The sequence below is a fragment of the Rhinopithecus roxellana genome, chromosome 7, assembly GCF_007565055.1.
Source record: "Rhinopithecus roxellana isolate Shanxi Qingling chromosome 7, ASM756505v1, whole genome shotgun sequence".
Lineage (NCBI taxonomy): Eukaryota > Metazoa > Chordata > Mammalia > Primates > Cercopithecidae > Rhinopithecus > Rhinopithecus roxellana.
In genome coordinates this window covers 127,059,472-127,131,560 of record NC_044555.1, presented here as the reverse complement: position 1 = coordinate 127,131,560, position 72,089 = coordinate 127,059,472, and the positions used below count along the sequence as shown (strand labels likewise).

At 39.1% G+C, this 72,089-nt stretch overlaps 1 protein-coding gene across 2 annotated transcripts; it reads left to right on the top strand.

The window, feature by feature from the left end:
• The first annotated feature begins 36,705 nt into the window (after positions 1-36,705).
• On the top strand, positions 36,706-53,453 carry RAP2C (RAP2C, member of RAS oncogene family). Of its 2 annotated transcripts, none has more exons than XM_030934324.1 (4): positions 36,706-36,783; positions 38,351-39,159; positions 41,723-42,035; positions 50,868-53,453. In XM_030934324.1, the coding sequence occupies exons 2-3, from the start codon at positions 38,887-38,889 to the stop codon at positions 41,999-42,001; spliced, it is 552 nt and encodes a 183-aa protein (XP_030790184.1). In that variant the 5' UTR covers positions 36,706-36,783; positions 38,351-38,886; the 3' UTR covers positions 42,002-42,035; positions 50,868-53,453. The 2 variants fall into 2 exon arrangements, with proteins under 2 accessions (XP_030790184.1, XP_030790183.1); XM_030934323.1 differs by lacking the exon at positions 36,706-36,783 and adding an exon at positions 38,012-38,241.
• The last annotated feature ends 18,636 nt before the right edge of the window (positions 53,454-72,089 follow it).

Here is a 72,089-nt window from a genome sequence, read left to right as displayed (position 1 = left end):
AGGTGATCCTCCTGCCTCAGTCTCCCAAAGTGCTGGGATGACAGGCTTTCTTCTCCTTTTGCTTTAGGTTCTGGAGGGTACATTTGCCTATTTGTTAAATGGGTAAATTGCATGTTACTGAGGTTTGGTGTACAAATGATCTCATCACCCAGGTACACAGCATAGTACCTAATAGGTGGCTTTGCATCTCATACTCCCCTTCTCCTCTCCCCCTCCAAACAGTCCCCAGTGTCTATTGTTCCCATCTTTGTGTCCATGTGTATTCATTGTTTAGTTCCCACTTGTATGTGAGAACACATGGTATTCAGTTTTCTATTCCTGTGTTAATTCGCTTAGGATACTGGCCTCCATCTCCACCCATGTTGCTGCAAAAGACATGATTTCATTCTTTTTATGGCTGCATAGTATTCCATGGTGTATATGTACCATATTTTCTTCTTTTTTTCTTTTAACTTTTATTTTAGGTTGAGGGGTACATGTGCAGGTTTGTTATATAGGTAAACTTGTGTTACAGGAGTTTGGTGTACAGATTATTTCATCACCCAGGTTCTAAGCCACGTAATCAACAGGTATTTTTTCTGATCCTCTCCCTCCTCCTGCCCTCCATCCTCAAGTAGGCTGTAGTGTCTTTATTTCCCCTCTTTGTGTCCATGTGTTCTCATTTTTTGGCTCCCCTTTACAAGTGAGAACATACAGTATTTGGTTTTCTGTTCTTACATTAGTTTGCTAAGGATAATGATCTCCAGCTCCATCTATGTTGCTGCAAAGGCATGATCTCATTCCTTTTTATGGCTCTGTAGTATTCCATGGTGTATATGTACCACATTTTCTTTATCCAATCTACCATGGATTGGCATTTAAGTTGATTCCATGTCGTTATTGTGAATAGTACTACAATGAGCATACATGTGCATGTGTCTTTATGGTAGAGAGATTTATATTCCTTTGGGTATATGGCCAATAAAGGGATTGCTGGGTTGGGTGGCAGTTCTGTTTTTAGCTCTTTGAGGAATCACCACACTGCTTTCCACAATGGCTGAATTAATTTACACTCCTGCCAGCAGTGTATAAGTGTTTCCTTTTCTCTACAACTCACCAGCATGTTATTTTTTGTTTTTTAATAATAACCATTTGACTGACGTGAGATGGTATCTTACTGTGGTTTTGATTTGCATTTCTCTAATGATTAGTGATGTTGAGCATTTTTTCTTTTTCCTTTTTTTTTTTTTTTTTTTTTTTTTTTTTGAGACAGAATCTTGCTCTGTCGCCCAGGCTGGAATGCAGTGGCGCGATCTCCACTCACTGCAAGCTCCGCCTCCTGGGTTTACACCATTCTCCTGCCTCAGCCTCCCGAGTAGCTGGGACTACAGGCACCCGCAACCGCGCCTGGCTAATTTTTTGTACAGGGTTTCACTGTGTTAGTCAGGATGGTCTCGGCCTCCCAAAGTGCTGGGATTACAGGCGTGAGCCACCGCGCCCGGCCGTATTTTTTCATATGCTTGTTGGCCATATGTATGTCTTCTTTTGAAAAGTGTCTGTTCATGTCCTTTGCCTACTTTTTAGTGGGGTCGTTTGTTTTTTGCCTATAAATTTGTTTAAGTTCCTTTCAGATTCTGGATATTATACCTTTGTCAGATGGATAGTTTGCAAATATTTTCTCCTATTCTGTAGGTTGTCTGTTTATTCTGTTGATGGTTTCTTTTGCTATGCAAAAGCTGTTTAATTAAATTCCATTTGTCAATTTTTGCTTTTATTGCAATTGCTCTTGGCATCTTCGTCATGAAATCTTTGCCAGTTCCTATGTCCAGAATGGTACTTTCTAGACTGTCTTCCAGGATATTTATATTTTTAGGTTTTACATTTAAGTCTTTAATCCATTTCAAGTTGATTTTTGTATATGGTGTAAGGAAGGGGGTCCAGTTTCAATTATCTGCATATAGCTAGTCAGTTATCCTAGCACCATTTATTGAATAGGGAGTTCTTTCCCCATTGCTTGTTTTCATCAGCTTTGTCAAAAATCAGATTGTTGTAGGTGTGTGGCATTTTTTCTGGGCTCTCCATCCTGTTCCATTGGTCTATGTGTCTATTATTTATGTGGCACATTTTCTTTATCCAATCCACTGTTGATGGACACCTAGAATGATTCCACGTCTTTGCTATGGTGAGTAGTATTGCAATGAACATACATGTGCATGTGTCTTTTTGGTAGAATGATTTATTTTCCTTTGACTATACACACAGTAATGGGATTTCTGGGTTGAATGACAGTTGTTTTAAACAGAAATCTCCACACTGCTTTGAGAAATCTCCATGCTACTTTCCACAGTGGCTGAACTAATTTACATTCATACTACCAGTGTGTAAGTGTTCCCTATTCTCTGAAACTTTGCCAGCATCTGTTGTTTTTTGACTTTTTAATAATAGCCATTCTGACTAAGATACTATCTCATTGGGGTTCTGATTTGCATTAGGTAATGATTAGTGATGATGAGCTTTTCTTCATACATTTGTCGGCTACACCTAACATTGTTTAGATTTGTTTTCTTTTTTCATCTTTGTTTTGGTCTCTCTTTTTCAAATTGGAGTTTTCCTTCAAATAACTGGTGATTTTTGGCTATCCATTCCTGCTTAAGTGCGAACTAGACAGTGCATTGGAAGGTGTATTCCATTAGTGGGGCTTTGTAACTGGTGGGCAGAACTTAATGCCTGCAATTTTGGACCTTCTCCAAAGTCCTCTAGGATGAATCAGCTTGTCTATTATTGACATTTCCTCCTAACCTTTCAGTCTCCTTTAGTATTTATTTGCATCTCCAGTGGCTATGGCCACCACACTGCTCCTAAGCCCTACTGAACAATAATTATTGGTTGCCATGATTAAGAAAGCCTTCCCAGAAGCATGCCATTGGAGTTCAGTGTTAAAGGATGATGCATTCATTTTCAATGGCTTCCATATCAATTTCCACAAATTTTGTGCCTTAAAATAACATCCATTTATTATCTCACATTTCTGTAGGTTAAAAGTCTGGCTACAGTATGGCTTGGATGGTTCCTATGCTATGAGCCTCACAAGTCAAAACCAAGGTGTCCAGGAGCTGCATTCCTTTCTGGAGTTCCGGGAAGAATCTACTTCCAAGCTCATTTTAGGTTGTTCACCAAATCTAGTTCCTTAAGTTTTAGTACTGAAGTCCCTCATTCCCTTGCTGTCAGCCAGAGGCCAGTCTTTGCTCCTAGAGGCTACTGTTGTTCCTTCTCATGATTTCCATGTGCCTCTCAATTTCAGAAACAGATTTGAGTTTCTCTCACACTTCAAATCTCTCTGATTTCTCCTGTCACATCTCTCTGACTCCAACTGGAGAAAGCTCTCTGCCTTTAAGGCTTCATGTGATTAAATTGGGCCCAAATGGAAAATCCAGGATAATCTCCCTTATCCTGAAGACTGTAACCTTAATTATATCTGCAAAGTCCCTTTTGCTGTGTGATGAAGCATAACCACAGATTCCAGAGATTAGAGCCTGGATATCTTTGGAGGCCATTCTGCTTACAACAAACGCATTCAGGAAAAAAAATTAGAGAAAGGGTGTTCTGGGAAAAAGCCTCAAAAGATGAGAGAACATTGATTTCAAGGAACCATAGTCAGTTCCATATGAATGGAAGACACGTGAAAATTAAGCTGGAGTCAGAGGCAGGAGCCAGATAATAATGGACCTTAACTATTCCAGCTCTCTCATTCTCCTTGGTTTCTTTTTTCCTCTTAGTTTCTTTTGGGTACTCGACATCAGAATATTTCATCTCACCTCTCTCACATGCCAGTAGAAACTATCTGTACCCTCCATCTGAATCCATTCTCATTGATCTGAGCCTCCATCATAGCCTGATTTCATGCCAGCCTTCAGCCTCTTTCCCTTCACATTCATTGCACCAGCAAGTAAGAATCTTTGCAACTGGTGTGTTTGCCATCTGGATGGCCATATGTAATCCCATAAATCCTGGTCTAATTTTCCCACAACACTGCATTCATTGTGTCACTATACTGCTCAATGGATCCTGATGGCTCTTCTTTGCCTTTGGAACTCAAACTAACTTCTAAAACCTGCATTGCCAAGTCTGAGTCTACCCGGCCATGCCAGCCTTCTCACATACTCTACCCTAGGTAGCCTGGCTTCTTCTGCCCACCAATTTCATTCTATCTCTCATGCCTTTGCTCTTTTTCTTCCCCCTTTTCAATCAGAATATCTCATTCTCTCTCCCTTCTGTGCACCCAAACTGAGACTAGTGCCTAGCCTCCGAGTCAACACAAATCATACATCCCTCATGAAGCTTTTCCCAAGACTTGAGCTCCTCATTAATCCTTTCTTTCCCTGAATTTCCATAGCTTTTGATGTGTGTCTGTATCATGCAGGTTTACACTAAGTTATATGCATTTCACTCATCATTGCAAGCTTTCTTTGACTTTAAAGATGCCAAGTGTGGAAGTCTTATCTTTTCAACTATGTTATAAGCTACTTGAGAACAGGTTTCATGTCGATTAGATTTTTGATAGATTTTTTTCAGCTTTTATCCAAGTGTCAAACATTTTGTAAACAAATTACAAACAAAATCCATATGTATTCCTTTTCCATCTTCAAATAGTGATCTAAACTGAAACTCAAGGGGAGTTTTCTCATAATATCAATTTTTGGACAGGATTAAGAATGCTTTATCTCTGGCATCTGAAATTTTTACCATGCTTCTCTTTATACTGATTTATTTTTATGCCAATTATTGTGTGTACTTATCCTAGCTTTCCCCATAGTCCAGTATTTTGTTATTTGGCCAAACATCTGGATGATTTATTGGCAGTGGTGTTGTTTAATCTAATTTCTGCAGTCTTTACCAGGCAATGATGGGAGGAACAAACTACTCTTTGAAGAAGCTGCCAAACTTCACCCCGAGACATTTTCCAAATAAGATACTAGATTTATTGCAAAACTCATTCCAATGGGCAAAAATGTATAGTAAATTCAGTTCCAAATCATGACATCCATAAGGTTCTAACTAGAGGGCTTTGGGAACTCAAAAACCCAAATCTTTCTTTGGTTCTAAGCAGAAAACTATTACTGGAAGTGTTGACAGTTGATAAGTTTAAGACATATGGTCCTATTCTCGTTCTCCAAAATGAGAATGGTGGTTTTTAGCAGTAAATTGATAGTGTAAGTAAATCTAGCACTTGAAAGAATTTAATTAAATTTCCCCCATCTTCAGTGTAAACACCAGACAGAATCCATCCTCCTGGTAAGGAGAGGTAATGGAATTCCCCAATGGCAAATGGCTATTGCGCTAGACTAGCTCCTGTTCAAAAGGCAGGAATGATGCTCATGCAAGATAGCCTGTAGTCAATAGCAGATACAGGCAGGCGCTCCAATTTTGAGTGGGGAGTATATCACAAAAGAGCATGAACATGACTTCTTAGGGGCACCAAGCATTTATTCCAGTGAGCTCTAACACACAATAATAACTGGCCCACAGTAAAAGGGAAAGGATCCATTTTCACCAAACTTGAAAGCAATATAGCAAGTGAAGCCACAGAGTGAGGGGAAAAAAGGAATGGAAACACAGAAAATGCAGACTTTAGTTGAAAAATGTTTTAGAATAATACTAATATTTAGTGAGCTAACAACTGTTTCAGAGCTCTAGAAACCTGAATGGTTAATTAAAAATTTTCAGACTCCTTTTTTTTCCTAGAAGAAAAGAAGTTCACACAGAAAGCCTTTAACCAGCTTGGATGAATATGCAGTAGAGAGTAATGCACTACCCCAAGTCCAGTTGTGCCATTCAACACCATGTTCACATGGAAAATACTTGTAATACATTTTGGAAAGAAAACTTTTTTTTTTGGCAAATGCAGGTGTTTTCAACTGTGTGTAAGTGAGTGTATTAGTCTGTTCTCACACTGCTGTAAAGAAATACCCAAGACTGGGTAATTTATAAAGGAAAGGGGTTTAATTGACTCACAGTTCTGCATGGCTTGGGAGGCCTCAGGAACTTACAATCATAGCAGAAGGGGAAGCAAGCACATCTTACACGTTGGCAGAGACAGTGTGAGTCAGTACGGGAAAACTACCATTTATAAAACCATCAGACCTCGTGAGAACTCACTTACTATCACGAGAACAGCAGGGGGAACTGCCCCCATAATCCAATCACTTTCCTCCCTCAACACGTGGGGATAACGATTCAAGATGAGATTTGGGTTGGGACACAGAACCAAAGCACATCATTCAGACTTGAAGCTATTATATAAAACAAAAGGAATTCAGATTGAAGGATGGTTACAGGCCTGCATCTGGGCAAAGTTGTAAAGAAATCAAAAGGTGTCTCATATTTTCCATGGCTCTTCTCTTCCCTCAGCCTACTTCAACAGTGGCACCGGAAACCACTTACAATTGCCCTCACTCCCAGGCTCTTTGCAGTTTTGTGTTTGTGTTCATGCCCTTCGCTCTGCCAGAGATATCCATGGCTCCTTGCCTCTTGCCTGCTTCAGGGAGTCTTCCCTCTCCTTCAAGACTGAACACAACCTTCTCCAAGCAGTTTCCCAGATCCTTGCTCAACCTCCACCATCAGCTAAAACTAACCACTGCTTCCCTTATGTTATCCCCCACTGCACCTGCAAATTTTTATCATTGTTGTGCATGTTTGTTTCTCCTTACTAAACTATAAGTTCATCAAGAGCAAGGAAATGCATTTTTAACTTTATCTCCAGCTCCTAGGACAAGGACCAGCTCATAGTAGTTGCTCAATAAATGTTTGTCAGGTGAAAATGATTTAATTAAGTACTGGGAATAAAGCAAATGTGATGCTAAAGCTGTGTGCCTTAAAAAGATCATTTTTATAGTTGTAGTCATTGTATTGATCAATTCCAATAACCACCTACTTAATTTATTTTCAGAAATGTAGTAACTGCAATATTTTCAGAAATGTTACCTCTATTTTGGCACTTAGGATTTTCTACCTCACATTTCTCATTTTTATATATTTTATTCTTTCTCTAGCAGGCTAATAGTTTCTTGAAGGCAGATGAATGTTTTCTTTTGTGCATTATACAGAGTAGGTACTCAATAAACATTTGTTGAGTTAATTCTTTACTTGTGTGTAGGTCTCTACAACTGGCAAAACTCTTCACAGTACCCCAATGGAGTAAATAAAGCAAGTATCATTCTCTCTGTCCCTCATCTTGTTTTAGTCAAAGAAACTGATTATCGTAATGTGACAGAGCCTGACTCACCTTCAAACTGTGGGCAAGAATCAGGGTTGAAAGCCCTGGGGGGGCCTCCTGCTCCTTGCACTGAGATATTTTACTCCTTCTCCTTATTATCTTTGTTTAGACTGATGAGCTTCTCTGTGCAAGGGTGCCTTTTTGGTGAAATGTCCCCATTCTGTCCATTGATATGAACCACCTCATTGAATGTCTTAGACGGTGAGTAGTAACAGCTGCTGTGCTTGATTGTCAAAAGGAAATTTTTCAGAGCCTGGACTTTTGTAATGTATGACTTCTTTCTGTTTTCTATAGCTACCAGGAGAAAGTAATCTTTCTCTGGAGCCATCCCAGAATGTAGATCAAATTACATCAGAATACATAGACATTGACTTAGTGGTTAGTCAATCACATAATCAATGTGAAAAAAATGATACTGTGCATTTTTGTACCACAAATTTTACTTCTTCAATGTTCATTCAAATATAGTATTGCATTCAGACCATCTACCAATTATCTGAAGGGCAGTAAGGTAGACATTTCTATCCCCATGTGAAAGACAAGAACACCGGTTCAGAATGATTACATAAATTACCTAGGGTTAGATAGTTCCTATTTTCTTGGTTGTAAAAAAAAAGTCAGAAACCTAGAGACTACTTAAAATAATTTTTTTCGGGCGCTAAGACGAATATACAATATAGTTCAAGCACACTTGAAGCTCAATAAAACCAACCACATAACAAAAGTGGGGAAACCCTTTGTAGATAACTGACAAATGTGAAAGTGTTATTGTTCATCTATTTATTAAATCAATGAAAATTTATTTTTATTACATTAGTCTCTGGCGGGGAGGTATGGAAGCAATGGTGTACTCTAGTCAATTAAAATGGTATTAAAATACAAAAAAAAAAAAAGGAAAAGTCAATTGTACTAATGCTACATTGCTAATTACTGTGTAAGAACTTCTGAAATATATTATGGAGGTGGGTTTTTAAATGATTTTTGGCAAACTTGAAGGAAGATTCTTATTTTTACCAAGATGCCACTTAACTTTTCTGAACCTCAGTTTTGCCATTTCATTTGCCAAATGGGGAAAATGAATATCTACTTCATACAGAGTTGCTGTGGGAGTTAATCTAGCTCAGCATATAGCATATAATGAATAGCTGAATGGCGGAGAGATTCAGTAAATGTTACTTTAATTTTTTTTCCTTCGGAAGTAAAAGATATTACTTTTACCAAAAATCTAACAATGAGGATCAGTGAAGTACAATATGTAACCGTTAATAACATAGCTATTACTTCTAATTAAATCAACTCTGAAATCATAAGTTTGTCAGATAAGGACTGTTGCCTTTCAAAGTGTCCTCCCTCGGGAGGAAGTCTACTTATTCCTGTAATGCTCAAAACATCTGTAGGAATAAGAATTGCTGGCCGGGGGCGGTGGCTCACGCCTATAATCCCAGCACTTGGGGAGGCCGAGGCAGATGGATCCCCTGAGGTTGGGAGTTCAAGACCAACATGGAGAAACCCAGTCTCTACTAAAAATACAAAATTAGCCAGGCATGGTGGCGCATGCCTGTAATCCCAGATACTCAGGAGGCTAAGGTAGGAGAATCACTTGAACCAAGGAGGCGGAGGTTGTGGTGAGCCAAGATCATGCCATTGCACTCCAGCCTGGGCAACAAGAGTGAAACTCCGTCTCAAAAAAAAAAAAAAAGACTTGCCTTCAGAGCCAATTACGAGGCCCTCAAGAAAACCAGTCTCATTTCTTAATTATCATACCTCATTTTTAACTCAAAATTTATGGACCAGGTCTATCACTCTTCTTTTTTTATTATGGACCAGGTCTATCACTCTGTCACCCAGGCTGGAGTGCAGTGGCACAGTCTCAGCTCACTGCAACCTCAACCTCCCAGGTTCAAATGATTCTCCTGCCTCAGCCTCCCAATTAGCTGGGACTACAGGTGCGTACCACCACGCCTGGCTAATTTTTGTATTTTTAGTAGAGATGGGGTTTTGCCATTTTGGCCAGGCTGGTCGCAAACTCCTGGCCTAAAGCAATCCACCTGCTTCAGCCTCCCAAAGTGCTGGGATTACAGGTGTGAGCCGCTGCACCCAGTCTATCACTCATCATATTCACTTCATTTGGCTCTAAGTGATGTTTGGCTATTCCCACACACCTTTTCTATTCTCCAATGACCAAAATTTATCCCAATCGAGTCAATTTGAACATGCGCCACAGGTTATGTAGGCAGTTTCCAAGTGTCTTTGAATAATTGTTCAATTACTTCAAAGAGATGATACACTGTGCTTAAGTTCTGGTATATTGGTTTTAAACCAATGTGCTATGGTTTGAATGTTTTTGTTCCCTCCAAAATGCATGTTGAAACTTAATCCCTAATGCAACACTGCTGGGAGGTGCAGCCTAATGAGAGGTGTTTACTGCTGCTATAAAAAGGGTTTGTGGCGTGGGTTTGCTCTTTTTTTGCTCTTCTGCTATGTGAGGAAGCATGATAGGCCCTCACCAGACACGAGATGTTAGCACCTGATCTTGAACTTCCCAGCCTCCAGAAGTGTGAGAAATACATTTCTGTTTGTTATAAATTACCCAGTCTGTGGCATTTTGTTATAGCAGCACAAAACAGATAAGAGACAATGTTATCACTAATTTTTAGCTGTGTATAGATAGATCTTTGGAGCAAAACAAATGGAATTGAAGCGAAGACAAACATTGTAGCCTTGCTTCATTGTTAGAATTGTGTAACTGTCCACTTATGTGCTCTGTCTCTGCCTCAGTACTTGGGGCCTTCTTGAGTCCTGTGAGCAAATATTTGTGGAATATCTATGGAATATTCAACTCCTTACTTTGATTTTTAAGAACTCGAAGCCAGGGCCAGGCACGGTGGCACAGGCCTGTAATCCCAGCACTTTGGGAGGCCAAGCCAGGTGGATCATTTGAGGTCAGGAGTTCGAGACCAGCCTGGCTAACATGGTGAAAACTCATCTCTACGAAAAATACAAAAATTAGCTGAGCGTGGTGGTACACACCTGTAATCCCAGCTACTCGGGAGGCTGAGGCAGGAGATTGCTTGAACCCAGGAGGCAGAGGTTGCAGTGAGCCAAGATCTCACCACTGCACTCCAGCTTGGGCAACAGAGTGAGACTCTGTCTCAAAAAAAAAAAAAAAAAAAAAAAGTGAGAGAGAGAGAGAATTTGAGGCTAGGCACAGCAGCTCACACCTGTAATCTCAACACTTTGGGAAGCAAAGGCGGGAAGATCACTTGAGCCCAGGAGCTCAAGAACAGCCTGGGCAACATGGCAAAACCCTGTCACTACAAAAAATACAAAAATTAGCCAGGTCTGCTGGTGTGCACCTATAGTCCCAGCTACTCAGGAGGCTGAGGCAGGAGGATCGCTCGAGCCCAGGAGATTGATGCTGCAGTGAGCCATGATTGTGCTATTGCACTCCAGCCTGGGTGACACAGTGACAGAGTGTGACACAACAACAGAGAAATTTTTAATATTTCTATTAAAAATATACAGCCTCCAAAAAAAGAACCTTAAGAACTATAATTTTGGCTCTCACAAAGCACCTAGTGCTTCCCACTTAGTAGAATCATAGGATTCATAGGCTGCTAGATCTAGAAAGAGCCTTGGGAGTGGAAAACTCAGAAAGAGGAGGTGATGAGTCTTGATTACACAGGGAGTTGGTGTTGTAGGAGAAGTCTTCCAAACTCAGACCTTCATACTTCTCAGTCCACTGCTGTTGTCAGCATACCACATTTGAATAAATAAACTAAGGTCTCTCAATTGCTTATTTGCATAGACATTCGGTGTGAGTTGGCAGTCTTGTTTTTGTAACTCCCCTGGCCTCTAGTTTACTGCTGCAAATACATTACACTTGGTATAATGTTCCCAGTCCAAGCCCCTGCCACTCATTTCCTGGCATGATACTGCATACATACTTTTCTTGATGTGTAGGCAAAAGCCAGCAGAATCTCCTATTGTAATCCCCAGGAGTCAGTCTCAAATACTTAATAAATAAATGAATAAATACATTCACCCTATTAGTCATCATAACACACCCTTAATTTGACTTCATTCAAACAATAATGTTAGCAGAAATTAATTACATCTTTTGGATCAACATAAGCAGAGATAAGCCCAAACAAATAATGTAGTTTACCTCTAACCCATAGGGAGTAGTAAGTAAACATTGTCCAAATAGCAGTAACACTCAAAATATGACATTGTGTTCAATCACAGTGTTGGTTTAAATGATAATATATCGTAATTATTATCTTAGGTAAAAAAGTCCACCCAGAAGAACCAAATTTTAATATTTAATAAAATGCTACCACAAAGTACAAATTAGCTAGTTATTTGGGATCACTTTTCAATTCATAAAAAATACCATGAGTTCTAGTTGACATTTCTAAATGACGCAAATATCTACTGCCACAAATCTTTCCCATCCCTTGTGTCCTAATTCGTGGAAATATGCTGTGGTTTAGCAAAACATAGCCTTTGGAGACTGTCAATTCCAATAGTATCTCAGGTAGTGACTCTGAACTGGATTATCTCCCTTTAGATATAAATCCAAAAGTCTCTTGTTTTTCTGAATTCTCTACATAGTGTATCCTCTATATTTATCTCTCTTACCTCCTCACTTATCACTGATCCTAAAAGGAATTCAAAATATTCAAAATAGCTCACAAAACCCAACACAACCTACAGCCTCAAAGAGAAGTGTCAGAGTCTAGGAAGCAAACTCTTCAATCAGACCCCTTTCTATAATGTAAACAAATGACACTGTCTTCCACATGATAGGAAGTAGACCCAGAGAATCCACCATTTGAGGAAAGACATGAAGACATAAAGCTCCTCTGAAATCATTAACATTTTAAAATGAACTTGTAGATATTAACATGTTGCTGTTAATGACATGAAAGGGTTTCATGCCAGGTATTTAAGTGAAAGCAGAGTACAAAACAGTATGTACATTGTAATTATATGTAATTATATATACATACACATATAATTACAATGTAATTATATGTAATTACATATACATACACATATAATTACAATGTACACATACACACATATATGTAATGTACACACACACATATAATGTAATACCCTTGATATGGTGTGATGGGAATGGCATTTTACTGATGAGAATTGGACTTTACTTCTATAGTCTTTCTCTTCAAACTCCATAACTTCTGTCAAATTACGAAAAAACATCAGACAAATCCAACTGAGAAACATTCTACAAATATCTAACCAATACTGTCAACGTCATCAAAAACAAGGAAAGTCAAAGAAAGTGTCACAGCCAAGAAGAGGTTAAGGAGATATGACGACTAAATGTAATGTGGTATCCTGGATGGGATCTTTGAACAGAGAAAAGGCATTAGGTAAAAACTAAGGAAATTCAAACACAGTATGGACTTAAGTTAATAATAATGAATCAATATTGATTCACTAATTATAACAAATGTACCATGCTAACGTAAGATGTTAATAACAGGGGAAACTAGGTGTACATTATATGGGAACTCTATACTATCTTCACAATTTTTCTGTAAATCTAAATCATTTCTATCAAAAAATATACAACTATGGTTACTTCTGGGTGGCAGAATTTTAGGTGAACTTTATGTTCTTCCTCTTGCCAGTCCATAGTTTTTGACAATTAGTATGCATTGCTTTTGCAAAAAGAAAAAACTAAATTTTTTTAAACATATGTGAATTTATATTTTATTCTTCACAATAACAACAATATAAATTTAAAACATTGCACATATATACCAGATCTATTTCTTGTGTACAGACAATTCAATGTAGGGATTTGCAAGCCTCTAAGAGATCCACAGCCCCACTTTTAGAAATTTCGACCTTAACTTTAGATGAATCTGGAATCTTGTTCATAGTTCAGTCTTTCCTGATCACACTGAAAGGAGGCTGAACTTTCCAGGTTGTCTGAAAACTCATTGAAGTCCCCTTTTTTATTCTCTACTATCTTTTCCTAAATTACATGCATTCTCATTTGATGTCATTATCTAATGAGGATTAGGAGGAGCATATGGCAAGATAGGGAAAAAGATTTATAATCTATCTGTAAATTATGTATAGTTGAACCTAATTCACACTCTTTCCTTATCTTAATATGAAACACTCATATTTTCTGATACACAAATATGTATCCAGAAATAACTTACTTTTCAAGCAAAATTTATTTTATTTGTACATACTTCATTTTAGCTTGCAAATTCATATAAAAGATGGAGAGGGAGGAAATCAATCTCTTATTTCCTGTAATGTGCCTAGTCCACTGTAGTTGCTTGATGGTTACAAGTTTCTTTCCTTCCCTTCCTCTTTGCTACTAACTCCATAGCTCTTATATTTTTTATACCACTTACTTGCCCTTGGATGTGATCTTAAGTGTTCAAAAATTTATCCGTTGAAATCATGGTTAACAGAGAAATATGTGACTGGAGGAGAAAACATAAAAAGAGAATAAACCTTCTTTAAATCCATTGAAAATATTTATTGAATACCTCCTAGGTGCCAGGGATACAGGGCCTGACACATAGTAATGTTCAGTAAAGATTTGTTGAGTTAATGAACAAGGTTCCTGCCATCAGGGAGTTTACATACTAGTGGAGGAGAAAGATAAACAGATATTTAAAATATAGTGTGGAGGTACAGGGTGCTATGGGAGTCCAGAGGTACCTCACCTAGTCTGAAGCACCCAGGAAGGCTTCCTGAAAGAGAAGAACCCATCTAAGCTAAAATCTAAGGGATAAGTAGGAGTTAGCTGGGAAGGGTGGTGAGTGTGGGGTGAGAGGAGTTGAGAAGGGAAAGATATACAGGCAAAAGTTCTCATGGTATAATTTAAGGACTAATTTGGATATATAGTTGAGGATTCATAAAAGAAAAAATGTTTTAAAGTCAGTTTGAAGCTAAATTAAGAAAATCCTTGAATCTCAATTGAAAAAGATGTGCCTCATCTTGGAGGCAGATGAAGCATTTATCACTCTTGAGTAGGGCACTGACTGATGTGGACAAACTAGTTTTTTAGAACAGTATTCTAGGAATCTTGGGTTGAACTAGAAGGGACAATGTTAGAAGTAGAGTGGGGAATTAGGATGCTCTTGTAATGTGAGGTGATGAGGACCTGAACTAAGATGGTGAGGCTGAGAATGGGAAGAGGCAATGGCAAATGCATGCAGGAGATATTCCAGAGGAAGAGTCAACAGGACTCAGTGGCTTGACCCAGTGAAAGAGGGAAAGGGAGATGATCTGCACAACAGGTGTTCATTAAGTACATATGCCTCATCAGGTGATTTGACTTTGAAGTGCTTCTCAAACTTGATCTTACATTAGAATCACTTGGAGGGCTTATGATAAACACAGATTGCTGGGCCCAACCCCCGAGTTTCTGATTTAGTAGGTCTGCAGTGAGACCTGAGACTGTATGTCTAACAAGTTTCCCAGGTAATGACAATGCTACAGGTCTGGAGAACACATATTGAGAAACATTGGACTATTAGTGAAATAGGTCATATCTTTTGCGGCAGACAGGCCATGAGGATCATGTTTTAGTCTCATTTGGTTACAAACTAATACATCATGACTTTGAATTCCCTAATCACACAGACTCAAGACTCAAGATGGACAAGCATATATTGATATTGTCAAAAATTCAAATTGCAGAACTAAAGAGACAGTAAAGTCTCTCAGATGTCCACTATGTCTCCTTAGAGGCAACCAAAGATTTTAGCTGATTTATCATTCTGAAAATATCTCATGCACATATAAGTTAATATGTGTGCGTACCTTTTCTCCACTTTTGCTCAAATGGCAGCATACTCTACACAAGTTCTGCACTTTGCTTCTTTAAAAAATTCAATGATACATCTTAAAGATTATTGCCAATCATTAAAGAGTTCCTCACTCTTTTATGGCTGCATAATTTTCCACTACATGGCCATGATTTATCAGTCCAATACTGAAGAACAATTAGATTGTTTTCAATATTTTGATGTTTTAGACAGTGCTATAATAAATGCTTTGATGTCATTTAAAATGCATGTATGTATAGCTGTAGGATAAATTTCTAGAACTAGGATTGCTGGATCAAAGACTATGTAGATTCCTAATGGTGATAGAAATTGTCAAATTTCCCTACATAGAAGTTAACAGTTTACAGTCCCACTATCAATTTCTGAGTGTTAGTTTTCCCACACACTTGCCAACAAAGTGTATTATTAAACATTTTGTCTTTTGCCAATCTGATAGGTGAAAAACAGTATCTCAGTGTGGCTTTAATTTACACCTTTCTTATTATGGAGTGAGACTGAGTATCTTTTCATGAGTTTAGGGCTCTTTATTTTTTTTTTCAGCCAGAGATTTTACAATGAACCATGAATGATTTAGAAGGGTGGAATATGGATAACTGAGATTTAGCTTTTTAAGGAAGTTCTTGGCAACTTGTGGATGAGAGAGAGAGGTCATCATGGAGAAGGGCAAAGAGAGAGATCAGAAATAAGAATAAGAGAGGACACTGATGAGAAAATAGGAATAGCAAATGTAGTTCAATAGTAGATATAGATGCATCAGGCTAAGGGAGCTTCATAACAGTCACTAATTTCAGTTAATTTCCAAAAATATTCATTAAGCATCTTGCGTCATTAAGACCAAAGTTACTTTCCTCAAGTTTCTCACAGTCTAGGAGGAAAATAGACATAATAAGGAGGAAATAATACAGTCTGTAAAATGATATGATGAGGGAATGAAGAGGGGTATTAGAATATTACTTCAGAAAGATTATTGGGGTGGGGATAGGGGTAGGAGGAGTGTGAAAGAAAGCTTTGTGAAATAGGTGATGTGTGAGTTGGATCTCAAAGGAGGAATATATATTAGCCAGGCATAAAAGGGAACATTACTACAGACCTTGCAGGAATAAGGATTATAAAGGTGTACTATGAACAATTGTCTACCAATAAAATAAATAACCTGGATTAAATGAAAAAATTTCTAGAAAGACAAAAACTACCAAAATTTACTCAAGAAAAGTTAGGCAATGTGAAGAGACCTATAACAAGTAAGAGATAACAAATAAGACCTGTAACAATTAAGAGATAGTTAAACAAAAAAAAAAAAAAAAAAAAAAAAAAAAAAAGGCAAAACTACCCACAAAGAAAAACCTAGGCACAGATAGCCTCACTAGTGAATTCTACCAAATATATGATGATGAATTAATAACAGTTCATCACATTCTCTTCCAAATTAAAAAGGAAGAAGGAACGTCTCCCAACTGATTCTATGGGACCAATATTATCCTGAGAGAGAAAAACAGACAAAAACATCACAATCATAAAAAAACACTGCAGACCAATATCTCTTATGAATATGGATACCAAAATTCACCACAAACACTAGCAAACTGAATCCAGCAAAATCCAAAAAAGAATTATGTTTCATGACCAAGTGAGATTTATCACAGGAATGCAAGTTTGGTTCAACATTTGAAAATCAATTAGTATAATACATTACATCAATAAAACAAGAAAATTACATGATCATCTCAGTAGACACAGAAAAATCATTCGACAAATATCCTAACACTATTTCATTATTTTAAAAAACACTCCACAGACTAGAATTAGAAAGAACATCCTCAAATTGATTAAGGGTATCTACAAGAAACCCACAGCTAACAGCGTACTTAGTGGTGAAAGACTGCATGCTTTCCAGTAGATGGAAAACCAGACGAAGATATCGATCTGTTCTCACAATTTTTATTCAACATTGTACTGCAAGTTTTAGGCAGGGCAATTAGGCAAGAAGATGAAATAAAAGACATCCTGATTGGAAAGGAAGACATAAAATGATCTCTACTCACAGATGACATGATCTTGTATGTAGATAATGCTAAGGAATCTGAAAAGAACTATTAGAACTAACAAGCAAATTCAGCAAGTTTTTAGGGTACAAAATCAATATACAAAATTCAATTTTATTTCTATACATTTGCAATGAACAATTCAAAATGAAATTAAGAAACAATTCCATTTATAGTAGCATCGAAAAAGTATAAAATATTTAGGAAGAAATTTAACAAAAGAGGTGCAAATCTTACACTCTGCAAACTAACAAATATTGTTCAATAAATGTTAGAATATCTAAATAAATTGAAAAATATCCCATGGTTGTGGATGAGAAGACTTAATATTGTTAAGGTGGCAATACCCTTTGAATTGATCTATAGATTCAGTGCAATTCCTAACATAATCTCAGGTGTATTCCTTTTAGAAATTGACTAGCTGATTCTAATATTCACACGGAATTGCAAATGACCCAGAATAGCCAGAATAATCATGAAAAAGAGGAACAAACCTGGAAGATTCACACCTCTGATTTCAAAATGTACTAAAAAGCAGTAGTAATCAAAACAATGTTTTACTGCCATAAGGATAGACATAGAACAATAGAATAGAATTGAGAGTACAGAAATAAACCCATACACCTATGGTCAATTGATTTTTGCCAAGACCATTCAACAGGGAAGAAGAGTTGTTTTAAAAAACTGCTGGAATGCGCAACCCACTTGGGCCCCCTTCCATGCTGTGGAAGCTTTGATCTTTCACTCTTCACAATAAATCTTGCTGCTGCTCAAAAAAAAAAAAAAAAACTGCTGGAACAACTAGTTAGCCACATGTGAAAGAGTTAAATTGAGGGGCGGAGCAAGATGGCCGAATAGGAACAGCTCCAGTCTCCAACTCCCAGCGCAAGCGACACAGAAGACCGGTGATTTCTGCATTTTCAACTGAGGTACTGGGGTCATCTCACTAGGGAGTGCCGGACAATCGGTGCTGGTCAGCTGCTGCAGCCTGACCAGCGAGAGCTGAAGCAGGGCGAGGCATCGCCTCACCTGGAAGCGCAAGGGGGAAGGGGATCCGTTTTCCTAGCCAGGGGAACTGAGACACACAATACCTGGAAAATCGGGTAACTCCCACCCCAATACTGCGCTGTAAGCATACAAGCACACCAGAATATATCCCACACCTGGCCGGGAGGGTCCCACGCCCACGAAGCCTCCCTCACTGCTAACACAGCAGTCTGCCGCGATCTATCCGCAAGGCAGCAGCGAGGCTGGGGGAGGGGCGCCCGCCATTGCTGAGGCTTAAGTAGGTAAACAAAGCCGCTGGGAAGCTCGAACTGGGTGGAGCTCACAGCAGCTCAAGGAAGCCTGCCTGTCTCTGTAGTCTCCACCTCTGGGGATAGCGCACAGCTGAACACCAACAGGGGAAGTAGCGGGAGCCGGTGCAGACGCGAACGACTCTGTCTGACAGCTTTGGGGAGAGCCGCGGATCTCCCAACGCGGAGGTTGAGATCTGAGAACGGACAGACTGCCTGCTCAGGTGTGTCCCTGACCCCTGAGTAGCCTAGCTGGGAGAAATCCCCCACTAGGGGCAGTCTGACACCCCACACCTCACAGGGTGGAGTACACCACTGAGAGGAAACTTCCAAAGGAAGAATCAGACAGGTACACTCGCTGTTCAGCAATATTCTATCTTCGGCAACCTCTGCTGCTGATACCCAGGCAAACAGGGTCTGGAGTGGACCTCAAGCAATCTCCAACAGACCAACAGACAGTCCTTTTGACTGTCAGAAGGAAAACTATCAAACAGGAAGGACACCTATACCAAAACCGCATCAGTACGTCACCACCATCAAAGACCAGAGACAGATAAAACCACAAAGATGGGGAAGAAGCAGGGCAGAAAAGCTGGAAATTCAAAAAATAAGAGCGCATCTCCCCCTGCAAAGGAGCGCAGCCCATCGCCAGCAACGGATCAAAGCTGGTCAGAGAATGACTTGGACGAGAGGAGAGAAGAAGGCTTCAGTCTATCAAACTTATCAGAGCTAAAGGAGGAATTACGTACCCAGCGCAAAGAAACTAAAAATCTTGAAAAAAGAGTGGAAGAATTGACAGCTAGACTAATTAATGCAGAGAAGATCATAAACGAAATGACAGAGATGAAAACCATGACACGAGAAATACGTGACAAATGCACAAGCTTCAGTAACCGACTCGATCAACTGGAAGAAAGAGTATCAGCGATTGAAGATCAAATGAATGAAATGAAGCGAGAAGAGAAACCAAAAGAAAAAAGAAGAAAAAGAAATGAGCAAAGCCTGCAAGAAGTATGGGATTACGTAAAAAGACCAAATCTACGCCTGATTGGGGTGCCTGAAAGTGAGGGGGAAAATGGAACCAAGTTGGAAAACACTCTTCAGGAAATCATCCAGGAGAACTTCCCCAACCTAGTAGGGCAGGCCAACATTCAAATTCAGGAAATACAGAGAACGCCACAAAGATACTCCTCCAGAAGAGCAACTCCAAGACACATAATTGCCAGATTCACCAAAGTTGAAATGAAGGAAAAAATCTTAAGGGCAGCCAGAGAGAAAGGTCGGGTTACCCACAAAGGGAAGCCCATCAGACTAACAGCAGATCTCTCGGCAGAAACTCTACAAGCCAGAAGAGAGTGGGGGCCAATATTCAACGTTCTTAAAGAAAAGAATTTTAAACCCAGAATTTCATATCCAGCCAAACTAAGTTTCATAAGTGAAGGAGAAATAAAATCCTTTACAGATAAGCAAATGCTTAGAGATTTTGTCACCACCAGGCCTGCCTTACAAGAGACCCTGAAGGAAGCCCTAAACATGGAAAGGAACAACCGGTACCAGCCATCGCAAAAACATGCCAAAATGTAAAGACCATCGAGGCTAGGAAGAAACTGCATCTACTAACGAGCAAAATAACCAGTTAATATCTAATGGCAGGATCAAGTTCACACATAACAATATTAACCTTAAATGTTAATGGACTAAATGCTCCAATTAAAAGACACAGACTGGCAAACTGGATAAAGAGTCAAGACCCATCAGTCTGCTGTATTCAGGAGACCCATCTCACATGCAGAGACATACATAGGCTCAAAATAAAGGGATGGAGGAAGATCTACCAAGCAAATGGAGAACAAAAAAAAGCAGGGGTTGCAATCCTTGTCTCTGATAAAACAGACTTTAAACCATCAAAGATCAAAAGAGACAAAGAAGGCCATTACATAATGGTAAAGGGATCAATTCAACAGGAAGAGCTAACTCTCCTAAATATATATGCACCCAATACAGGAGCACCCAGATTCATAAAGCAAGTCCTTAGGGACTTACAAAGAGACTTAGACTCCCATACAATAATAATGGGAGACTTCAACACACCGCTGTCAACATTAGACAGATCAACGAGACAGAAAGTTAACAAGGATATCCAGGAATTGAACTCATCTCTGCACCAAGCGGACCTAATAGACATCTATAGAACTCTCCACCCCAAATCAACAGAATATACATTCTTCTCAGCACCACATCGCACTTATTCCAAAATTGACCACATAATTGGAAGTAAAGCACTCCTCAGCAAATGTAAAAGAACAGAAATTATAACAAACTGTCTCTCAGACCACAGTGCAATCAAACTAGAACTCAGGACTAAGAAACTCAATCAAAACCGCTCAACTACATGGAAACTGAACAACCTGCTCCTGAATGACTACTGGGTACATAACGAAATGAAAGCGGAAATAAAGATGTTCTTTGAAACCAATGAGAACAAAGATACAACATACCAGAATCTCTGGGACACATTTAAAGCAGTGTGTAGAGGGAAATTTATAGCACTAAATGCCCACAAGAGAAAGCAGGAAAGATCTAAAATTGACACTCTAACATCACAATTAAAAGAACTAGAGAGGCAAGAGCAAACACATTCAAAAGCTAGCAGGAGGCAAGAAATAACTAAGATCAGAGCAGAACTGAAGGAGATAGAGACACAAAAAACCCTCCAAAAAATCAATGAATCCAGGAGTTGGTTTTTTGAAAAGGTCAACAAAATTGACAGACCGCTAGCAAGGCTAATAAAGAAGAAAAGAGAGAGGAATCAAATAGATGCAATAAAAAATGATAAAGGGGATATCACCACTGACCCCACAGAAATACAAACTACCATCAGAGAATACTATAAACGCCTCTACGCAAATCAACTAGAAAATCTAGAAGAAATGGATAATTTCCTGGACACTTACACTCTCCCAAGGCTAAACCAGGAAGAAGTTGAATCCCTGAATAGACCAATAGCAGGCTCTGAAATTGAGGCAACAATTAATAGCCTACCCACCAAAAAAAGTCCAGGACCAGATGGATTCACAGCTGAATTCTACCAGAGGTACAAGGAGGAGCTGGTACCATTCCTTCTGAAACTATTCCAATCAATAGAAAAAGAGGGAATCCTCCCTAACTCATTTTATGAGGCCAACATCATCCTGATACCAAAGCCTGGCAGAGACACAACAAAAAAAGAGAATTTTAGACCAATATCCCTGATGAACATTGATGCAAAAATTCTCAATAAAATACTGGCAAACCGGATTCAGCAGCACATCAAAAAGCTTATCCACCATGATCAAGTGGGCTTCATCCCTCGGATGCAAGGCTGGTTCAACATTCGCAAATCAATAAACGTAATCCAGCATATAAACAGAACCAAAGACAAGAACCACATGATTGTCTCAATAGATGCAGAAAAGGCTTTTGACAAAATTCAACAGCCCTTCATGCTAAAAACGCTCAATAAATTCGGTATTGATGGAACGTATCTCAAAATAATAAGAGCCATTTATGACAAACCCACAGCTAATATCATACTGAATGGGCAAAAACTGGAAAAATTCCCTTTGAAAACTGGCACAAGACAGGGATGCCCTCTCTCACCACTCCTATTCAACATAGTGTTGGAAGTTCTGGCTAGGGCAATCAGGCAAGAGAAAGAAATCAAGGGTATCCAGTTAGGAAAAGAAGAAGTCAAATTGTCCCTGTTTGCAGATGACATGATTGTATATTTAGAAAACCCCATCGTCTCAGCCCAAAATCTCCTTAAGCTGATAAGCAACTTCAGCAAAGTCTCAGGATACAAAATTAATGTGCAAAAATCACAAGCATTCTTATACACCAGTAACAGACAAGCAGAGAGCCAAATCAGGAATGAACTTCCATTCACAATTGCTTCAAAGAGAATCAAATACCTAGGAATCCAGCTTACAAGGGATGTAAAGGACCTCTTCAAGGAGAACTACAAACCACTGCTCAGTGAAATCAAAGAGGACACAAACAAATGGAAGAACATACCATGCTCATGGATAGGAAGAATCAATATCGTGAAAATGGCCATACTGCCCAAGGTTATTTATAGATTCAATGCCATCCCCATCAAGCTACCAATGAGTTTCTTCACAGAATTGGAAAAAACTGCTTTAAAGTTCATATGGAACCAAAAAAGAGCCCGCATTGCCAAGACAATCCTAAGTCAAAAGGACAAAGCTGGAGGCGTCACGCTACCTGACTTCAAACTATACTACAAGGCTACAGTAACCAAAACAGCATGGTACTGGTACCAAAACAGAGCTATAGACCAATGGAACAGAACAGAGTCCTCAGAAATAATACCGCACATCTACAGCCATCTGATCTTTGACAAACCTGAGAGAAACAAGAAATGGGGAAAGGATTCCCTATTTAATAAATGGTGCTGGGAAAATTGGCTAGCCATAAGTAGAAAGCTGAAACTGGATCCTTTCCTTACCCCTTATACGAAGATTAATTCAAGATGGATTAGAGACTTAAATGTTAGACCTAATACCATAAAAACCCTAGAAGAAAATCTAGGTAGTACCATTCAGGACATAGGCATGGGCAAGGACTTCATGTCTAAAACGCCAAAAGCAACGGCAGCAAAAGCAAAAATTGACAAATGGGATCTAATTAAACTAAAGAGCTTTTGCACAGCAAAAGAAACTACCATCAGAGTGAACAGGCAACCTACAGAATGGGAGAAAATTTTTGCAACCTACTCATCTGACAAAGGGCTAATATCCAGAATCTACAAAGAACTCAAACAAATATACGAGAAAAAAACAAACAACCCCATCAAAAAGTGGGGAAAGGATATGAACAGACATTTCTCAAAAGAAGATATTCATACAGCCAACAGACACATGAAAAAATGCTCATCGTCACTCGCCATCAGAGAAATGCAAATCAAAACCACAATGAGATACCATCTCACACCAGTTAGAATGGCAATCATTAAGAAGTCAGGAAACAACAGGTGTTGGAGAGGATGTGGAGAAATAGGAACACTTTTACACTGTTGGTGGGATTGTAAACTAGTTCAACCATTATGGAAAACAGTATGGCAATTCCTCAAGGATCTAGAACTAGATGTACCATACGACCCAGCCATCCCACTACTGGGTATATACCCAAAGGATTATAAATTATTCTACTACAAAGACACATGCACACGTATGTTTATTGCAGCACTATTCACAATAACAAAGACTTGGAATCAACCCAAATGTCCATCTGTGACAGACTGGATTAAGAAAATGTGGCACATATACACCATGGAATACTATGCAGCCATAAAAAGGATGAGTTTGCGTCCTTTGTAGGGACATGGATGCAGCTGGAAACAATCATTCTTAGCAAACTATCACAAGAACAGAAAACCAAACACCGCATGTTCTCACTCATAGGTGGGAACTGAACAATGAGATCACTTGGACTCGGGAAGGGGAACGTCACGCACTGGGGCCTATCATGGGGAGGGGGGAGGGGGGAGGAGGGAGGGATTGCATTGGGGAGTTATACATGATATAAATGATGAATTGATAAAAAAAAAAATAAAATAAAATAAAAAAAAAAAAAAGAGTTAAATTGTACCCTTACCCCATATACAAAAATTAACTCAAAATTAATCAAAGATGTAAATGTAAGAGCTAAACTTATAAAACTCTTAGAAGAAAATATAAGGTAAATATTCATGACCTCAAAATTGGCAAAGTATCCTTAGATACAACACCAAAAACACAAGTAACCAAAGAAAAAAAATAGATAAATTAAACTTCATCAAACTTAAAAAATGTTGTGCTCCAAAAGATACTATCAACCCAAAGACAACCTAGAGAATGAGAGATCATATTTGCAAATCGTATATGTCTAATAAAGGACTTGAATATGGTTTGGATTTGTGTCCTTACACAAATCTCATGTTGAATCAGAGGAGGGACTTGGTGGGAGGTGACTGGATCATGGGGAGGATTTCTCCCTTGCTGTTCTCCTGATAGTGAGTCAGTTCTCATGAGATGTGATGGTTTAAAAGCATGTGGCACTTCCTTTTTTGCTCTCTCTCTCTCTCCTGCCACCATGTGACGAAGGTGCTTGTTTCCCCTTCACCTTCTGCCATTATTGTAAGTTTCCTGAGGCCTCCCAGTCATGATTCCTGTTAAGCCTGTGGAACTGTGAGCCAATTAAACCTCTTTTCTTCATAAATTGCCCAGTCTCAGGTAGTTCTTTATAGCAGTGTGAGAACAGATTAATACAGACTTATATCTAGGATATATAAAGAACTCTTACAACTCAACAATAAAAAGAAAAAGAACCCAATTTGAAAATAGGCAAAGGATCTAGACATTTCTCCAAAAAAGATATACAAATAAACCAATAAGCACATGAAAAGGTGTTCAACATCATTAGTCAGTGGGGAAATGCAAATCAAAACTACAATGTGTTACCACGTCACACCCATGAGGATGATTAGAATCAAAGAGTGAAATAATGACAAATGTTGGAGAGGATGAGGAGAAATTTCAACCCTCATACACTACTGGTGGGAATGTGAAATGGTGCAGCCACTTTGGAAAATGGTCTGGCAGTTTTTCAAATGGTTAAACCTAGAGTTGTCATATGACCCAGCAATTCTCAACTCAAAAGAAATTAGGCCGAGCATGGTGGCCTGTAATCCCAGCACTTTGGGAGGCCAAGGCAGGCAGATTACTTGAGGTCAGGAGTTTGTGACCAGCTTGGCCAACGTGGTGAAACCCTGTCTCTAATAAAAATACAAAAATTAGCCAGGCGTGGGTGCGGGGAGGGAGAGCATCAGGAAGAATAGCTAATGGATGCTGGGCTTAATACCTAGGGGATGAGATGATCTGTGCGTGCCTGTAATCCCAGCTACCCTGGAGGCTGAGGCAGGAGAATTGCTTGAACCCAGGAGGCAGAGGTTGAAGTGAGCTGAGATCATGCCACTGCACTCCAGCCTGGGCAGCAGAGTGAGACTCCATCTCAAAAGAAAAAAAACGAGAGAGAGAGAAATGAAAACACATTTTAAATTTGTCCACATTTTAAAATTGTACACAAGTGTTTACAGGAGTCTTATTCATAATAGTTAAAACGTGGAAACAACCCAATTGTACATCAACTAAAAAATGGATAAACAAAATGTGGTATGTTAATATAATATAATATAATATAGCTACAAAAAGGAATGAAGTACTGATACAAGATCTCACATGGATGAAGCTTAGAAACATTACGCTAAGTGAAACAAGCTAGTCACAAAAGACCACATATTATATGATTCCATTTATATTAAATGTCCAGAACAGGCAAATCTAGAGAGACAGAAAGTAGATTAGTGGTTGGTTAGGGCTGCAGGAATGGGGGATAGAGAGACAATACCTAGAGTACCTGGCTTCTTTTTGAGGTGATAAAAATGTTCTAAAATTGTGTTGATGCACACACTGGGGCCTGTCAGAGGGGAGCGTGGGGGTAGGGAGAGCATCAGGAAGAATAGCTAATGGATGCAGGGCTTAATACCTAGGTGATGGGATGATCTGTGCAGCAAACCACCGTGGCACATGTTTACCTACGTAATAAACCTGCCCATGCTGCACATGTACCCCTGAACTTAAAATAGAATTTGAAGAAAAAAATGTGGTGATGGTTGCGTAACTCTGTGAATATAATACTATCATTGAATTGTACCCCTTAAATGGATGAATTATGTGGTGTGTAAATTATATTTCAATAAAGTTGATTTTTTTAAGAAAAAAGAATGCTGCCAATCCATGGGCGGGGGGGGTGGGAAATGAAGATAGGGGAAAGCCCTCTGGGCAGAGGCAATACATATAAGGCACATGCAAATAAAATATGTGCAGAACAATGTAAACAGTTTAATAACGTCATCACTAACACCTACTATGTTGCAGGCACTTTTCTAGATCATGGGATATGCAGCGAACAATATTTACAAAAGTACCTATCCTTGTGGAGCTTACATTGTAATAGGGGAAACATATTAAAATCCCTAAAGAACATAGTACATTAGAAAAGTGTTTAAGTGCTAATGAGAAAAAAATAAATAAGACTTGAAGGTATTGCATAAGGTGGGGGTGCAATGTTATACAAAGTAGGAGCTCTTGAGTAAAACAGCTGAAGAAAGGAAGGAAACAGTGAATCTGGGGGAAGAACATTCTAGATGGCACAGCAAATACAAAGGCTAGTGTAAAAATGTATCTATCATTTATGAAGAGCCAGATTATGTAAGGCTTTTTAGATTATTGTAAGGACTTTGACTTTGCTCTGAGTGAGATGGGAAATTACTGTAGGATTTTGTGGCTATAACGGGATCAGTTTGGCTACTGCGTTGAGAATAGATTGAAGGGGCTAAGTTCACAAACAGCAAGAGCAATCAGAAGAATACAATAATCATTCAGAAAAGTGAAAATGGTGGTTTGGACCAGATTGTTAGCAGTGGGTGTGGTAAGAAATGGTCACATTTTGGACATATTATGAAGGTAAGAACTTCAGTATCTCCAGATGGGTTGGATTGTATGGCATAAGGGGAAAAGAGGACTCTAGGATGATATAAAGCCATAAGACAGCATGTAAATTCACTGAAACCATGATGATTTTATTTGTACTAGAACATAAAGAATGTGAAGGTGGGAGATGTGCTTGGAAGGTAGGTAGGGATAAGAATATAGAAGACCTGGCCAGGCACAGTGGCTCACGCCTATAATCCCAGCTCTCAGGGAGGCAGAGGCGGGAGGATAGTTTGAGCCCAGGAGCTCGAGACCTGCCTGGGTAATATAGCGAGACCCCGTTCTCCACAAAAAGAAAAAAAAAAAAAAGACAAGAAAAGAATATAGAAGACCTTATATTTCACGCATATAACCTTGTACTTTTTCTGATAGAGAGTTGTTGAAATGAGCAGAAATATGTAGTTAGACTTGTTTCAAACAGACTTGTTTCATAACACTGGTAAAAGTATGCAGAAAATACCAGAGACATACAAACAATTTAGGAGGCTATTACCGCATTCAGGAAAGAGTTGTCATACAAATGTTTCTCCAGTCCCTCTACACACTAGAGCAGACACAGGATAGGACAGATACAAGAAAGACTAAGGAGGTAGACTTGGCAGGACTTAATGGTTGTTTGGTTATAGGAAATGAGGATAAAAGAAGAGTTGAGAGTGATACTTGATATGGTTTGGATCTGTGTCCCCACAAAATCTCATGTGGAAATGTAATCCCCAGTGTTGGAGGTGGGGCCTGGTAGAAGGTGATTGGATCATGGGGGCAGATCTTTCATGGCTTGGTGCTGTCCTTGCTGTAGTGAGTCAGTTGTTGCAAGATCTGGTTGTGTAAGAGTGTGTGGCACCTCCGGCCTTTTTCCTGTTGCTCCTGCCTTCCCCATGTCACCTGCCTGCTCCTGCTTGACCTTCCACCATGAGTAAAAGCTCCCCAAGGCCTCCCTAGAAGCCAGCAGATGCACGTGCCATGTGTCCTGTACAGCCTGCAGAACCCTGACCCAGTTAAACATCTTCTTTATAAATTACCCAGCCTTAGGTATTTCTTTCTAGCAACACAAGAATGACCTAACACAATACCCTATCCTAAGTTCTACTTTCAACAACTGCTGGATGGTAGCACCATTTACTGTGACACGAAACACAAGAAGGGGGGGAAAGCTCTGGATATTAAAAGGAAAAAAAAACCCTATGATATGCTAAATATTAACATAGTAAATTTGAGAAACCCTTGGGATCAGCCTGGGTTCTCAAAGCTAGCCTCTAAGTTAATTTTGTTAATCTTGTCCATGTGGGAAAAGCATCCACTGAATTTGTCTGCACAAGCACTGTGGTTGGCTTGAACACTACATTTCTGTGTAAAATAATTTAATATTTAGACTTTCAGGATCTGGTTTACAGGAGTGTACCTCACCACCTCATCCAACCCTCCAAACTTCTCATTCTCCAGCTTTCTAGTTGACACAAAATTAAGTCCCCAGCCATTCAATGCTAAAGGTCAAACTTAGCCTTACAGTGAATTCCTTGAGCCACGAGTATCTCTGTAAGGTGCCTACTTGAGTAGCAGCAACCCAGCCTCTCTCATGCTGACATTGTCATGGCAACAAGGAAGTGTGTTTTCTCTTCTTTTTAAAATCCAGACTATGTATTTTATTTTTATTTTTATAAAGTTTGAAATATATGGAAGATTAGGCCAGGCATGGTAGCTCATCCCAGCACTTTGGGAGGCCAAGGCAGGAGAATTGCTTGAGCCAGGCAATTCTCAATTGCTTGAGGCCAAGGCAGGAGAATTACTTGAGTTTGAGACCAGCCCAGGCAACATAGCAATACCCCATTTCTACAAAAAAATACACAAAATTAGCTGGGCATAGTGGCACATGGCTGTAGTCCCAGCTACTCCAGAGGCTGAGTTGGGAGGATCACCTGAGCCCAGAGAGTTCGAGGCTGCAGTGAGCTATGATCATGCTACCGCACTAAAGCATGGGTGACAGAGTGAGACCCCGTCTCAAATATATATGTGTAGAAAGAAAAAAGAAAAGAAAAAAACCCAAAGTGGGTGTTTTTAATTTAATCTTTTGCTGACACCTAGTGCCAGAACTCTGCATATTCAGCTACCTGCTCCAAATAAGAAAAAAAAAAAAAAAATAGAATTAACAGGATTTTTAAATTGCCATGAATTTGACAAAAAAGATTATTTATTTTAGCAAACAATATTTATCTTATCTTTATATTATACTTTTCACATAATTTCCCACATTTAAATAACAGCCTTTTAAAGTATTCAGACTCCAGGCCTTCTAAATGTCTAAGAATTCAATGTTGAGGCAATTTCTTCCTATTCTCATTTTTGGTTCCCTGCTGGGGGAATTGCTAAGAGTGCATAGCGGCCCAAGTAGTTCAGAATTTAACTCTTTGTAAGTTTTAAAGCACTTAGAATAAATTTCCCTTGGAAATCGTATGGGATGAGTCTGGAGTCCACGATGTTTTCATAACTATGCTTTTCAATCATTCTCAATTTCACATTATGGGTTTACACTAAACAGCAAAAATTTACCCTTTCATGTAATTATTATAAGTGCTCATTTCTTTTTTCTTTTCTTTTTTTTTTTTTTTTTTTGAGATGGCGTCTCGCTGTGTCGCCCAGGCTGGAGTGCAGTGGCGCGATCTCGGCTCACTGCAAGCTCCGCCTCCCGGATTCACGCCATTCTCCCGCCTCAGCCTCCGAGTAGATGGGACTACAGGCACCCGCCATCACACCCGGCTAGTTTTTTGTATTTTTAGTAGAGACGGGGTTTCACCAAGTTAGCCAGGATGGTCTCGATCTCCTGACCTCGTGATCCACCCTCCTCGGCCTCCCAAAGTGCTGGGATTACAGGCTTGAGCCACCACGCCCGGCCTATAAGTGCTCATTTCTAAAGAGGAACGAATTTGTAAATAAAGGGAGGGAAGAGTGACTTCTTATGGTATGAAATAATTTTGAGGAGAAACACGATTTGTATACACATCATTACAAATAGGGCTTAAACTATTTGTGGTAGCTAAAACTTGTGGGCAGAAAGAATTCAGGAGGATTGCATCTGTATTTGATGGTGTTATAGCTACAGAGGCAAAGGAAGAAATGAAAATGTAAGGTTTGTAAAAATGAATGAACCAGTTTTCTGCTTGAATCTCCATCTACTGGCTGTGTGAACTTAGTTGTGTGAGCCTCAGTTTCCTCATCTCTAAACTAGAGATGATGATGATAATGTGCTTGCCTTATAGGGTTGCTGTAAGGATTGAAGTATTCTAAAGAATTTCTGACACATGGCAAGTGCTCAATAAACAATAGCAGTAATAGCAGCATTAAAAATAACTAGGCTTAGCCTGTAACTATAACTAGGTAAAATAACTAGGCTCAAGCCTGTAATCCCAGCACTTTGGGAGGCCGAGACGGGTGGATCACGAGGTCAGGAGATCGAGACCATCCTGGCGAACACGGTGAAACCCCGTCTCTACCAAAAAATACAAAAAACTAGCCGGGCGTGGTGGTGGGTGCCTGTAGTCCCAGCTACTGGGGAGGCTGAGCCAGGAGAATGGCATGAACCTGGGAGGCGGAGCTTGCAGTGAGCTGAGATCTGGCTACTGCACTCCAGCCTGGGCGACAGAGCGAGACTCCGTCTCAAAATAAATAAATAAATAAATAACTAGGCTTACCCCAATGCCTCCTCTTATGGAGTCTAATGCTGTCAAAAGAAGGGGGCTCCTTGTTGTAAATGTTCCAGAGCACCTTGGAAAGTAACTATGACCACCTCAGCTTCAGTACCAGGTGCCACAGATCCAAGGTCAAGCGGCCCCTGGGAGGTCATAGAGGCATGTTTCCAGAGGGCACTTGAAATCAGTATGAACAGTCAGTCTTACTCAAGGGCAGAGAAACAGGGTAATAAAGTCTAGATTCTTTAACCTTGCCTCACTGCCCATTCACTGCCCTGTCCTTCAAAGAAACAAAACTGCTTTCTGTGGAACAAAGTGGCTAATATAAGATAGGCTCAGACTAACTTAGATTTGAATTCAAGCTCTACCACTACCCAACTGTTCCACTATGTACAAGCTAATCTTGTACATAGTCTTGTACATAATCTTAGATCAGAGAAGCTAATCTTCTCTGAGCCTTAATTCCTTCATTTGTAAAATTGGATATAATAATAATGATACCTAACTCAAGGTTATTGCTAGGATTAAATGAAATGATGTGTGTAAATCACTTTGCACAGTGCCTGGCAAATAATCTGTAATCAAGAAATTATTATCAGGCTGGGTGTGGTGGCTCACGCCTGTACACCTAGCACTTTGGGAGGCTGAGGCAAGTAGATTGCCTGAGCACAGGAGTTGGAGGCCAGTCTGGGCAATATGGTGAAACCCCATCTCTACTAAAAAATACAACAACAACAAAAAAATTACCCAGGGATTCTGGAGTGTACCTGTAGCCCCAGCTACTGGGGAAGCTGAGGCAGGAGAATCGCTTGAATCCAGGAGGCAGAGGTTGCAGTGAGCTGAGATTGCACCACTGCACTCCAGCCTGGGCGACAGAGCAACTGTCTCCAAAACAAAACAAAACAAAACAAAACAAAAGATAAGATAAATTATTATCATTACATGATTAAATCATCCAACTTGCCACCACATCAAATATGGCCTTGATATTGAGACGAGCTTGGCAATTTCAAATGGATTTTAATAATCTGAGAAGCCTGTCTTACATGTCATTTCTTTCTGTGGCTTAAACCTGATCATAATCACCATTTGTTAAACACCTACCATATGCTGGGTATTTAGGCACTTTTTCTTACTTAATCTTCACATCAAATATGGCCTTGATATTGAGACTAGCTTGGCAATTTCAAATGGATTTTAATAATCTGAGAAGCATGTCTTACATGTCATTTCTTTCTGTGGCTTAAACCTGATCATAATCACCATTTGTTAAACACTTACCATATGCTGGATACTTAGGCACTTTTTCTTACTTAATCTTCACAACACCCTAATAAGGTAGATCTATTAATATTTTCCCTTCACACGTGATGAAAGGGAAGCTCAGAGAAGGTAAGAAGTAACTTGCCTCAGGCTACATATGCAGCACAGACAATGGTTGAAGCTGGCATGGATGTCGCTGGCCCCTGATTTTGTGTATTGCAGTTCAGACCTTTGTAAAAACACATTCCATGGCCTCCTACAGCCTCCAGGGGAAAAGTCAACCCCCTTAGCTTATTACTCAAGGCTTTCCCCTATGGTTCTAGCCCCTACCGATTCCTCTGGCCTCCTTGCCTACTGCCTAATCACCTTCTCCAGGAAATCTTCCCTGATACCCTTCCTAAGTCTCCCATAAAACCCTGGCCGATATCTGTATCACAGGATGTGCCACGCTATACTGTAAGTGTTGGTTGTACTGTCTATATTCCTCAAAAATGCTGGTAAAGTGCTTGGCACAGAGTAGGAATTCAATAAATGTGTGATAAATGAATGAGTGGATATATTAATGAATATCAAGTAAGAAAGCCCCAAATAATGTCCTGCCGTTTTATAGAACAGTGGTGCTTAAAGTGTGGTCCCTGGGCCAGCAACAACAGTGTCATCTGGGAACTTAGATATGCAAATTACAGATCCTGACCCAGACCTACTGAATAAAAAACTCTGGGGTTGAGACCTGGCTGTCTGTGGTTTCACATCACCTCCAGGTGATTCTGATGTACATATATTAGGAGTATAGGGGTATAGTTATTATTAGCACTAATTCTTTAAATTTATTTGGTACTTGATAGATTACAAAATAATTTTCCAACTACTATCTTTCAAATCAAGGATGAAATGGAGAGGGAAAAATCGTTAAGGAATTCAGATCTATTTTAAACACATCCCTATTTAGTACGCCTCTCAGTTCGGAGAAACTAACTTTGTCAGCAGTCACACATGGAAAAGGAAATTTGTGTCTTTGTAGGAGTGTCTGCCTGGCCAGGTTGGGGTAGTGTCCTCTGTGGTCAGCAGCACCTCTAGTGAAATCTCATTGGTTGGATGAAGGATTCCAGGTGAGCAAAACTGAATGTGATTAAATTCTCATTGAGGCTGTAGGAAAGCTAAAGCTATAGGAAGAAAGGCTTACTCATGTAGGGGATGAGGGATACACGAGTATTTTTTAGTGCTTTATGCAGACATGATGTTTCAGTAAGTGAAAGAAGCCATTCACAAATTTATCTGAACCCATTGTCAGTTTACCCACAAAAAAAAAAAGAAATGTTCTTTAACTCTCTCCAGAAAAAAAAAAAACTGTGAAAGACACTAAAATGTTAATAGCAATTTTCTCCAAGTAGTGGGATTATACTTTTATTTTATAATTTTTTTTGCAAATAACATTATTTTTATGAGAAAAAGATAATAATAAAGGTATAAAATTGGTTTTGTGTACTGGGGGAGCCTGACATACAGAACTAATGATTAACTAATGATTGGTGTAGCTGGAGGCAGGATTGAAAGAGAAGATTGGAATATTAGAGGGTAGGAGCTAGAAAGAATCCAGGACAATTTAGCTGATATCAATGGGGCTCCTAAAGCATTGAAATAAGATTTCTGTAGGCAAAGATTGAGGACACTACTGGCTCAAGCTTTCTGGTAATTCAAGAGCAACTTCTAGCAAAAGAGAAGGGAAGAGCCTGGATGGAAAATAGATAGCCATGTATAGAAAATAGATGGATAGCCATGGGCTTTTTCCTAGGACCTAGAAGGCAAGAGGGCTCATTTGGAGAGTGAAAAGTTAGGGTAAAATATCCCAGGCAGTTGGTGGCTCCAAGGATTGCAACTTAAGGAGGTAACAACTTGAAAACAAGAAAGGGATAAGTAAGCAACTGGTACCTGTAGCAAACATCCAGCACTTTAAACTTGTGCCAAACTAATTTCATAAAATGAGATTATGGTCCTATTACTTATATTATCTGCATATAATGCACACACTGTGGTTTCTTCACACTATGGTAAAAATGGGTTGTGTTCTTTAAAATAATACCTGAGCAATACTTTGGAGAGGAGGTTGATGCAGAATTAAAGCAAAAGTTGTGAATCTCAAGGGCATGATCTCTAGAGAAGTCCTCCCATTCCCCTCTTCCCATATTCAAGCCTTCGGAGTGGAAAATTATTACTTGAGCAATTTCTATTTATTGAGCAATTAGTATTTGGAAGGCTAAATGCTTTGAATGGATTTCTCATTTATTCTTTACGAGTTAGATACTGCTATTATGCCCAACTTTACCAATGAAGGAATGGAGGTGTAGCTTGCAAAAGGGCAGTGTTAGGACTGTCTGGCTCTGAAGCCCAAATTCCTTCTAAAACACTTCCCTGCATTTGTTAGTCCTGAAAATACCCTAAAGCAAGTAACAATCACTATAAAATGCTAAAATTAGTAATACCTACTGTGAGGTTATAAAGTGATATGGTCATACTGCATTGGTGGGAATGTGAATTGGTGTGACCTTTCTGAAGGACAATTTGGCAATACTTACCAGAAGAATTTTAAGTGCAAGTGCCTTTTGTTTCAATTATTGAATTACTAGAAATTCACCCTAAACATTAACCGACAATGATATATGTCCAAGGCGTTTAGTGCAAAAACCCAGAAGCAATCAGTGTCCTTCAAAGGGGAGCTGGCTAATTAACTTATGATACAGTCATGCAATAAAAATTAAGAAGGCCAGGCATGGTGGCTCATGCCTGTAATCCCAGCACTTTGGGAGGCCAAGTTGGGAGGATCCCTTGAGCTCAGGAGTTGGAGACCACCATGGGCAACATAGTAAGACTCCATCTCTATTTGAAAAAATAAATACATTAAATTAAATTAGCTGTGTGTGGTGGCATGCACCTGTAGTCCTAGCTACTCAGAAGGCTGAGGTGGGAGGATCACTTGAGTACAGGAGGTCGAAGCTGCAGTGAGCTATGATCATGCTACTGCCCTCCAGCTTGGGTAACAGAGGGAGACACTGTCTTAAAAAAAATAAATTTTAAAAAGTAAGGTACAGAATAGTGTGTATAGTGTGATTACTTTTGTAATGCAGTAATTTTTAAATATATATAGAAGGTAGATTGATATACTGACATATGAATAATGTTCCCTCCAAAAGAACGTAAGAAGCTTCTAACAATAAATACCTTTGTGAAGAGTAACTGAATTATTATTTTCGTGTCACTTGCAGATATTTGAGCTTTTAAAATTTTGTTCCCTCCATGTTTGCTATTTTTAAAAAATTAACACTTCATTAAATCTTTTGAATAAAAACCAAATAGCATTTATTGAGGCTTTATAATGTGCAAGAGACTGTGCTAAGCACTTTACCTGTAATATCTCATTACATTTTCACATTAACTTCTTATCTATCTCCTTTTTACAGGTGAGGAGTTAGAGGCTCAGACAAGTGAAATCACTTGCTTGGAGACACAGAGCTAGAATGTGGGGGAGCTGCAATTTTAACGTACTTCTGTCTCATTTCAGAGCCCTAGGTCTCAACTGCCAGGCCACACTCTTCTAGTTGCTCTTTATACCCTCATTGCTTAATGAGAGTACACTGAAAACAACTGGAGTCTAATGAGATAATGTATGTGAAAATACTTTTCTAAGTATAGAGATGTTTGGGGAGGGCAGGCAGGGGTAGGGAATCTGTTTATATTGGGCAGACCTGTCCACTGACCCCTAGACAGTCAGGATTTTTAGATCAACAACTTTCTTTTGTTCCTCCTTTAAAAATATTATAAAGTTATATTTACTTCCTTTTTCCCTGATTATTGTTTATAAATTAAAATAATATGGAGAAATAAAAGCCATTTCATAATAGTCCTCACCCATAATTACTTTGTTTCAGATTTGAATGGCTATGTAATTATTACACACCCGCGTTTTACATAAACAGTAGCAACTAGACATTTGTTCAGTATCTTGCTTTTTCAGCCCTACAGTATACCTTGGCCATCTTTTTATACAAGCACTTACAAATCTACTTTTCTCTTTTAAAGTAGCTGCATAATATCCTGCAGGTAGGTAGGTTGGTAGATAGAGAGATGATAGATAATAGATATAGAGAGCTATAAAACTTTTAAAAATCACCTGCTGAAGGACATTTAAGCTTCTCCCAATTGTTTGATTTCCTAATCAATGCTGTAATAAATACCCTTCCTAAGAAAGTTTAGAAGGATCTTTAGACTGAGTATATTTGTCCACTGTAGTTGACGAGAGTGACCCCACAGGACGCTGTACTGAGGGGAGGAGTATGTTTCACTGCGTGGAGAAACAAAGAGCTCTCTCCTAAGCATGACCAACACATTCAGAGATATTAGAATTGCCAACAGGTGGGATGACCTGAAAAAGAACTCCTTGTTTTGACAGTTTAGTAATAGAGCAAAGACTTGCCACGATTGCTCAGCACTAGCTGGATCAGAAGAGGAATTTCCAGACTCGGTTACAAGCACGGCTGGTGGAGGGCTGTGAATCCCACCAGACAGTCTGGAGACAGCTAGACAGGGAGATGAGCAGCAGAGCTCCAAATCAGGCAACAGCACGTGTGAAAGGAGCAGTGACCTGTAGGGAAACTCATAACTCACAGACCAAGCCTCTTCCAGCAGAGGGCAGTGCCTCTGATATGAGACAGGGCCCAGGCCAGCTGGAGCCAGAGCTGGGAACTTCGCTGGAGAGATAGCACCGGCCTGAGGTCAAGGAGAAATTGAACTAAACTCTCCTTTGAAGACTGTAAGTGACATTGGGGAATACTCAGGGAGGGACAGTGGGACCTCACACTACTGTGATTCGTCTGTGTTCTAACGTCCAACAATTTAGGCTGAGTAATAAATCTCTTTTTATAGAGTTTGGCCATTTAGGGCTTGCAAGTAAGGGAATTTGGAGTCATTTTTGCTAGGCTGGCCACCGAGTCTCGCAGGTTTCTGGGTACATGCTTGAACTGAAAAGAAAGTGACATACCTAAAATACAGCCTAGACTCCTGGCCCTGGGGATCTGTGGATTCGACACAAAGTTTACAAATAGAAAGCTAGCAAAGGGAAATATAGTCGGAAGTAACAATTTTATCTAAAAATAGAAACTTAGAATCTAACACCAGAGTTACTATTTGCTTTTGAATTTCAAAGACTACAAAGGATGGCCTTTAAAACAAAACTTAAGCATGTAAGAGGCAGCCAAGCAAATTGTTATACATACAGATAATCAACGATTAAAACAAATTACTCTTTAGGTCTAAACCGTTTCCAATCAAATCTTTCCTGAATATTGGTTACCTTTTCTGCCGTGTAGTGGTTGGAATCAAATGAGAACATAGCTGAGCAGAGTACCATAAAGTCTACTTCTAATGCTGCTGTTTTCGAGCCTTGTGATTTTTTTTTTTTTTTTTTAGTGACTTTAGTATTCGCTGTTAAAGTCAAGGCGGGTCTACCACACGGTAAAAGTACTGTGTGTGTTTAATTGTCAGGCATGGCTAAGTAAAACGCACTGCATCCGAAGTCTAAGGGTAGTTTGCATGCATCTCTCAGCAAAATAGCAAGTGGAAGGAATACCAGTAAGGAGAATAAACTTTCTGGGCTGTTTGATTACCCCTGCAACTTCTAGTCCAGGGATGTTTGGCGTTCTCCTGGTCGCTAGATTATTAGCCCGCAGTCCCGCACCGGCCAGGGAGCGGCTCAAGTCCTAGAGCCGGGCGGCTGGAGGCTGCGGGGCGGAGGCGCTTCTACGGGTTTGGGGGTGGGACGGTCCGCGGCAGCCGCGGACGAGTAAGGACTGACGCCGCAGGTTCCCAGAGGCCTGTTCCCGAGGCCGGAGTCCCGACCCGAAACCGTCCCTGGCCGGCGCGCTCGCTCAGCAGGGTGCGGCCCCAGCGCCACCGGGCTCGCCCCGAAGAGGTGGGACTTTCCCCACCGGAAGTGATCCCGTCCAGTCTCGGGGAACTGGGGCACCTCAGCCAGTGTGTCAGGGAAACCCTTCCGGGTGTGTGCTGGGGGGGGGGGGGGGGGGGGGGGTGGGTGAGAAAAAAAAGAGGTGGGTTCGCTTAGAGTCCCTGCGGCCGCCGCCGGACGGCCCCCGCCCCTTTCCCCGCCGCGAGCAGCAGCGCTGGGGCAGCGGAGAGACAGAGGAGCCAGCGGGTGGCCATGGCCTTGGCCTGACAGAGCCTCCCCGGCGGCCGGGCGGGTGCGGACGGCGGGGTAAGCGGCGGTAGCCTGATCCGGGTGGGAGCCGGGGGAGGCGGCGGCCGGCCCCGCAGGTTCGGGGCGGGGGTCAGCCGGGTAATGTGCATCCTTCTCCCCTTCACAGGCCGGACGACCCCCGCGGGAGCCGGGGCCCAGAAACCCGCCCGGGCAGCAGTAACTGGAACGGAGCCCGCAGGCCTGGGCCGGCTGGGCTGGGCGAGCAGGAAGCGGGGTCCCTGGGCCCCTTTGTGTGAAGGGCGGGGGAGGCGTGCGGGCAGCCCTGGGCTGCGGGCTACTCTGACGTCCGCCTCGCCGCGGGGACCCTCGTCGCGGCCCCCACCCTTTCCTTCCCGGGGGCACGCGCCTCCTCGTCACCCTAGCCGGGCTTTTCCCAGACTCGCCCTCCTCCCCACGCCCCCTGCTCGGGCCGCAGTTCCTATAGGAAGGGCATTACCATCCCTTCCCCACCCTCCCTGACTCTACGCTCTTTCCCCTCCCCCTCCTGTAACTTCCTCTTCTTCCCCGGTTGGGCCCTCTGCTCCTCTGCACTCTCCTCCCCAGTTCGCAGATTTCCGCCCACCTTCCGCCTAGTCTAGCCGCGCCGCAGCTAGCGGGGTGATCTTTCCCCCTCTCTGGTAGGAGTTGGTGAAGGTGAGACTCATGAGGGAATACAAGGTAGTGGTGTTAGGGAGCGGAGGGGTTGGCAAATCTGCCCTTACTGTGCAGTTTGTCACTGGGACTTTCATTGAGAAATATGACCCCACCATTGAAGATTTCTACCGCAAAGAGATCGAAGTGGACTCTTCCCCCTCCGTGCTGGAAATTCTGGACACCGCAGGAACTGAGCAGTTTGCCTCCATGAGAGATCTCTACATCAAAAACGGCCAAGGTTTCATCCTGGTTTATAGCCTGGTTAATCAACAGTCTTTTCAGGTAACCAAACCAAGTCTTGTAATTTGTTAGAAGGGGGTGTGATAATCCGGCATCGACTTCTGGGTTGCTTGAAACGTGCATTAATGACAGTGCTTTGCTTTTGAAAGTTAGACATGACGCATTTTTGAGGTTACTCCAGGCATGGAAGACTATCGGGTTGTTTCTATAGAGCGTAGTAAAGTAACAAGCGTCAACAAATATTTTAAAGCTATTTTTAAGTGAAAGAAAAGTGAAAAAAATGTCAGTCTGTGTATATTTCGCCTGGAATATAACCTTCTGAAGTTGCTTGCTCAATTCAACAAGTATTGATTAACTTACTCAACAAAACATCTAACAAATAATCTCGGGTAAATAGAGCACTTTGAAAAAATTATTTGGAGCCGATTATCTGTTGCACAGATAAGTCCTCTCTGTTTGTCCCACCCACACCTTCCCCTCCCACCCCGCAACACCCCCTCCCGCCGCCCTCCCCTTCTCTCTCAAGTTTCTCAACTAGATTCATAAATCTTAGTGTTGCAAAATGAAGAACTCAAGACCTGCCTTCTAGGCATTTTACTTAATTACTTGGGGCGTGTAGTAGGAAGGAAAGTTACTAATAGAAAAGACTAGTACCTAGAATTAATAACCAACAAAAATCAGGAATGACTCCTTTTCTGCAGTGGATCCAGATTGTTTCTGGTAACTGCCTGTATTTACAGAAAATACGTGGGTCTGGGAACACTGAACAAGTGCAGATTTCTTACTCCGGCTGGGTGGCCAAACTGGATGTGGTCCAATCTCTTAGAAAATCTGTCTTGTCCTTCACTGGGAAACAGACTGAAGGTTTAACGTTATTTTAGGAGATGCGATGGATGTTTCTATTTATTCCTTGAAAATAAATAACCTCATATTGACCCATTATATTGACCTCCATTGATTTAGGAAATGGATATATTTTTTCTGCATTTAAAGGTATGCACTTAATGTAGCTTACTTAAGAGACCTTAAGTGCTTTATCCAATACAATGTGCTAATTCCACTTTCTTTAGTATTTTAAATTAAAGTACTATAGTGAACTTTCCCAGTAACCTGATAGAACAACTTCAGAGATTTTTTTTTAAGATGATAAATTCTGGGGAAATAAATCAACGCTATTGAGACCAAACTAAATTCACTTTATGTGGGCGTAAATTCCCAAACAATAGTATAATAAAAGCATTTTCCCCCAGAAAGTACCAAAGTACTGAAGGTGCTGTTTGACAGGCATTATTTTCCCTAAAGGATCCTCAGGAGATTTGTTATTCTATCAGCTTACTCTCTGGAGGCTGAGAGTCTTTTGAAGGGTGTTTCATAAGATTTCTGTTATATCCATTTCTGTTATAGACATGAATTGGGAGTGAAAAACTGTGCCATTATTTCAGTGGAGATGTAAACTCCTTTGAGCCCAAATGCCATAAGTTTGGATTTTCAGCTGAATTTATGTTTCCATAAAGACAACGGGAAATAAGCGTGACCTAGAAGACTGAGTTGATACATGATCAAACCAAATTGATGTAAATATCAAATAGCTATATTTTTATAGATTTTCACAGTCCTTTGCTTTCCCGTAGACCCACATGTGAATATTCTGTGCTTACTGTGACTTCCAATTAAGCATACATTTTCTATTTAAGGCAAACTTTTAAAATTATGAAATATTACAAAAAAATGATGATTTTTATAATTAAATCTATAATATTGTCTTAAATCAATACTTGCCCCCACCTCCCAAAATTGATGCTACTGGAGGATTGCTAACGCTCTTATGTTTTGTAATTCGTTGTAACTACTTGGAAAAAGTAATACGCATGGGGGAACAATCAAGCAGTAAAAACAAACACAGGCAAAAAAAAAAAAAAAAAAAAAAAAAAAAAACTGTCTTCTTCCCACCCAGACTCCCCTTGCACTGTCCTTCCCAGGAGTTGCTAACTGTTACAGTAGTTTCTAGCGAATTTAAGTGTATTTTAAGGTGTTTGATTTTACCGGAATAAATGCATACCATTCAGTTTAAAATAAAACATTTAAGTATATCCATATGGTTGTAACTCTTTTCTTCTAGGCATTACAGAGTGATTTTTGTTCCCACTTAAAACACTTTCACTCAAGCCCTCTTGCTACATGGCTAGGAATGCATAGATGCTGCAATCCTGTGCTAGGATAACAGGTGTTACAAGGAGTGATGACAAGCAGGCAGGTTTAGGGAGATGGCCAAACATCCTTATGTACGAATGGATTAATCATTTGGAAACTTGCTTTTTAAATCAGTATAGACTGGGGGTGGGTAAAAGTGATTATATGAGTCAAGGTTACTGTGCAACCCATGTTTTATATTCCTGACAAACCTAGCAGGTAGGGTCTGTGGAAATTATCTAGTTCTTACTTCTGTGGACAAAATGATGACGTTTTCTCTGTTTAGGTGTGATTTCATTTTGGATTCAGCTTTGTATACTCACTGAGGTATGACTTTTTGTAATACTGTAATATTTCTGTTACGGTTGTACAAACAGCATAATGTTTTTCTTTCTCTTTGTGATTGCTTGAATAGGATATCAAGCCAATGAGAGATCAAATTGTCAGAGTGAAGAGATATGAAAAAGTCCCACTAATCCTAGTAGGAAATAAAGTGGATCTGGAACCAGAAAGAGAGGTTATGTCTTCAGAAGGCAGAGCTCTGGCTCAAGAATGGGGCTGTCCTTTCATGGAGACATCGGCAAAAAGTAAATCAATGGTGGATGAACTTTTTGCTGAGATCGTCAGGCAAATGAACTATTCATCCCTGCCCGAGAAGCAAGATCAGTGTTGTACAACTTGCGTCGTCCAGTAAAAAAGATAACCTCAATCATGGCCATACCGAGCAGGTTAGTTTTTGATGGAACTGTGTGAATCAGGTAGTGTTTTGTTTTTTGATCAAGTATAACAAAAAGCTGGTTAGTGTTAATACACATGGCACTGTCTTAAATTTCTTTATTTTTAAAATAACATTTTCCATCACACAAAATAGTCAACATTCAATGAAGAAAATTTTTTTAAATGCAGATAAGCAAAGCGGAGGTAAAAAATTGCTTATATTCCCATCACCAAGATTTTAAGTGAGTTATTGTTCTTCCTTCTCTGCTTTATTGGTAACATTTCTTTGGATTGAGTTAAACCATAACACACTTTTTCCCTGTTCTTCTGATTTAGCATCCAAAATGCACAGGAGAGCACTCAGTAATAATTTCAGAAGTTTTGTGGTATTTTCTATACTTTTATGTTTTTATGTCCTGAGCAAGCAAATTGCTGCAATTAAAATCACCAGTTTACTAATCACCAAGTGCTTGATTAACAATACAATTATTTAATCAAATTCATCTGTACCTAACACTTGAGGGACTTAAGTGACCTCTGATAATAACAAATTGTAGTGCCACAATGTACCCTGACTTCATTATAAATATACAGTCCAAACGATAATCTGGTTGAATTATCTGTGATGTGTTAGAAGGAACAGTTTCATGCATTAAAAAAATTTATTCAGTTTAATAAATTATGAGATTAATAGGAACAGTAACAAACCTTCAGGCCTTTCACTGAGTTAAATGATAACTTATAAGTTTTTTAAATGAATGAGTTTTTTTTAAACTCATACTTTTTTTAAAAGTAAGGTTATGTAAAACCTACGAAGCATTTAAAACAAGATTATTCATGTCATGATCTTTTAGTCTAGATTGTAATTGAGCAAATAGTCTCACTTAGACAGTAACACTTAGATAATAAGATAGAACAGCCAATACTGTGAATGACTGAGAAACCGCAGCAAATGCCAGACTAGCCTGGCAGTATCAGGAATGAAATTGATCTTCCTGAGCCAAGGCTGACCTCGAGTCTAGGAGGCAGTGTTGCAAATGGCAACAGGCATTTCAGATTGGAGCAATGATTCCTAATCAAGGGTCTGGCTTTGTGTATGCTCCCTGGAGAAAAGACTAACGGTCCCTAATTTATCTTTTCAGACAAGGTCTCCTGTCAGATAATGTCATCTTTGAAAATGAAGGATGACAACAATGCTTTATTTAAAATGCTTTCACTCATCATCCTTTCGCATACCAGAATATGATGAAAACTCATTTATTTTCTTATGTCTAGCTATATGTATTATTTTATAAAGTCACTTTCCAGACCATAGTCCAGCTTATGTTTGGTTGATAGCATCGCACTTGCATTATAGTCTTTTGAGGAGGGGAGAGGCTTATGGATCAAGTCCCATATTCTTGCTGCTGTAATCTCTCTCATTAAATTGTAAGCCAGCTTCACATTTGAACAAGTTCTGTGTGGTGATTGCATCTTTACTGTTTTGCTCTATTTTTCTATCTGACACTTACTGGGCAGATGATGTAAGTGTCCATACACATTTTGTGTTAGTTTTATCATCTTTTTAAAAATTAATCAACTCCCACGAAATGTTCTCAGTTTTCCTTCCATCATTAATGTAGACAGCTATAGGAGGTTAACTGAATAAAATTGGTCTCACACATGTCAAGAGCCAGCTGTCTCAGCCAAATTGGCAGGTGAATAATTTCTAAAGCTATTTTTGAACCTCTTTTCTTCTGAATCATTTCTGAGTTTATTTCATTTGGTAACTTTTTGTGATCTGAATTATATTTAACCTATTTGGTTACCTACAGGAATGAGTACATAGTTTTTTTTAGTATCTCAAGCCAACTATATATTTTTGGTTAATTAACATACTAAAAATGGAAATTATTATTAATACCTATAATTCATTTTTATAGTAGTGGGTTTTTTATAGTGTGTAGGTTTTTGCTTGTTTTTGTAAGCAGAATATATAAATGAAGATGTTAGCCTTGAAATAAAATATCCAATAAGCTGAATTTCTAAAAATACTAAGGGGAACTCCCTGACCAAGATCTTTTAGAACAAAGTGCACTATATGCAGGGTTGTTTTTTGTTTTTTTTTCTGACATCAAATAAAATTGAACTGATTCCCATATATGGGAATCTCTAATCTGAGGCTAGTAAAATTTGTGGTTGTCCTTGTTCGCCATTTACCTGAAAAGAAAAGAAAATAGATGGTGGATTTTGAATACTATAGCTTGAGTCATGGAGCTTTGAAATCTGTTAGACCCAGATCTAAATTGAATGTCAAATTTTGACAGGTAAAGGTGATTTGAGAAATGTTTGTCCCTAATATTTAGAAGAGTACCTTGTCCAAGTTAGAAATAATAGGATGTAAATCAGAAACACTGTTACTGTTGTTAATTGGTTGTTTTTTAACTGAGAGGGAAAATTTATTAATGCTCTAAGAATTGCTTCTGATAATTCTTCACATTTATGTCTTAACACCTTTCAATTTGGGTCACTGGTCTCTTGCCTAACACCTGTTTGTCTGCATGGCTCCCAGGATTGTTTCCTCACCTTTTACCCTCCCATTAGTAACTTTAGTGTAAGTTTGGAAGCATAACCAGATTCCTTATACACTGCCATCATCCTGATTTCTTTACTGATCTGAGGAGCGTATGATCAAGTGCTTTGAAGGGACTTCTTTTGCTGTATGGCAGCAGTATAATGGAAACTCAGGTCAGCATTGTCTCCCTGTTCTGGTTTCATTCACTACGTCATAGCTCTTCTGTGCTGGTATAAATTATTGGCAGTTCACTGTTTTGGTATATTTTTGTGGAGAAAGATCGATGTTTTGTTAATAATCTCGTAATACTATAAAAGAAGCAAATCACTGTCCTGTGGGAGTTCAGGGAAACAGGGGATCACAACCAATTAGAACAGAGTTTCTTAACATTCTGGGATCTTTGCTGTTTGGGGCTGTCCTGTGCATTGTCAGATGTTTAGCAGCATCCCTAGCTTTTACCCACTAGATGACAGTAGCATCTTCCTAATCCCCCATTATGACAAGAATATCTCCAGAAATTGCCAAATGCCCCCTGGGGACAAAAATTGCCCTTAGTTAAGAGCCACTGAGTTAGAGATATTAGGAGCAATAGCATTTGAATCAGGCTTTGAAGATGGGTAGGACTTGAGGGGATTGGTGGTGGGGGTGGGGGGTGTCAGTGTTGACTTTCAAACAGAAAGAATGCCAAGAAGGAGCATAATCATATCCTAAAATATTCTGTTGATTCCCTAATAGGAAGGGGGGAAGTGCAGTAAAGATGTCTCTTAAATGTGACAGCTTGATATATCCTTTTGGCAAATAGAATGTTTTAAAGATGATTTTTCAAGGATTCCTGTATGTCAGTCCAGTATTGATGAAAGTGATAAAGAAAGAAAATGGGGGGAAAGGGTGTTATTCACTGTGGTTTGAAGGTCTCCTGTAAGATTTTATACCATTTTTCTCAGTGTACTATGGAACAGGTCCTCCCAACTAGAGTAAATGGTGCATAAGAGTACCAAACACAGGGAAGCAAACTGAAAGGACAAAGATCACTATTTATGTCAGCCCCAGTTCATTATGTATTTCAGCCTGAAGAAAAAGGGGAATTCTCGGTTCAAGACTAGCACATCATTTTACATGGCAGCAGAATGCCTGGGATGCTAACAAAGGCTACTGAAAGGCTAAACCATATTTGAACATCATTTTAGTCTAGCTAGACTTACTATTCCTAAATACAGTGGAATTGATTAACATTTTCATGTTTTTTTAAAATAAAAAAAGTAGAATCAGAATGGTTTTTAATTTTTTTAGCTTTTAATTTTAGTTTTTAATTTTTTTTTTTTTTTTTTTTTTGAGACGGAATCTTGCTCTGTCACACAGGCTGGAGTGCAGTGGCACGATCTCGGCTCACTGCAACCTCCGCCTCCTGGGTTCAAGCAGTTCCCTGTCTCAGCCTCCTGAGTAGCTGGGACTACAGGCGCCCGCCACCAGGCCAGCTAATTTTTGTATTTTCAGTAGAGGTGGGGTTTCACCATATTGTCCAGGCTGGTCTTGAACTCTGGACCTCGTGATCCACCCGCCTCGGCCTCCCAAAGTGCTGGGATTACAGGCGTGAGCCAGCCACCACGTCCAGCCTAGTTTTTAATTTTTTATGGTATGCTGGGGCTTTAGCAAATGTGAGGAGAAAAATCCTCAAATCACATCATGTACTTATAATTTGCTATACAAGGTAAATATTAATAATACCAGTAAAACGCTGGAGTGGAATTCTGTTGTAGAAGTTATAGTTTTGTTAGATACTTCTTTTTTTCCCACTGCTCTATTTGCATATCACTTTGAATGGGGAAAATGGCTTATTTAAAATGCTCATCTGTCATCCAGTTCACATGGTGAGTCCAAGTGGAGCAGAGGAGTTGAATGGAGGAAGAAGCATGCTTTGGGGGTGGTATGTACCATAAAGGCCCTCAGCGAACCTTGGGTAAAAGGGAAAAACAAAGCCACCTTGCCCTTTCTGCTACCCCTAATTCTCCCAGACCTTCACTGAATTCGTAGGGTTGGTTCATGGTTTGAGACTTGAGAGTGGACAGATGCCTAGTTAGACCTGCTCTAGATCTGGAGGTGTGTGGTGATTAGAATGACTCTTTGTATATCTGTTCCCTCTTTAATTGCTTCCTTTTAACCTCAAGATTAGGCTTTTATTGCAGAATAAAATGCATATGAGCCATTCAGTTTTACTCCATTACCTCTCTGGCTTAGAATGAACCATCGGTAGAAGTAACAAAAATTGCATCATGGAGTTGGAGAATTGCCACCAAGGAAGTGTTCTAGCCATACTACAGAAAAGATTGTCCCCGTGGGATTACTTCTCAGCAGAATTCTACAATTCAGAAGATAGTATCAGTAAGAAAAACTTAAGTCCTGTCAGCTGTTAGAAAAACGTATCCAATCAAAAACATACTCCCAAGTTCTTTTGATTAGCCAATCTTAGGAATATCAAATTCAGAAAAAGCAATTTAGAGTTGAGGGGTGTACTAACTTACCTGGTCTGATTCAAAGCTAGCAACTGGAATTGGATCATTGGGCTCACACTGCTGTTTATTATCACTGGACTTGGTTATAATATTTGAGATCTCAGAATTGAACTCATCATATTAATTTAAACATACAGAGATTTTAGATCTAGTACATAAAAATAGCTAATCCCATCCCTTCTACCCTGGGTTCACCATAAACATTTTGTGAGCTTGCTTTCTTTCATGCGTGATTCCATCTCCATTCAAGGATTCTATGCCATAGGTTCCGCTTTTGCTCTCTGTGTTTAATGGGTGACAGTGAACACGTTTAAAGACCTAGTCCTCCCACTCCAACCCCAGTAAGCTTCATGAGTACTATGCGCATTAGGATAGAGAAACAAAACAAAAGATATTTAACAAAAACATAACCTGTATCAGAGGAATTCCAGCCTAAGACCAGATGCAGTGGCTCATACCTCTCATCCCAGCACTTTGGGAGGCCAAGGTGGAAGGATCACTTGAGGCCAGGAGTTCAAGACCAGCCTGGGCTATGTAATGAGACCCCCCCGACTCTACAAAAAATAAAAATAAAAAAATTAGCTGGGTCTGGTGGTGTGTGCCTGTAGTCCTAGCTGTTCAAGAGGCTGGGGTAGGAGGATCTCTTGAGCCCAGGAATTCCAGGTTTCAGTAAGCTATGATTGCACTACTGCACTCCAACCTGGATGACAGAGCAAGATCCTGTCTCTGAGATTAAAATTATTATTAAAATAATAATTTTAATGTTTTCTTAAAATTATTAAAATAATTTAATGATTTATTAAAATAGCACTTTTGATGATTTATTGACATTATTATTAAAATAATGATTTATTAAAGTTATAATTCCAGCCTGATGTTTTGCTAATACAACTAACTTTTAACTTGTATATAAAATGATAATTAAACATGAAAGGAAATTCGTTTTCAAAAAAAGTTATTTTGGTTAAATCCCAAGAATATCATATGCCTAAAACTAGAAAAAAATTAAAAGTGATTATGATTACATGCTAATATTTGTGTGTGTGTGTGTGTGAGAGAGAGAGACAGTGCTAGTAAATACCATTGTATTTAGATAAGTTAAGTCCAGTTAAGCTAAAAAGACGTTCATAAACTGCTAAGCCTTTCAGGAGCCTTTGTTAACATACCAGGCATTCTGCTGCCGTGTGAAATGATGTGCTAGTCTTGAATCAAGAATCCCCTTTTTTTCTTCAGGCTGACATAAATAATGATCTTTGTTCCTTTTTGTTCTGTGTTTGGTACTCTCATATACCAATTTACCCCACTTGACAGACCCTATTTATTTCATAATTTCCTGAGCAAAAGATTTGGATTAGTGTGTGTTTTTTGTTTTGTACTTTCCTACAATATTGCATTAGTAAAAAGCTAAAAAGTAGAACCAGACAAGTAAGAGTTTGAATAGAAGCTTCCAGAGTTAAGATTTGTCGAGTGTCTTGCTGGAAACCTGAGAGCGAGGTCGAGGATAACTTGGGTTCTGTCTTGAAAGCTGCAAGTTATACCTTTGCAACGTGCTTGGATGTGATATCCTACAAGTTAAAAAGTACTGATTTGACCAGCTGCCTTTAAACCTTCAGTGATTTATTTTTACATACATGAGTGTATTAGTATATTGAAAATTTTGCTGTCACTGTGGAGCAAGAACATTTGCACTTGAAATTCTAATCTGAAAGAGACTGTTGTTTTTGTTTAATCCGAGCATTTTACTTCAGGATTTATTACTGCAGATAATTATAATTTATTACTCTCTTGAAAAGTAGCTAGTATTAATACTTTGTTTGCTTAAAGGTATGCCTAATGTTAATATTATTGAGCCTAACTCAGGATTTCACAGGAGTATTGTCATCCTGTGTATGTGGATAGACCAAATGTTACCCAGGTTTTTAGAGGGTGGGAAGTGATTAATATATCACATTTTATTCAATATAGATTATGGTTAGTAAAATGATTTGATTATTAATATTTTGGCTAGAAATAAATAACTACTTTCTCAATTTGATTTTAGAGAATGCTTGAACAGGTCTTCAATATTTAAGAGAAATAATCATTTTTGAAAATCCCAACATCTTTATACTTGTTTGATTTAAAAAGGGAAATGAAAATTTATAGCAAATTCATTAATTCAAACTAATTGAAGGAAGTCTTGTCTAAATTACAAAAAAGTATTCATAATGAATACTTTTTATTCATTGTGAATACTGCATATGTAATGAAATACTGTTGTGTTCAAGTAGGTATAGAAATTCCAGCTAGGCCAAAAAAATATAAAGGTCCTTAGTCTAGATATCAAAAGTACAATCCTAGTCTTCTAGAAATTTATAACATAGTTGGAAAAGGAAAACAAATTTACAGCAACCCTGTGAAGAAAGTATTTTTATCCGTTTTTCAATGATGAGGAAACCGGACATGCCCAAGCTTAAATAACTGGTGTCCTAATTAACAATTTAATGCAAAATGTCTTTTAATTGGAAAAATGTTTCTATACTAGTTTCTAAAGAGGAAGACTTTTGTTCTGTTTTTTCCTAATGTGTTTAGGTAGCAGAATTTCAATAATGAGCAGAGTGATGTCCTTTAATAATAATCATTTTTATGATATAGCTGCTTTATAATATAGCTGCTATATATATAGTGCTTTATTAAGCACTATGTCAGGCACTTTGAACACTAATAGAAGTGTAGCTGTCAAATGAAATTAAAATTATGCATTTATAAACATTGGTAGAGCCCTTAAATGATTATAAACTGGTTTCCCTTGGCATTCTTTCATAGTTGCTGTTCTACTTTTGTTTCTGGCTTTATGATAACATTTTTTATCTTATGCGTTTGAAAACAAACATAACTCTACTCCCCTAGAAGCTATTTGGTGATTCAGCACAATTGAAGGACGCTCTGTCTGTCTGAACGATAGATTTTTTTTTCCCTGGTATTAGCTGGAAGGGCAGAAATCTGTGAGCTATAAGAGCAGGGAATGAGGAATTCCAGTCATAAAAGAAGATCCTGTGGTTGGGAGGATGTCCCCCAAAAACGGAAGACCCAAGTGGAAAATGTGAACTGCTGCTATCACCTAGCATCTGACCTAACCTAGGCACCTAGTAGGTGCTCAATATTTAGACCTTGATTGAATTGCATTCCCTCCCTCCCTCCCTCCCTCCCTCCCTCCCTCCCTCCCTTCCTTCCTTCCTTCCTTCCTTCCTTCCTCCTTTCCTTCCTTCCTTCCTTCCTTTTTTCTCTTTCTTTTCTTTTCTTTCTGCAGTCCTCCCACCTTGGCCTTCCAGAGTACTGGGATTACAGACATGAACCACTGTGCCTGGCCTGAATGACATTTTCTCATTTTAATCTCTCAAGAAACTAAATTTGGGAAAAGTCTAACATACTGCCTATTAACTCATAATTAGCATGCATTTGATAACAATACCATTTCCAGTTAAAATGTGAAGCGATCAAGTTCAAAGTAGAAGCAGCATTTGCAACAACTTTTATACTGTAAGATCATTTAAACCAGTAAGGACATTTTAAATATTGCATAAGTATAATACAAGTACAAGGCATAATAATATTATAAAAATAAGCTAGGATAGCTACACACATGCACACACAAAGTACATTATATCCAGTGCATCACTTCTGTGTTTCTGTTTTGTTTTTTCTGTTACCATTTCGCTGTGTATATAGATCTGTTGTCAGTGTTCTCTTTTTAAACTATATATTTCTACATTTTTATGACATGTTTGTCTTAATTGCAGATAAAACTCAGAGGAAATTTGCACAGATGCTGCTTTGGAGAACTTTACAACCTGGGTTGCAGAACTGAGCCTTGGTAAACCTGTCTCTATTACAGCATGTTGCCATACATCTGTTTAAGTGTGTAAGGTCTTTGGCCTTCAAGATCCATCGACCTTAAACAGGAATGCTTAGCACGTTTACCATACATTTAAAATCTATTCTTTATCAATCAGTCCTTTTATAGCTTTCTAAGTTCTTATTGATGGCTAATATGCAAGGGTTAATTTTTAATATTTTAATTGATTTCTTTAATCAGTTTCTCGACTTGTATTTATTAAATACTCAAACTCAGTATTACCTACTCAATGCCTTTTAAAAGAAAGTTATAATGGAGAAAAAATTGAGCCTTAAACAAATGGTTACTTCTGTATATTACCTCGTACCAGTGCTTCATCCTATTTGTAAAATCTTTCTCCTTTAAAATTATTGGTTAATACTTTGAGACTTTGTTTACGTGTGGCAGTGTTGTAAAAAGAAACTAAAGATCACATTTTACCTGTATGGATGGAATATCCCTTTTCTTCAAGTGCAGTTTGTGATGTGTGTGTGGTTTTTTTTTTTTTTTTTTTTTTTGTAATTAACATGTTCTGAAAGTTACAATTGATATTTGAAATTGACTGTAGAGCATTTAGTTGAAGAGTTAAGCATTCAATTCCATTAGGTTTTCACATGTGTTAATCTCATTTACAGCATTGAATTGCGGCAGTAACATTTTCCTTTCTGTGAAGTTCTAAATTTAGTTATGACCTATTTAGCAATGCCTTTGAAAAGGGATATTGTATCCATGGTAAATTAATTGTATACCTAAACAGAGATAGCTCATCTTTGCCTATCAGGCTTGTAATTGACATCTAGTAGACTTCTGCACATGTAAAATTGAATTCAAATAAAATCATATACACTTTCTAGTTCTTAATATTTGTCTTTCTGAATAATAGTTTAAAGCAATATTTGTTAAAGTTTTCTTGCACTATCACAATTGCTTTTTAGTTATTTCTCAAGAAGCATGTTCGTAGTAGAGACAAAATCTGTGTAACAGGAGGGAGAATAGCGCCAAGTCTCTGGGCTATTTTTTATTTTTGCAAATGTGCTTTCTAATAGCCATTGCCTTCCATGTTGTTTACCTAATCAGCACATTTTGTCTGAATACTTGAACATTTTAACAGTAACGCAGGTATAGAATCAGAAAGGAAACTTATGAAGAGTAATATTTTGGTTCAGTTTTAACATCGTGACAATGAGGGCTTTTTCTAGCAATGATTTTTAAATTGTGTAAGTTTGACAGTATTTTATTGTTGGGTTTTTATTTGGTTTTAGTTGTGTGCTTTTCATTTGCAGAAGTTAGTAACTGCAGCTCATCTACTGCACCAAAGTTCTCGATTTTAGGAGCCCAGCTTTAGTCATTTGAACATGCTTCTAAATAAAATAAAACAAAACAAAACCAAAACTATACTTTTGATCTATAATAATAGCTCAATAACTTTGTCAAGGAAAGCTCTAATATATGCAGTGATGGTTTATGAAAGGGTGTGGCAATTTTAAATTTATATTGTGTGTGATGTTCAAATAAAGTGGTATCTACATTCATGTGATTTATTGGTCAGCATGACCATTAATTATTGAGTAGAAATTGATTAAACTTTGATTTCCTTTTTTTAAATCGTGTTGCATTTGATTCCTGAGCAAATTCCCTCAAAGTGAACTCTTATTCTTAAATTTTGAATTTTATGGTGAGATTGTAAAGATAGAGGCAATTGAAACATTGTTACTTATTTATGAACTGCTTGAAATGAATACTTAATTTAAGTTTGCACTTTAATACCAAACTTAAAACCAAACACTCATTTAAAAGTAGGTTAAGTGATCATGGATCATTGTTATTAGCTTTGTGGCTTTGTGAAATTCTAAAGGAATCAAATAATTCATCATGATTTAAATTTTCTAGAGATTTTGATTTTTTGTAGTGTTTCTTTCCTATAGATTGTATTCTTGTTTCTCTCTCTCTCTCTCTCTCTCTCTCTCTCTCTCTCTCTCTCTCTCTCTCTCTCTCTCTCTCTCTCTCTCTAAATTACAGTGTTCATTGTCATTGACCTCAGCAGCAAATTTGACTTGAATTCACTTAGAATCACAGGAATCAGGGGAAAGTGATTTTAAAGGTGGTTTCTCCAGCACATTTTAAGAAAAGGGACCAAAAGTTATTTTAGCTTCCTCAATAGATTGCATGTTGCTTATTAGGATAATAAATTAATATTAAATGCAATATATGTCTTGTCTTTACTATGGCATCTGTTTAGGAGTTGTTCAAATCACTGCAGTAGGGCTCTGCAAATAAAATAATGTAACCTATTATCATGGATCTAATGTACTGTAACTTTATCAGTGAAAGGTAAAATCTCAAATAACAAGTACAAACATTGAACAATTACCTATAAAGATTTGTAACAGTAAAATTTTTCCAATAGATTTCATTCTTGTCATTTTGTAAGACGACCCTGCAGTCCACCTGTTTGTAACTTTTTTAATAAAATAGACATCTGTATTACTGAGGTTGGTTTCTTTAATTATTTGGTGTATTGCTTCATGTTCTGGATTTGCTAACTTATAAATCTTTCTCAAAACTGAAAGTCATTGATTTTTATCAAAATGATCATGTGTATTGCAGTACATTTTTAAACAAAGTTAAACATTCATTTGCCTGTTTCCTTAATTACCATTCTGGCATATTTTTGGGGAAAACTGAGAATGATATGCCCTAAAATATAATATGTAATCAATTTGAATAATTTGTAAAGTCAGAAATTATAGACAATGGCTAAAAAAGAATGATGTATATAACCTGATCTACATGCAGAAAGTGGCCAAACAACAAATTTGTCCACTGGGAATGGTCCATGTATAAAATATTTCAGACAATATATTTTTTTGGAGGCAGTCTTGCTCTGTCACTCAGGCTGGAGTGCAGTGGCACAATCATAGCTCACTTCAACCTTGAACTTCTAGGATCAAGTGATCCGCCTGCCCCAGCCTCTTGAGAAACTGGGACTACAGATGCTTGCTACCATGCCCAGCTAATTTTTCCATTTTTTTTTTTGTAGAGATGGGGGCATCTCACTATGTTGCCCAGGCTGGCCTCAAACTCCTGGGCTTAAACAATCCTCCTGCCTTGGCCTCCCAAAGTGCTTGGATTACAGGGGCGAGCCACCATGTCCAGCCCAGATTTCAGACAATATTAAGCAATACAATTAAATTTGAAAATGTTAAGGAACTCTGACACAATTATTTTGTTTTATTCAGTGAAACATTTTGACAATCACTTTAATTCGCTGTCCAATTCAACATTTTTTAAATTGTTGAATAGATTTTTTAACCTTAATTTTTAAAAATCATTATCAATCTTTTCTTTGAAGTTAGGCAGTTCTGTCGATCCAAATGTACGTGGACTGCATTTTTAAAATATTTGTAAATGAATGGGTAGTTTTATGTACCTATATCATATAGAAAATATCTTATTGTTTATTATCATCAATTATTGGCATTCAATTGGGCTCCAGACACTCCATATGTGCTGCCTTAGATGCTGCCCTTGCAGTCAATACATAACTTTTTTCTAAAATGAAGGCACTCAGGATTTCAGGACCTTCCACCTTTTTTCCACTAAAGGAGTGGTATCCCTTCATCCAGCAAGGTCAACGTGTTTAACCAAGTGAGTAACAGGGTGAGAGGACAGGAAGGTAAGAGCTAAGGAAAACTAGCCTGATGAGCCAAATCAGCATTGAATATCAGTAAGGGACTCCGTCACAGCCGACTACCTTTATCTCCTCCCCATTGTCCTCTTCGTGCCATTCTTATCCTGGGAAAAGATTTACCTAGTCTTAACACTTTTCCAGGTTATAGCATCTTGGGGTCAAGCTTCAAGGCTATAAGATTTCTCATTTAGATTTAAAGTAGAGACCATTTTTCAGTTAAACTTCAGCTTGTACACATACTAATCTCATTTGAACTTTACCGCTAGCTGGTGTTTTGGAGTTTATTGTTCCCATTTTATAGTTGATGAAACCAAGGCTCAGGAAAGTTGTGCCTTAGGTTCATAAAGGTAAGGTCAAATGATTAAAATGTTGAGAAAGTTTCTTTTGGAGAAGTTTTCAAAAAAATGTATCATTAGGTAGAGTCAAATGGGTACTATTAAAATTATAAAGCTTATGGAAACAAAAGACAGCACGAAATAACTATTTTAAGTCAGTGTGATGGTCCATATGTAACAAAATACTAGCATCCTTTTTAAAGGTAATGTGTGTGTTATATTACTAAAATTTATGTAAGTCATAAGCTATTTTCGTTATAGCTATTTTTCTTTGGAAAGGCAATGGCTTAAATCTAGGATTTGGCAGCCTTTGACCACCAGGCAGAATCCAACCTGGTAAGCAGTGCCAAAAGAACTGTAGTTAGATTTAGCAGCTGTATTCTGAATCAATTGCAAAGCTCAGCTGCACCCCTTTTCTACCTAAACTTACAGTTTGAATGGAGAACCAGAAGTGCAGCTGATCTTCAACTCGTCTTTTGTCAGCACAGAGCCATATCCCTGTGCTTAAAAGCATTGTTCTCAATGGGTGAGGTCATCCCACTCCCAAGCTCAATGGTCCTGGTATGGTGTTATAATTTATGAGTGTTCTCCCATAGACTGTGAATTCCTTGAAGGTAAGGACTTTGCATAAGTCACCTCTTCATCCTTAGTGCTTATCTGTGGTACTTTATAGTGTTCAATAAATATTTAATGAAGTTATAGTAACAGAATGAGTAAAGCAGTTGGTGTTTGCTGTTTAGAAAATCCTAACCTTGCCATTTTCTGCTGGTCTTTTTAAATTTATAACATTTAGGTAGTGTGAGAAGTGCATTTTCTCTCCCCCATCCTCTGCAGTGCTAAATTGTTATTTGCTTGTTTTGCTTCCTGTTTTTGTTTATAATAGTTGTTTCTAAACTCGCTTCCAGGGAAAATGTATACTATAGAGAGATGGTCCATACAGTCACACTGTGAATATGGACTAGAGGGCCTTGAGTCTAAAACTAAATCCCCTAAGACTACAGGGACAAGAATACAATCAAAGAAAGGGTATTTGCTATCCATGCCTGGGTTTCCTCTCCAGTAGATCCTGAAGCTTACCCGGACCTGTTCCTACTTCATTCTTAGGCAAATCAGAGAAATGTTTATAGTGGATTCCTAAAACATCTTAAGTATTTCCCCTTAATGAGGCAATAATACCTGTTCTTCAAACCTTCCAAAATTTCGGGTGATCCCCCACCTGTTTCCCTGCAGTCAATTCCTCTGCTTTTCCTTTGTCTCTGCCCCATTCCCTCATTGTACCCACAAACTAATGTGTACCCTCATTTAACTGAACTCCTACCCTGTCCCTTCCATTTTTTCTACATGAATCATGGATAGTTTTATGAGCACTAAAGCTATTGGAAGTAAAATTTTCTTACTCTGCTTCCCACAAGCCCCAAGACTCAGTCTCCAACTTTTTTTTTTTTTTTTTTTTTTTTGACAGAGTCTTGCTCTGTCGCTCAGGCTGGAGTTCAGTGGCGTGATCTCGGCTCACTGGAACCTCCGCCTCACGGGTTCAAGCGATTCCCCTGCCTCAGCCTCTCAAGTAGCTGGGATTATAGTCACCTGCCACCACACTCGGCTAATTTTTGTATTTTTAGTAGGAACAAGGTCTCGCTGTTGGCCAGGCTGGTCTCGAACTCCTGACCACAGGTGATCCCCCTGCCTTGGCCTCCCAAAGTCAGTCTTCAACTCTTTTGACAGCAATAATTAGAGACATCTTCAGGGTGCCCTTAAACCGACCTAAGGTTACCCCCCAAAATGTTAGCCCTACATGTGTGCTTCAATATGAGTAGCCTGTGCAGTGTGCCAAGTAACCAGAGACTCCTGGGTGCCCCAGAAAGCCCTCCAGGAATTGGCTCCTGAGGCACTAGATACTTTCTTACTCATGCTGTAAGCTCCAGGGAGTGCCCTGGAGGGCACTACCAGCTGCTGTAAACGTTAAAAGTTGAGGGAATGGTGTGGGGGGTGGGTTAGAGCCCATGCTGAACTTTACTTGGAGTTTGAAAGTGGGTGGATGTTAAATCCACAATTGAGAAATAGAAGGATTTCTGAGGGCTCTGACCCTTCAACTAACCCCAGTTTGGGGGTTTGTTGTTCCTCCATTTAAGAGGGAGCCATAGGAAGCCCGGATACTAGCAGACATAGTTTTCCCTGTTTTTTTGTAATCCCTCTTTGGGACATATGTGTGGCTATCCTTAGAAAAATCTCAGCTGAGGTATAGACGTTATGCCATGCCCCACGATAGCTCTGAGAATGTTCTTGGTCTTTGCTTGGGCCCCAAAATATACAGAGGTGAATGGAAGGGGTGGACATTTAAAAGACAAACACAGGCTTTATCATGTTGCTTGGTTGCAAGCTGAGACTGTGTTGGGTGCTTGAGTCCCTCTGGAAGCTATGGCATGGAGAATGAGGCCTGTGCTCTCTAACTCAAAAAATGTCTCAGCTACAGGCCTTTTACTGTCCGACTGGTTAAAGAGAATAATTGCAATGACCTAGCAATGGAAACCTAGCCCAAAAAAGAGTGACGTCCCTTGGACAGGAAGTAGTTGCTTAGTGAGGAAGATTCTAGATTCCAGACAAAAATGGGACAAGAAGATCAGTGTCTTTAACATTTGCCAAGCTTCTAAATATGTGCCAGGCACGGTGCTATGAGCTGAGTTTATAGGAAGAATGTGATATGGCCTCATCCTCTGGTAGAACTTATATTCTCGCCTAAGAGACAAACTTTTAAGCAACAATTATGAGGCAATGTGATGTATGTGCTAATATCAGCATGTGCCATATGCCAGGGAGCTCAGAGAAGGAAAGGGATTTATTTTTCCTGTAGGAGTCAAGGCAAGGTCAGAGGAACTTGCCTTGTGGGCTGATTCTTGAAGATTAAGGAGCAATTTGCAGTAAGAACATCTCCAGATAGACTTTGAGAGAGGAGACTCAGGAAAGGCGTGGAGTCCTGAGTGTGCCTGGCAGGTTTGGGAGACCTGGAGTTAGCAGGGATGTCAAGAGGGGCTGCCTAGAATAAGAGTGAGAAAGAGAGATGGGAGATGAGGGTACAAAGCAGCACAGGCTGGAACGTGAGAGTCTTGCATGCCATATTGAGCCTTTGAGGATTTCTCCTGGCAACGATGTGGAGTCACTGGCCTGCTGCAGCAGAGTGGTAGGAGCAGATTGGGGTTATAGAAAGACACAAAAGTGAAGGATAGTTTGGAGGGGTTTACCTGGGGCAGGGAGATCTGTAAAGAGACCACTACAATCATATAAATAAGAAAGAGCAAGAGCTTTCATAGGGCACAATTAGGGAGAATGAAGAGATGGTGATAAATTATAGTGACCTAGGATATGGAGTCAAGTCTGAAATCTGATCAATCACATTCTTAAGCTTAAAAATCTCTCATGACTCTCCAGGATTCACCTCATCACACGAGGGCTTTCACATTCCAACTTGGCCTATCTCTCCAACCTCACCTTTTATGCTAACTCTCATAACCTAAGCTCCAGTTTCAGCGACTCCAAACTTCTTGCTGGTTCCTAAACTAAGCCCTACTCAATCATGTTTCCATGCCTCTGCATGAGCTATTCCCATCACATGCAATACCCTCTTCCCAACTTCCTCCCCTTAGGGAATTCTTACTCATCTTTATAACTCATACTTCATCTCCATGGATCCCTTATTTCTCTCTCATTCTCCTCACAGAGAATCTCTCTCTCTCTCTCTCTCTCTCTCTCTCTCTCTCTCTCCCCCTCTCTTTATCTTTCTCCCTCCCTGCCCCCATCTTTCTCTACACTTCCAGCTTGGAGAGCACCCAGTAAATACTTACTATATTATTTCAAAATTACCTGTTTACATGTTTTCCACTCCCACAAGGCAATCAGCCTCTCAGGAGAAAAATGAATTATTTTTCACCTATCATGGCATTGGATGCATAGAAGAGTTCAATAAACGCTGAGTGATTAAATGAATTTTGGCAGTAGAACTGGGAGAACTTGATGTGATTATTGGTTATGATGAAAAGGGAGAAGTATAAAGTAAGCAATTTCTAGCTTGGGTAACTGGACAGGCCTAAATAATCTAGATTCTAAATAAGTATTTTTGCTTTCACTCTTGATCCATTCTAGTATTTTCTTTATGAAACAGCCACAATGATCTTTTACAAATGTCAATATAATCCTGACCCTCCCCAGTCAAAAGCTCACCAGTGTCTCATTATCACTATCAGGCTTGGTCCAGACTTCTTAGAATAACCTGGCCCCTGACTACTTGTTTGTCTCTGTTTTCCACTGCTTCTATCCTCACACTTTCCCTTTGACTATCACATGAGTTCATAACTTCTTGCATACACTCTCAAGATTTTGCTTAGCATCTTTCGTCCATATGAAACTTCCTTCCTCTTCTTTGCCTATCTCCTATCCTACTCATACACTGAAATTGCTTGTCTGTCTCCTTTTCTAGATTGTAAGCTCTAAAAGAGAAAGGTTAATGTGTAATTTACTAGTTATCTCAGTATCCAGCACAAAATAGATGATCAGTAAAGATTTTTGAACTGAACTCAGCTGGGTAGATGATAATACTATCAGTAGACCTTTTGTACTGCAAAAGGAAGTTAATGGGGTAGTTGGGAGTGAAGGGGGTGTGTAATTTCAGCTTGGAGCATGGCGAACTGCATGTGACAGGTGGGGAGGTACGGTGGGTACTTTCCCTAATTATCTCAAGGATAGGCCTCTGTCTTCTGCCCATTCATGGAGTGGCACTCTTAAAGCAGACCCAAACACCGTTTCTATTTAAGCATGGTGGATGTCAGCCTCCCAATTTACATCAACACCAAATCCACACCCAGTGCGGAAAAGTCAGCCACGCCAAATTTCTAGTCCTCTCTGCCTCTGGCTCTGGGCCTGAAGATGGGGGTTGGAATAGGATGATAAAGATTTTTTTTCTTCCATCAGCCTCAAGTGGGGCTGTAGCCAAAGTCAAGTGAAGCTAATATCAGGATCTCTTATTGCTGCAAACCTTGCACATTTATGGGTAAATTCCAGTCCCGCTTTCCCTTTCCCTTCCTTCCAGCAAATCAAGATGCTTCTTAGTCTGTTACTGAGTGAGTGAGTATTTTTCCATATTTTATTTGGATGTGCTGAAGTATCTTTCATTGATGTAAACAAACTTAAGGGCTTCAGCCTCCGATTAAGGTTTCCACGGAGGCCTTAGAAACTAATACATGCATTGCCTTTGGCAAATAATTCTGGCTCTGATATATTTATTTATTTGCTGTTAGAAAATGATATATAGCAGTGTTATAAGATTGAGTGTAGAGATCACCCACCTTGTAGAGGATAGTCATCCTATAGTATGCATCTACGCTGTCTAGCATAGGATTTCATCCTATTGTGCCTTGTTCTCTAAATGTGTCTCGTTAGGAAACCCCATGATGGACATTATAGAAATATACCATAAAGAAGACAAGCCTACACCTAAAAGACCTTCTTTGACTCAAGAAACAGGACCTCTCTACATGGGTAGTTCTGCACTTAGCTACCTCAGGGCCTTCCTCCACCTAAGATCAGGATCATGTACACTGTACTAGCTTCACAATAGCACATTTGTTTCTTTTAGAGTTTATTATGATCCTAAAAGTTAGCATGAGGAAGGAAAGGCCATTTTTGTCTGCCCCAAGTCTTATGTTCTTCTGGGTATCCTAAGACAGGTAAATTAGATATAATGTTTTATTCTGGTTCTGTCACACTCTGTGAAGGCATATTAATTACCTTGTATTTTATCTTCTTGATGATCTATTAACATTGAATTAGATGGCCTCAAGATCAAATCAATCAATATACTTCTGAAAACCAATTTACTGTTCATCTTGATTTTCAAATTATTTGGAAAACGAAGAGTAATGGGAAGCACAAGGCCTTAGCCTTAGCATTCATGAAAATATACTACAAAGCTATAGTAATTAAAACAGGTTGACACAACTGTAAGAATGAACAGACAAATCAGTGAAACAGAAGGATCATCCCCCCAAAGATTTCTTGTTCATATAATGTAATACATTATAAGAAGGTATTAACATATGTGGGGAAGTATGAAATTATACTACAAATAGTGCTTGGATAATTAGATAACTATTGTTGACTAAAGAAAAAAGTCAAGCCTTTAAATGAAGTTAGTCTTATTGAGTCTTCTGGAGGACTATAGACCAAGGCCTAAATACTGTATTTCAGCCTATTGCTTATATACAGGTTGTAGGGGTTAAACTTGCTCAGAAGTTACATTCCAATCATATAACTGTTTGGGTATAAGAGTACATCTGGGACCGAGCACGGTGGCTCATGCCTGTAATCCCAGCACATTGGGAGGCCAAGGCAGGTGGATCGTTTGAGGTCAGGAGTTCAAGACCAGCCTGGCCAACATGGTGAAACCCCATCTCTACTAAAAATACAGATAATTAGCCAGGTGTGGTGGTGTGCACCGGTAGTCCTGGCTACTTGGGAGGCTGAGGCAGAAGAATGGTTTGAACCCAGGAGGCAGAGGTTGCAGTGAGCTGAGATCATGCCACTGCACTGCAGCCTCGGTGACAGAGCTAAACTCCGTCTGAAAAAAATAAATAAAGAGTACATATGGTTATCAATACAGAGGCATAATCACTAACCCAGTCAGATGTTATCTTCTGTGCTGAAAAGGCAAGGACTAGGGTCATTCATCTTTTAAGGAATATAGGTCTCAGGCAAGAGAAGCAGGGGACCATGTGCTCTATCCTGTTTCGTCTTCAAAGCATCTTTCCAGAGAGATGCACATTATCACAGAGTCAGGGTATTTGTGAAATTATGCTTGCAAGCAAAAATGAGCAAACATTGCTTCTTTAGAGCTTCATCTCACAATATGTATCAGTATAGAATCCAGAAGGATCTGAAAAAGGGAATGTGAAGAACTGAACAAAAACAATAGAAAAAAAAAAACCAAAAAGACTGTTCATCAGATCTGCTAATAATGAAAACCTTTTTAGTTTAAAAGCAATGGATGACATAACAAAATATTTTTAGATTGTACTAGATTTTTAAAACTTGGAAGAATATTGTAACAAATATGATAAATGAAGGACTGATAGCTTTAATCTATCTTTTAAAACTCATACAAATTGAGAAGAAAAACTTTAAAACTCGAGAAAATTAGACAAAATATTTCATAGAAAAGATATATATGGCTACATACAAAAATTGTTCAAGCTTACTGGTAACAAAAATATGCAAATAATACAACAGCAAAATATTATTTCATTATTGTGTACTTAGCTTCTCTTATTTTTAAAAAACTCCACAAGATACTATTGTTTTATATAGTTAATGTTTCCTTATCCCTGCATATTTGTCATTTTCTTTGCTTATCAACCTTTCTTGGTAATCAAATGTTCTATCAAAAATCATTTTCTGCCTGTAGTATACATCCTTTATCATTTCTTATATTGTATGTCTGCTGGTGGCAAAGTCTCTGTTTGGAAATTGTATTTTATCCTCAAGATTCAAAGATATTTTCATAGATGTGGTACATACATGAAATACTATGCAGCCATAAAAAAGGAAATCAAGTCCTTTGCAACAACATGAATACAGCTGGAGGCCATTATCCTAAATGAATTAATGCAGGAACAGAAAACCAAATACCACATGTTCTCACTTGTAATGTAAATTTGGGGCAATAAACCCACACAAGAACTAAATTGTGGTTATAATTTACCAGGAATGGTTATTTGCCTTTTCCCACCAACTAGCTGTGATAGGCAACAAAGAAACTTTCCTTACATTTTCCTGAGGATATGTATTTATTTCTGGTTCACCTTTACACTAAGAACATAACCCTTTAGGACACTAGATTTATAGTGGTAGGGAATCCTAATTAGTTTCCCCATCTTGGTAGAGCCCTGAGCTTTATGTTCTGTCCCCATATCTGGATAAATCACATAGACACAAAAGAGCAAAGCTCAAATTAGGCTGTTTTGGCAAATGTCCTTAGGGAAAAATTTCAGGGCTTGGCTTATTTCTTTGGGTTGCTGCCTTTATTTAGATCCGTGCCTGGTAATTTCCATCTCATTAGCTTTTTGACACTTTTAACAAGATTCTCTCTTTCTCCACACATATCATATATACACTATCTATGTATGTATATATACACTGTACATAGCATAATATGCATATACTTTATCCAGCAGTTTTAGCTATTTTCTGCCTGCAGAAATATGTCCAAATTCCTAGACAGCCATACTATTTGAAACTAAAACATACATATTGTTATGAGTGAAATTAATAAAGATATTTATAAAAAGATAATCCTCATTATTAACAGACATGGGGTAAAAAGAGTACTTATACACTACTGCTAAGACCGTACATTGAGTGTAAATTAGCTTAACCTTAAATAGAGGACACTTTAGTGATATGTATCTGGAATATTTTAAATGTTCATCAACTCAACTGAATAATTCCACTTCCAATAATATATAATAGTAACTAAGCAAAGATGCTCATAAACATGTATATTTGAGGATGTTTATTGAAATGTTATTTATAATAGCAAAAGAAAATCTTTATGGCATATTCATAAAATGAAATAGTATGCAGCCATTTATTAAATATATTTTATAGAATATACAATATGACGGCCGGGCATGGTGGCTCACACCTGTAATCCCAGCACTTTGGGAGGCCGAGGTGGGTGGATCACAAGGTCAGGAGTTCAAGACCAGCCTGACCAACGTGGTGAAACCCCATCTCTACTAAAGATACAAAAATTAGCCAGGTTTGGTGGTGGGTGCCTGTAATCCCAGCTACTGGGGAGGCTGAGGCAGGAGAATCATTTGAACCCTGGAGATGGAGGTTGTGGTGAGCCGAGATTGTGCCACTACATTCCAGCCTGGGTGACAGGGCGAGACTCCGTCTCAAAAAAAAAAAAAAAAAAAAAAAAAAAAAAAAAAAAAAAAAAGAACATACAATTTGACATGGGGAAATATTCTCGATAAAAGGTTAAGTGAAAATCAGAACACAAAATTGTATATAGAGGCATAATCCTAATGTGCGTGTGTGTGTGTATGCAGGGAAAAACATCACAATATTAGCGGATACACACACACACACACACACACACACACACACACACACACACACACGTCCCCAGTATCTGCTGTAGGGGATTGCTATCAGTACCCCCGTGGATACCAAAATCTGTGATGGTCAAATCCCTGATATAAAATGGTGTAGTATTTGCATATAACCTATACATATCCTCCCATACAGTTTAAGTTGCCTCTAGATTACTTATCATACCTAACACAAGGAAAATGCTATGTAAATAGTTGTTATACTATATATTTTATTTGTATTATTTTATTGTTTTTGTATATATTTTTGGAATAGTTTTGACCAGTGGTTGGTTGATTCTGCAGATGCAGAACACATGGATGTGGAACCCATGGAAATGGAGGGCTGATTGTATATATATATAAGGTTAAGTGAAAATCAGAACGCAAAATTGTGTATAGCAGCATAATCCGTGGATATGGATTATATATGTATATATACAATCAGCCCTCTGTAACCATGGATTGTATATCCATGGGTTCTGCATCTGTGGAATCAACCAACTGCTGATCAAAACTATTCATATATATATATATATAATAATGAAAATAAAAAATATAGTATAACTACTATTTACATAGCATTTGTATGTGTGTGTGTGTGTGTGTATGTGTAGATGGTGGGGCTATGGCGAATTTTTATTTCCTTCTTTATGAATTTTACATACTCTTCAGGCTAGCATATACTGCTTTTAAAATCAGAAAAGAGTCTGTTAATAAAAAGCAACACATTAGGAAAAACTGTGAATATTTACAGCAGTTCTTTAAATGGTTGATATTCTTATTATACAAAGAACTTGCATAAATCTAAACAAAGCGTTAAGATTCTAGATGTAAATATCCTAATATTGCTATCAATAGTACTTTGAGTCCTGTGGATCTAAACTCAATTGTTCAACCAATATTGAGGAAAACTCTCTGCGTAGCTGAACAAATGGATTTTATTTTACTCAAGGGAAAACTACCCCTCTTCTTGGAGAGGCTGGAAAGCTATAGCTACACATTTTGGGCTCTATCCTTTATGCGAAATGCAAAGAGAAGCCCCTGGTCTGCCTGTGCACACAGATATTTGCACACATGCATGTGCTCTCTCTCTCTCACACACACACATACACACACACACACACACTTTCCTAGTTCTTGCCTTCTCCTTTATCCCCCTGAAGGGTTTGTACCACAATAAATTTTCTCTGGGTGTTTTTAGGGGGGTTCTCACACATGATCATGAATGTGTAGTGTCAGAATAAGTACATGGCTTTTATGTTTTCTTTCTCCCATTATTGTGCTCCAGCTTATATCCTCTAGGTGCCTTTATGTGATCTAAGCATTGCTATATTTTCTAAGCAGAGCTGACACTTACGCTGTGTAATGCTGCATTTGGAAGGCATGGTACCACACCAACTGGATATCAGCTGCCTCTGCTGGCTTCTGCAATTCATAGTAGAAACTGCTGTTACTTCTATGGAGTAATAATAGTTTCCCTTAGTAGTAGCTTTTCTAAGATACCCACCAAAATTAGTGCTGGCCATCACTATCTTGTGCCCAGAGCAACTGTTGACACCTTGAAGACTTGCAGCCACGGTCACCATGGACTGTTGTGCAGATTGCACACTGCACAAGAGATGCCTCTCTGAGAGGACAAGGAGTTGTCAATTTCATCCCATGTTCCCTTGTCATGCAGTATGCCTGTGGAGTTGAATCTGTCCTAGAGTAGAAGATGGATACCTATTTCTAATTCACCTGCTCAGAGAGTGCATTGTCCCCTCTCTAAGATTTGGGGCTGCCTAGAGCAAGTGCCATTTTCTAATTTGTACAGATACAGTATAGACTAGCTGCAACTCTGCCTGTAGATGTCCAGGTATATGATAATTGGGAGGATGTGGCAGAAAATGCCTCTCTTTTGGGGGCTACACTCAAATGTAAGCTGTCACTTTGTTTACTACTTCATCCCCAACGTTTAGCACAGTATCTGGTACAGAGCAGGTGTTAGATAAATATATTTGTTGACTGAAAAAAATGAATGAATTAGTACAGTCCCAAAGCAGTCATGCATGTGCCTAATGACAAAATATTTTTTGTAAAACAACTCTTTTTGTTTTTATTGACTACAACTTCTTACATACCCATAAGGCTCAGACATTGAATCTATGGTGCTAAGTCTGTAGACAAACTCAAGTGACAGCCACTGTGCTCTATTCAGAAATGTCCCTCCCCTCTAGTGACTAAAGCTTTCTAACTGGGCCAAGTTTGTATACCTCTTTCTTTTTCCAGGATAAATTATCTCCCAGGAGGATCCTTAGTCCTTCAATACAAATATATTTCTGACGGGCCTGCCCCACCAGTTTCCCAGCCATGCCCAGGCATGTGTGAATGTCAGCAATTGACAGAGCTTAGGCTCAAGCTAGGACCCTCCCTACTCCCCAACTATGCACACATATAAAACCACATTTAAAATATTTATAACAGATACATACATGTCTGTTCGTGTAGAGCTATGCATTCACACACTTAAACTCACGCATACATGTAATCATTCATACCTATAAAAAAGCATGCGTGTGCACATTTATGTATACATATGCACATTCAGTGGTACACGCCCAGCACATCCTTCTAACACGTTTCTAGTTAGATCTAGTTCCTTGCCAATGATCTTGATTTTGTTTTTCAACTCTATGACAACTTCTCTCATTTTGATTTAACTCCCCTCAATCTAAATTCACACATTGCACCACCTAGGAGGGATGATTCTAATCTATTTTAGTAATCCAAGGAGTTTATATATTTAAGCTTGTTACTCCTCACACTTGCATAGCCACATCCCCCCCAATCAATACCTTCAGGTATTGCCCAGATCCTCTGTTTTTTTGTTTAAGACTCAGTTATTTGTGGCTCAAACAAAATTTGTGGTTAAATCTCAACAACCTTAGATTTGAGGCAGAGAGATCCATACTAGACATGATGATAAACTAAATAAGAAAGTGATGAGACAAAGATAATGCATAATGAGATGTCTAAAAGCCAGGAAGAACTGTTCCTCGGGGAAGTTGGGGGAGAGTTCCTGAATACAGTATTATTTGAACTAGGCCTTGAAGGATGTAGTGGACTTGGACGTGCAAGGACAGAGGCAGGAAATTCCAGAAAGCAAGAATGTTTGCAAAGGTCTGTGGATAGGAAGAAGTAATGTGTACGGAAAACTGAGTAATTATGCATGAAGGGGGATAAGTCAGCAGGGTCAAATCATGGAAGGTCTTATAGCTCTGATAAGAAGCTTGATCTTTGTTTTTAGGCAAACTGGGGGACATAAAAAGGGTTTAAGCAAAGGAGTCAAAGTGGCTGCTGTGTGGAAGGTGGATTCAAAGAGGGCATGGCTGAAGCTAGGAAAAACTGTTTGCAAGCTGTTCAAGAGCCCTGATTGAGTATGATGGCAGATTGGACTCACAGTGTAGAGCAACAAAGAAATGGCCAATTTCAAAAGATATTTAGGAGACAGAGAGTAGTAAGAGATAAGGCTGGAGGGTAAGAAAGACGTTGGACTCTTAGAGCTATAGGGGATCATTGAAAGATTTTAAGCCATTTGAAGGTCTTTAAATGAGAGATTTGATCAAATTGGCATTTTACAAAAATCACTCTGGCTGCAGTGCGGAGAAGGATTTGGAGGGGGAAAAGGGTAGAGGCAGTTAAAGAAGATCAGAATTATTAGGTAAGAGATGCTAGAGGCCTGGTCTAGGGTAGTTGCAGTGGAAATGGATACAAGTGGCTGGATTTGAGAGGCGTATTATAGCAGTAGATTTGATAGAATTTGATGACAAATATATTATGAAAGGCAAGGGTCTACCAGTAAGATCCCACTGTGGACCTGTGTTTGGTCTTCCATAAGTTTTAATGGCCCAAAAGAAAAAACAAAAAAACAAAAAAAAGAGGAATCACATTTCCTTAGAGAACAATGACGCTGCAGTCTTACTCATGGGAAGAATGTGGGCTTTGTGATGGGACCAAAAAAATTGTTACGAGCACAGAGGACATTTATTGAGTCTGCATTCAGATAATGCATTTGGCCTGGTCCCCTCTACTCCAGATCACCTTCTCCCCAGTCAGTGCAGTGAGGACGCATATTTCTAATGCTGGCCCTGTGAGCCTTCAGGCAGAAAAGAAAAACAATGATGGCAATAGCTTCCTTTAGTAGAGTGCTGGCTTGCTAACTGTCAGACTCTACACATACTTTCATTTGTTTTCCACACCAAATCCTCTTTCTAAAGCCTATGAGACAGTAATTATTATCCTCATTCTCCAGATGAGGAAAATGAGGCTCAGAAAGCCACAGCTGGGTCACCTAATGACACAGTCATTTTGTTCCAATCTGTCTAACTTCAAGTGCATGCTCTTTCAACTACATCAGTGGTTCTCAAACTCAGCTGCACATTAAAATCATCTGGGGAGTATTTTTTTCTCTCTTTAAATCAACTCTATTGGGATATAATCCACACCGTACAATTTGGGTGTACAATTCAATGGCTTTAATATATTCACAGATAGGTGCATTCCTCATGCAGTTAATTTTAGAATGTTTCATCACCTCAAAAAGGAATATCATACCCACTAGCTATCACCCTGATATCCCCCAACCTCCACAGTCAGCCCTAAGCAACCACTAATCTCCTGGCTATCCCTATAGATTTCCCTATTCTGGGCTTTCATATGAATGGAATCATATAATATCTGGACTTTTGGTGACTGGCTTCTTTCATTTAGCATAATGTCTTCAAGGTTCATCCAAGTTGCAGTATGTATCAGTATTTCATTCCTTTTTATTGCCAAATAATACTCCATTGTATGTATGTATTTATTTTGTTTTTCCCTTCAGCCATTGATAGATTTTGAGCTGCTTTAATCTTTTGGTTGTTGTGAATAACATTGCAATAAACCACTCGTGTACAATATTGTGTGTGAACATATGCTTTCACTTCTCTTGGGCATATACCTAGGACTGGCATTGCCAGGTCATATAACTCTATATTTAATAGTTTGAGGAACTGCTAGACTGTTTTACCTGGGCAGTTTTTAGAATCTACTAATGCACTGGCCACCTCACTTATCCCCCAACCCTGACCAAATGAATCTTACTTGCTAGGGTTGGGTGTCACTTGATTCCAATAATTTACCCTCCAAGTAGACTCCATTGTGCACCCTGCATTGCGCACCATTGCAATACACCATAATCTCAATGACATTTGATACATGGTACTACTTAATATTAGCTATTTTTGAATAATTATCAACTGCAAGGATTCAACAAGAAGCCAGTGGTGCTTCAATATTTATTCATTAGCTAAGTCAACTAACTTAGTGACATAATTCTGGGAAGAGAAGGTTTGACTAGGACTTTCCAGACTTGTAGCTCTCTTTTCTGTCACCAAGACTCATCATTGAAGCAGGAAGGAAAGACAGCAAATATCAGGCTGAATTTTCAATGTGCTGAGAAAGCCCAGCTTCCACTTACTGCTTGTCACATTACCTAGAATAACACCATGAAAAAATTCCTTCATTTGGGCCTGGAAAGATTATGGGTCTTCAAAAGTTTCTTAAGAAACTGCAAAGCTCCCTGGCAGAAAGGAAGTTGACAGACAGAGAGAGAACCAGGTAAACACATGACTTCTTTTGGGCAAGAGGTAAAGGGAAGGGAAATTGGCAGGAATGATTGCTTGACTTCTCTCTGCCTCTTTTGGCCCTCAGGCTGTTCCACATTCCCACATTTCTGGAGGGTGAGATATATTCTGATTCTGCCAGTAGGGGACGCTGAGGGCAGGGATGGAGTGTGGGGGTGGGGAGGGCATGAGAGAGTCAAAAAGACACATCCTGGATTTCATCGTTTATCCAAGGAGAACCCCTCCCTGTTTGCCCCAGCTTAGTGCCTAGAGATTTACAGCTAAAGATCGAAAATATTTCCAGGAGTGTGTTTACACCAAAACACATTGAATCAATGACTAGTTATGAATTTTCAGTCCACTTTCTATTGCTTCCAGGCCTTCACTCTGGTGACCCTTCTTCTCAACCTGTTGTAAAAGGGGAAATTTTGATTTTGATGAGTGAGGTGGGCAGTGCATTTGTAGATTCTAAAAACTGCCCAGGTAAAACAGTCTAGCAGTTCCTCAAACCACACCATCAAAAATTAAGACATTTCTCATTTTCAGCATGTGGTTTCAAGTTTAGATATGCACTAAATGCTTTCATAAATATTGGTTACAATTTTGACCTTTAAAAACCTTGTGAGATATTATTATATTTATTTGCAGATGAGGAAAGTGAGGCTTAGAGGTAGTTAGATGACTTGCCCAAACACACACCCTGAGTTTTAGGCAGATATGGAACTAGAACTTGGGTCAGTTGATTCCATGCTTTTTCTGCTCTACCCTGTCTAGCTGAATATTCAGCATACCTTGAGAAACATCTATAAGTCAAAGAATCAACCTCAATATAATTGTATAGGTGGCACAGTGGTTCATGCCTATAACCTTAGCCCTTTGGGAGGCCAAGGTGGGAGGATTGCTCGTGCCCAAGAGGCAGAGGTTGCACTGAGACATGATTGTGCTACTGTACTCCAGCCTGGGTGACAGAGTGAGACCCTGTCTCAAAAAAACCTATATTTTTATCCTCAAATATCTCCAACACCTGAACTTTTAACAGCAGTAAACAGTAAACAGTAAAAAAAAAAATCACTAAATAACATTAAGAAACCAGCTAAGCTTGAATAACATGAATTTACAATGAGACTAATTATTGTTCTGGCTTGTTTTTAATATGTGTCAGTACCATTGAATGCAATTGTTCTAAAACTTTTTTTACATCCTGGATTTTTTGCAAATGTGATAACTATGATGAATTGTCTATCCATATAACTGTACATACATGCATATATGGAAAATCCTTACACAAACTCAGAGAGTTCTTACACAAAATTCTCACACAAATTCAGAGGGTTCATGAACCCCGTAAAGGGAACAAATTTTTTTTTAAAAAAGAGACATAACTGTGTTTGTCCAGAATTGAGGATTAGCAAGGCAGGTATGACAGAAATTTTAAAATGGAGTAAATTTCAAAGATTTATATCCAGTTGCCTACTTAACATTCTCAATTTGGATATCTGATTGATAGAACTCAAAATTCACCCTTGCTAAAATAGAATTCTAGATTTCCCCCTTCCACCCCAACCTTTTTCTTTCCCAATCTTCCCTGTCTCAGTTATTGGCACCACCCCGTTGCTAAAGCCAAGACCTGTCATTCTTGATTCTTCTCTTTCCCTCTCACAAACAATCCATCAAATGGTCCTGTCAGTTTTACCTCCATCGTGTATTCTATATCCATCAGCTTCTCTTCGTCTTTCTTGCCTCCAGTGTAGTCCATGCCATGTGGATAGATTGAGAAGAAAATGCTTCATAAAGAGATGACATTTAAAATGACCCTTTTAAAAGGTGGAGCTTTTTGAAGTAACTCAGGTAATCCTGGGTGAGAGGTATGGTGGCCTCAGAAACTAAAGGCAGCAGAGTGGTTGGAGCCTGTTAAATGGGTAGAATTCTACTTGTTCCTCTTCTCTTCCTGAATAATTCAGTGCCCAGGCCATCATGAGGTCTGGAGCAAGGTATATGGAAAGGCAGTTTGGAGGGAGGAGTCAGAGATTAAGCACAGTGAGAATGGTGTCCCTGCAGAGCCCCAGCATGGTGTGCAGAGTCAGATGCTGATATGTTTTGGTTGTGTCCCCACCCAAATCTCATCTTGTAGTTCCCATAATCCCCATGTGTCATGGGAGGGACCTGGTGAGAAGTAATTGAATCATGGGGGCGGTTACCCTCATGCTATTCTCATGATAGTGAGTTCTCACAAGATCTGATGGTTTTATAAGGGGCTTCCCCCTTCACTTGGCTCTCATTCTTCTCTCTCCTGCTGCCATGTGAAGAACGATGTGT

Coding starts and splice junctions, on each gene's coding strand:
- RAP2C (XM_030934324.1), top strand. CDS start 38,887: ATGAGGGAATACAAGGTAGTGGTGTTAGGGAGCGGAGGGGTTGGCAAA. Junction 39,160..41,722: donor TTAATCAACAGTCTTTTCAG/GTAACCAAACCA, acceptor TTGCTTGAATAG/GATATCAAGCCAATGAGAGA.